Below are 72,089 nucleotides of genomic sequence, written 5' to 3' on the forward strand. Positions count from 1 at the left end.
GGGCTTCACAAGAGGTCTCTTCCCATCCGCTCTCTTGGCTTGTTGTCGTTTGGCTTTTCCATCTGGGCCTTCATCAACCTTGGGCTTTTCCCTTTGCCACAATCAAAACCTTGGGATCAACCCACCTTATAAATAGAATCCATGACATGCAAACTTTTAGCATCACAGATTTGACAGATAAACTTGGGCGTTCCCAGTATGACATGAACACTCGGGCAAGCCCGATGTGCAATTTACGTGTAAACCCAGGCGAGCCCAAAATGGAGAAGGTGAACATACATGCACCCCTCTCTTTGTTGTCTAACTCCAGAACGGTAGGAGGGTCCTCATGTGGCATTTGAGACCCATCCGCATTCGAAGGTATGGATATATCCTTGCCCTTCTGAGCACACTACATAAAGAGGAAGAGCTAGAGCGCACCCAATGGCCATGAGTAGGCATAAACCCGGACATATCTGTTTTTCCTTGGTAGTGGACTCGTGCAATATTTGACCCTCTGGAGACATGGCTATTTCTTTCTCCTTCTTAACACCTTCAAAAAATCAGAATTAGATTTCTATGAGCACCCCCATGGTCGTGCTTCTGTGCAAGTGTAAACCCATATATACCTAATTTTGGTAGACAGTGGCTTCTATGTCATCTCCAACATCAGGGCTTACCATCACATGACTATCCTCACAAAACTTTATTACTATTTTGGATTTCGTCAGGCTTCGAGCTCGTGTGTTTCTTTGTTGTGTACGAGTGTTCTTCATGCCCTTACCTTCCTTGATAGGGAGCTTACTTGGGTTCTTTTTCATAGGAGAAGTGGGAGGGGATCCTCATCCTCCCCTTCCTCAGACACCACCACCTGTGTCGTGGCCTGCCACTTGATTTGTGTAAGGGTGAGAATCCCATGCCCGCCTTGTGCCCTAAATCCAGGCTAATTGGGTAGCGTCCAAACGCCTTACCAGTTCACCTTTAGGCATGCCTGGTCCCCTTCTTGTGATGAAAGGTCCTCCTCTTGGATTGTCACCTACAAAAAGGGAGCCTAGGTTGAAATGCCAACCATAATAGCAAGCACGGTGTGCAATCCATGCCAAAAATAACAAGGGTCCCATCTCCCCGTTACTTGCAATCGGACCTCTCTTCTACTTCTGTGGATTCACCCTTTTGCTGTCGTAGTCGAGATAGTGGAATAAGCACCCTTTCCACTCCTTGTGGTTTTTCCACCTGCCATTAGCCTTGGCACTCAAGCTTTGGTGATGGCATGCAAACCTTGCGTCTTGTTGGCAATGATACTTAGCCCTCTACATGCAATCCCAAGAGGAACGTGGAAGGAGAAGAGTAAGGCTCTAGGGAGAGAGAGCGAGTGGGTATTGAATTCCTCCCTCAGGCAAAGGGCCATTCTACCCTTGAGCCTCGAGGTATGCATCTCAAGACTATATGTCGTCCCATTCCCCTACCCTAATGATGCCCATACACCTGACCGGCCTAGTCATCCCCCCTCCTCAGTGCCCCGCCACATCGGCACTCTGCGATGCCCCGCCTCGCCCGGATTTACGTTTTGCAATGTGAGAAACCCCGCACCCGTGCCACCATGGGACTTTCCATGTGCCCGGTCAAGATCCCCTTGATCTATGTGCCCGACTTGTGCACTATCGATGCCATAAAAATGGCTTGTCACAATCAAGAGGCATATAGTCCTTAGGGTCTTCCACCCTTCCTATTTTAGTATCATGATTCTTGACCCGTCCGGGGGGGGGGGGGGGGGGGGGGCAAAAATCCTATGGAGACCTCACAGCAACAAAAGAGAGTAATAGAAGCAACTACTCTAACAATACCTTTTGACTTAATGAAAATGAAAATTTGACTTTTCTTGAGTAGGCCATTGTGATCCTTCACCTTGTCAAATTAGGCCCGATTACATGAGAAACCTGCTAGCTTTGCTTTTGCAAAGACGATTAACATCGGGTTATTCACACATAACTTTTCTTAAGAGTATGCTCATTTCTGGCAACAAATGAGAGTTGGCCAAATGGTGTTGTGCTTCAACTTTTTAGCTGCATGTTAGAGGCCATTCTCTACCGCTTGCAAGTGCAATAATTAGAAACCATCTATACCACGTGCATTCAAATGGTACCAAAAAAAACCCTATACTTATATAACAATAAATTGACTCCTTTTTTGGTTAAACTTATAGGTTTTTGCTAGTTTTCAATTAAACAGAACTCTATAATTTTTTTATCATGTCAATGTAGGTTTGTGCATATGGGAGTGGTTGCCAAATGCCCAGCCCAATGGGAGTCGGGACACTTGACACACACCGTCAAACTCCAGGATCGAGGGGCTGCAAATCATGGCCCTCCATTTATTGTCGATTCCATGGCGGAATATGGGTCTACAGCCGCCATTGGATGGGCAACACCTCAGCATGGAGAATGGTTACCAAGCTTTGCAACTGATTTAATCGCACATCAACAATCAGAGTGTTCACGAGCATTCGTTAAGTAAGCATGAAAAAAAATGACTCCATGCAGCCAATCATTGCATCTGAGCAACTGTGTCGTCTACGCAAGCTGCATGGCACCCCTCCCCTAGACATTTGACAGTCGGGATCCCACCATGGCTCCCGGCCTCCGTCGCAGGTCGCCTTGAGGTCGCCCATTATTTCAGGGAATGGCCATTGCAGGGCCATTCCCTACACCATCAAAGTCCAAGGTCGCGGGGCAAGTCCTCTAAGTCGTACATTTGCATGCCATTATATCTCAGAATGTGTAGCTGCAGCCGCTGAATGGTTGACAACTCAACATGCGGAATGAATCAGTCGGTAACCAATCACGACTTAGGATTAGGCATTCCAGAATTCAGTTGTTGTCCAGTAGATTCAGGCCATCTCAACATGCAGAAGGCCAAGGGACACCATCAACCTGCGCACCAATCATTGCTTGGCAAATCAGCATCGGGAATCGTTGGACTCAACTCACGAGCCAACTTTGCATGGCACCTGACTGCATCGTGTGTGCAACTGTATTTTCTCTGCAATGTCCACTTCTACCATGTGGCATGCGATTGGCCCCACTCCCCTGGACCTTTCATGGCCGGGAATGATCGCTTAGTGACCATTCCCATAATCAGTGCTTCCGACATCCGCCGATCACCCTGAGTAGAGGGAATGGGCTTAGCGACCATTCCCTACGCAGTCAAAGACATAGTATCACAAAAAACGCAACCTCTTTAGCATTAACACCCACCCAAATATGTCATATACAGCAAGAAAGCCACATTCACAATTACACATAATTTGTAATGAGAAAATGGTTATAGATCTTGTAAGAACCTACCTACATCAAAGTGTAGGCCAAAACAATACAATGGCATTGAGACAATAAATATAGGGGTAGAAAGCATTATCTTCTTATAGTGACCAAAGTGTATATAGTGAGAACAATGAAAATGCCGCTTTCCACATGGCAAGCTTATTGCGTGCCTTCTACAAGGATGATGATGTCATCTAAACTAACATAATATGACGGACGGGGAGCTCTTTACACGTGTCGAAATATGCGACATGAAGGCTAAACTCCAAAATTGAAAGAAGCCCCTATGCACGCAATAAAGAGGGAGAGAGAAAGAGCAAGAGGCCGCCGAAGACGGCTAGCCGTACTAGTATGTAAAATGATAGAAGTCCTACAATAAAAACAAGGTGAAAATTCACGTTGGCATTTTGAACATAAAGTTGAAAAGGAGTTCCCAAGCCCAAAATAAAGGGATCATATTTACACTCTTGAAGTCATGGGGCTCTTCAATGAAGGGACTTTAAAATTTGAATTCAAAAATTTGTGCGCCTTTCTCCTTGTTGTCTAACGGGTTGACATGCCAATATATATAAAGGGGTCAATAAAATGCGTTGTTTGAATCCAATGCAATAGAAATATATCAAACAAAAAGCAAATGTTGACAAAGTGGCAGCAAAATCGGTATCTACTAGGGCTATTGCCTTATCAAAAAATCGATTCACCAACACCACCCTACAACAAAGAGATTACCAATTGGCCCAAAAAAAAAAAACATTATGTGAATCTGAATTTATCCCTTCTAACTCTTGTATAAGAGTTAAGGATGTGGTCACGAATGCACCAACTATTAGTAACATGTTCCTGATGCGACTATGCCAAAACTGGCATAGTTACAGTTGTCTTGCATAGTTGCATATAAGACCAATAACTGGTGCATGTGCGACTTTGCATGAGACAATTACTTTTTGAGGTCACTAATAACTATGCATCGCATGACCACTGCCTAAGATTAGAATTGAAAACCATCCCCAAAAAGAGGATAATTGGGGCCAAAACACCACAAAAGAGCCCCAAGATAATTGGGAAGCACCTACACCAAGTTGCCAACCCTCTCATAAAAGGGAGTGCCAATGCCCCACATATGGTGGCTAGACAACCAGAATGGGCCATAATGGACACGAGCATTCACTCACATATGCAAATGGGGTAATGCGATGAAAGCCTGAGGTGGGTGATTGAATCTTGCATCACACAGGCAACACTAAGCGCATTGTAGTCAATCTGTTGTGGTGTCATTTTCACGCAAGAAAAACTTGGCCATCCTTCACAGCGATTGGATTCCCTTCCACAGCATCCATAGATAATATAGTGTCTACTCCAATATATTGTGGTTTGGAAAGAGATCTACACTTGTGGCCTATCAATTTTGTAGGCAAGTATAGTCTCTCCTGTTTATACACATTGTGTCCGTTGTATATCATCCTTCATTATTCGCTTGCACCTATTCCACATAGGTTATCTTATTCATCAGGTTAGGTGCTCCTACAATTCTAGCGTGCACTCCTTGGCCTTCCAAGCTCTTGCTCGACACTAATCAGACTTAAAACCTCCATTGTATATTGCCTCGAGTAATAGGCTGGAGTGATATCAATGTACTCCATGAAGCAACACCTTCTCTATGAAAGCCAATTAACCATGTCAAATGCCAAAGTTTCAAATGTAGTCAATCCACTTAAGAGATTTCCTAAACCTCTCTTTCACATTGGAAATGATGTAATTACTTAAGTTGCTTCCCATATCGCACAGGCACAACGATACATCCTTAGGTATGTGGCATTGTGAACATTCTTTAATGTCTCAGTAAAAATCTTAATCAAGAACAGACACAAAACCAAAGCTCACATGATTTGATAAAAAAATCATTCACAGAGCTATAAGAGCTTCTACTTTAACCACCGCTGAGAGATGAGATGCAAACTTTCCAACCACACAAGCTTGATAAAGCAAAGAAAAGTCACTACTCTTGTTTTTCGACTGGCATTAGCGCATCTGACACTTCAGTACACAAATAAGTGTTGAATTACCTTCTTTGTCCATGTTCAGTGAACACTTTTGAGATAAGAAAGAAAACAGGTAATCTTGTGGATGAAATGGAACACTCTGCGATTGTATCCATATAGAGTTTTAAAAAGAGAAAATATCCTCAGCAAACTTTGCCTGCACTTGCAAACACTTCAAAACCAATATACACCCTTAACCCTTCATGAACTTCCCTTAAGGAAGACCAACATTGCTTTGCATTATGTGACAAAGACCATCACACTCTCTTGCTTCACTAAGCATCAGAAGCAACAAGGTGAAAAGTCACAATGGCCCGCTTAAGAGGATGTGAAACAGTATGAGCCCCACTTCTCAATTTTCCTCTTTACAGAAATAGGAAAACAAATGTCAACTATCACTCAAGTCAGCAGAGACCCACATGACATAAGACAATGCTTAGTGAATTCCCCCCTTACAAGAAAAAGGAAGAAAAAACGTTTACCATCATTAGCTTACCATGTAGCAGTAATCGACAAGCTTTATCCAACGGTCCCCAACTGCTCCCAAGGGTTCCATGCTTTACTAAAGCTTTATGTAGGCAAAAAAAAATCTACAAAAACACTCATAAAACTCCCTCATAAAGAGGATGGTAAAACCGCCAACCCTTTCAAGTGTCATGGCATTATGTCATTGAAAACCCTCAGACCATTAAAAACGCAAGCCACCACCCCAAAGAAACCAAAAATAGCATATATGTGAAAGGCACATTTACCGACCAGCCAAAAAAACTTTGCTCCTCATCAACAACTTCCCATGAAGACTGATAGGATTAACACCCACCCCAAGCACATCATATACACCAAGAAAGCCACATTCACAGTAACATATTATTCATCATGAGAAAATGGTTATAGCTTTTGTAAGAACCGGCCTAGATGAAAGTGTAGGCGCAAGGCGTCGAAAACATTACAATGGCATCCAGACAAAAAGTATCAGCATATGAGACTTGCAATTATCGATGGGGTAGAAAGCATCCTCTTCTACAGTGACCAAGACGCATCCAGTGAGAACCATTAAAATGCCGCTTTCCACCTGGCAAGCTCTTTGAGTGCCTTTTACAAGGATGATGATGTCACATGGAAGGATAGAAGTCCTACAATAAAAATAGATATGAAGGGGTCAGTAAAATGTGTTGTTTGTAAGTCACACAGAATAAAACTAGTCCAAAATAGGAAAAACAACAAATGCTGACAGAGTAGCGGCCAAATCTGCTAAGCCATAAAATTTTGTTTGCAACCAAAGAGCAACCCCTGGTCCACAATCCTTGTGTGTATATGAAGGTAGTGTAATAGAAAGAGGACCAAGATTGCCTCTGATTTAGACTCTTCAATTCACCTCGAAAAAAAATTGTACTCCTGATCCACTCCAACCGGCACATCCTCCACCCAATGAACCAACCCAAAGAAATCAAAAGGGTGAACTCCTAGATGTGTGAGTGGCAAAAACAGCCTTTCCTGCTTGAAGGACCTTCCCAGCATGATCTATAATATGGCCCTTCACAAAGAAGGTCCAAACACAAGCCAAGGTGAGAAGTCCAACTTAGAGCAAAGCTGATTGAATGAGCTCTCTCTCTCTCTCTCTCTCTCTCTCTCTCTCTCTCTCTCTGAACAAGCTGACACACTTGCTTAGGCTTAATCTGCCCATGTCATTACAGTTCGTCAGTGCTCGTCAGCCCGAAAAGTTCACAATTTCCAGCGTTTTACTAATTCGTAGGATTCTGCTACAGCTTACAGACCCCGTCCACCATATTCGGCCTGTGTTAAGTCTTTTGAAGGAAGCAAGGGGGCTGCCATGGAAGCACAGGCTGTGCTTATTTTACAAAGCAAGTGCCCTACTTTCTCTGTACTAAAAGGACCCTGCTCGCCACAGCCATAAGGTTCGCTCCCCTCAACACGCGCGTGCACACACACATTGGCCTACACATACACCAAGAACACGCACGCACACACACATCATACATAAGCAGCCCTTTCCCACTTCCATTGCTACGGGGGGCATTTGAGCCCTCCCCCCTCTCTCAACACTTGGGAGAAACCCCTAGAAATCCACCCTGTTAAAGTTCATATTCCTGTCCGGTGGAAGCTCCGGTATCTCCCAGGAGCAGATTAGGGAGCGAGGGCTGTTTTATGGCTGTGCCCAGCAAGTGTGAGGTTGTTCACTCATGTCGGGTCATGTCTAGCCATGATTAGCTCGAGTCTTGGCTCTGTTTCATGGTCACATAGGCTCCTAGAGGCTTGGGATATTTTATCCCAGGCTCAAGCCTCACCCTATTTTTCCCTCTGTCTCTCCTATTTATTCTTCCACCTATCCCCTATTTTCCATGGTCATGGGGCTGGAGGAGTGGGTCAGTAGGCTGCTCTCAGTCCTATATAGACAACTAGGGGGTTTTTACTTCCTTGCAGTGCAGATTAGCCCCAGTCATGGGCGCCCTCGCCTGGGCACCCTAGGGGCAGCTTGGCTTTTTTTACACATGCTGGCAGGCTGGCGTTTTCCCTACAGATCAGCCAGCGTTTATGCATGGATCAGCCAGCTTTGTCATGCACGGTAGTTCAGTCTCAGCTTTTTTCTCTTAGGCAGCACATCATGGGCAGCAGGCTAGTTCCCTAGCGTTTTTCCCCTCGAAGCATCTACACAGAGATGAGGTGATCGCCATGTTGCAGAGCACCACAGCAAAGGTGTCACGTGCACATCTAACCCTATGTGTACGTGGACAAGCTACTTCATGGCAAGGGTTCAGTTCAGTTCAGTCAGCCTAGATTAAGAAGTGTTCTGACACTTTTGTGAGTCTATTCGCAGACCGTGCATGCCTAGACACTTAGATTAAATGCATATCCTCTGGTTGCACATAGCATGATCATCAGATTTCCATCAAAACCCATCAAGAGCATTTTCACAGTGCATATACCTATTTTTCCTATTTTTGACATTTTTCAATTATTGTTTTTCAGTGACTTTTGTTGGGAAACTGGGTAGGGCAAACTAACCAAGCAAGTATATAAGTAAACCTAACACTAGCACTTTTGGGCAGAAGAGGCAACAGGAACCTTGTGTTCATCAGACACCTTCTCAGCAATACACCTCCCCCCCCCCCCCCCCCCCCCCCCCCAGCGGAACTCCTAGCGTTTTCAGCCACAAGAACAACCATTGCATTGCAGATCCACCAGGCGACAACAGGACACAGCAGGACATGGTGTTTTTGCAGTGCAGATCAACCCTGACGACAGCAAGAAGACAGATCAGCCCTAGCGTTAGCAAATTTTCCAGCAGATAGCATACAGGATCCCAAATCAGCCTAGCGTTTTTGCATATGCAAGAGACCTAGCGTTTTTGCAGATCTTTGTGACAAAGTCAGCCTTTGCATGAGTGTTTTGCAATTTCAGCAGATAGACTCCGCAGTAGAACCCCCAAACCTCGCAGATCTCACCTTCCCACAGCAAATCCTCGCCGCACGGTCAGATCCATCGAAGTTTGCAGTTTCAGCCCAGAAAATGCAAATTTCAGCATCTGCGTTTTCAGCGCGTTGTCGTTGCATCGTTGTCATCGACATCGCCACCAACATAGAGTCAGAATTCAGCAGATAAAGATTTGCAAATTTCATCCATTAGCGTTTTTCAGATTTCAGCCCGTCTCATCGTCGACGTCGTCGGCAAGTCCAAGCATTGTAGATTTTTGTGCAATCAATAGTAGACCGCTCTCACCATAGAGAGTGGGGCCTTCGGAGTTTTGGTGTCGTATTCGTCTCTCTCTATCTCTCAGTCTCAGCACCTGCATTCACAGTGTTCACCACTTTGTTTGTGTCCATTGCACTCTCTCACTAAAGGAACGGAAGGCTCTCCCTTCCGTAAGTAAAAGGAACCCTTGTGCACAGTTCAGAGCACTCATCTTGAGCAAAGTTCAACTTTCACTTCCGTTGCACCTTACATTGGTATCAGAGCTTTGGTAGTGTTCTGTATCACTCAAGGAAAGAACCACAGGATTTTTTTTGCTTGTTGAGATCGCACGTAACCCAAGTCCTCTCGGGCGTGTCGATTTCTAATTGTGTTTTTGAAGAGTGACAGGAAACCCAAGAAAGAAGGGCTTGTCAAGACTCCCCTTGTTTCTCTTTTCACTCATTGCGAGCGGACCGTGCACTTAGCGGCCGGCCAATCGACGTGAGGTGGGAAAAAGCAACCTTGGTGTGAGCGCAAGGCCGCCAAGGGGTGCGCCCGCGGGAAAGAGAAGAGCTTGGGTAAGACAAGATCCTTTTCTAACATAGATGCAAGCTAAAGAAGAACCCCAAGAACCTCAAGACTCAAGACCCCCAATAACCCAAGAACCACAAGAACCCAAGTTCCTCGTGATCTTAAGAACCCACGACTTTAGTGGATGGTCATCACCCGAAGTGGAATGGATACTTTGCATGAGAGTGATGAGCATGAAAGTGGCGAAGAAGGATTTTCCCCACCAGGAGGTTTTTTTGACCCTCTCCCTTCGATTGCACTAACTCCTATGGAGGCTTTTGACAAGATGATGATGGATAGTAAGCTAGAAAGCAAAGAAAGAATCGCAACCATGGAGCGTAAGTACCAAGAAAGAATGGCAGCAATAGCACGTGCGAACGAGCAAGCCCGCTTGGAAGCCAAAGTAAGAAAAGAAGAAAGAGAAGCAGAAAGAAAGGCCGACTTAGGGCATGAGCGTAAGCAAGCGCGTTTGGCAGCCAAACAGAGTGCTCGACACATGAAAGAGTTTTTACAACTCTTTTCTCAAGGGCAGGCACAGATGCAAGAGATTCGGGAAAAGGAGACTCTCTCAGTCTCTTCTTCTCCAAACCATGACACACAGGATTTGAATGATAATGATAAGCATGATGATTTGAATGATAATGATGAGCATGATGATTTGGATGACAATGACAAGCATGATGATTTGCATGATCAAGATGTGTTTACTGATAAGCATGATGATTTGCATGATCAAGATGTGATTACTGACAAGCATGATGATTTGCATGATCAAGATGTGATTTCTCACAAGCATGATGATTTGCAAGAAGATGTTGTGATTGTTCCCAAGGATGATGGTTTAGTTGATACTTTGTCTAGTGAAGCTAACCTCATTGCAGATTGGATCAATCACGAAGAACCCATCTTGGCTCTCGAGTCAAAGTCCAAAGAACCCCCACAAGAAGTAATATGCGTTTGAATGATTAGTCAGCAGGCATTGTTCGAGTGTTGCATTCGTGATGCTTTCTTGTATTTTATTAATGTCCTTATGTGATCCCTTCTAATAGGCATGACATATTGTATGATGAACACGATTCACTCATGAATGAGCACGGATGTATGCAGATTACTCATGAAAAGATGAAATGTTTGCACCCAAGGAATTCACATTCCATGTCTCTTCCTTGGCATGCCACAGTATTAGAAAGAACACAAGAAAGATTGAGCATCAAGCATCGGCATTTCCATTGTGTTTGCCGCAATTGGTTGATTTAGATTAGAAATTCAAGATTCGACCCCATTGTTTGTGTGTGTTTGATGAATGGTTTGGCACTCCGTGTCTATGTTCATCTCCATTGCATGCACAGTTTTTTCGAAAGACTAGAATTTTTCCAGTCATTTTACATGAAATGGGTATGTTCATGTTTTTGTGTTGGAAGTGGTTTCAGGAATTTTCAGCCTCGGAGATTCTTGAAGAAGGTAGATACATGACTATAGACGAAGTTGAAGCATTGAAGGATCCACAGATGACTTTGTGTCGCTTTCGACACGGCCCAAAGAAGCAAGCATTGCAAACCTTTATAAAGTTCAAGTATCAATGACCCACGCATCAGAGTGGGACGGTGCAAAGTCCTTTCCAGGATTCCAAACCCTGTTGGCGATCTCCCTCGACGCCATACAATTCGGTACCAGTACCTCACTTTGAAAAGGAGGGGATGTAACGTGCACATCTAACCCTATGTGTACGTGGACAAGCTACTTCATGGCAAGGGTTCAATTCAGTTCAGTCAGCCTAGATTAGAAAGTGTTTTGGCACTTTTGTGAGTCTGTTCGCAGACCATGCATGTCCAGACACTTAGAGTAGATGCATATTCTCTGGTTGCACACCAAATTTCCATCAGAACCCATCATGAGCATTTTTACGGTGCATAGACCTAATTTTCCTATTTTTCACTTATTATTTTTAAGTGACTTTTGTTGGGAAACTGGGTAGGGAAAATTGACCAAGCAAGTATATAAGTAAACCTAGCACTAGCACTTTTGGGCAAAAGAGGCAGCAGGAACCTTGTGTTCATCAGGCACCTTCTCAGCAAGCCCCCCCCCCCCCCCCGGCGAAACTCCTAGCGTTTTCAGCCACAAGAACAACCAGCATTTTCAGCCTTGTAGAGCCTCCAACGTTTTTGCATTGCAGATCCACCAGGCAACAATAGGACATAGCAGGACTTGGCATTTTTGTAGTGGAGATCAACCCCGGCAAGACAGCAAGAAGACAGATCAGTCCTAGCGTTAGCAGATTCCCCAACAGATAGGAGGATCCCAAATCAACCTAGCATTTTTGCATCTGCAAGAGACCTAGTGTTTTTGCAGATCTTCGTGACAAAGTCAGCCTTTGCATTAGCGTTTTGCAATTTCAGTAGATAGACTCCGCAGTAGAACCTCCGCACCTTGTAGATCTCACCTTCACGTAGAAGATCCTTGCCGCACAGTCAGATCCATCGAAGTTTACAGTTTCAGCCCGGAAAACGCAAATTTCAGCATCTGCGTTTTCAGCATGTCGCCGTTGCATCGTCGTCATCGACATCGTCACCGACATAGAGTCAGAATTCAGCAGATAAATATTTGCAGATTTCAACCATTAGCGTTGTTGGGAAAACAAGAGCAAGGGGCACCTCTATAGCAATGTCTCCCAATAGCACTCAGGACACAATATCAGCACCACAAATGGTATCAAAAGAGCCTCAACAAAACCACAACTCAAAGACAAGTGATCTCTTGGGAATTTACCAGCACACGCCCACCCAAAAGACCACCATGAAAAGTAGGAAGCACTTACCCTGGCATGGATTTAGAGCACACGCTGACCAATGCACTTGAGAGAAAGAGCTTTCACTTCACCAAATAAATCTTCAAAAACAAAATTTTGAAGTGTACACACATCTCCAAACAAGAGAGCTTCCACAAACTACCATACACCAAACTGCCTGCAAGATGCCATATCCTGTGCGCTGTGGGAAATAGACTGTATCTCCCAAACCACAACTCCAAAAGGGATCCTTTCAAGCCTCAAAAATCCTCTGCATTTTCTACAATAAAAGCTCTGAAGACCACAAATTTCAATTCTATGTACCTCTATGTGCAAAATTGGCACGAACAGCAAGCTGCCATGGCCCGACTACGCGTAGGAAGGCTAGTCGAGGGCAAAAAACTACATCCAAAAGCATCAAGAAGCCACAACGACCCAAAACCTGAAAATTTATGATATTTTACTGAACTTTTCTAGGTTTGTACATGATTTTTAGTTATATACAAATCTCACTTCAAAAAACTCACTCACGGGCACTTACAGTAGCCCGACAACTGTCACTAGACTAGCGACTTGCAGTGCATGTACATGTGCTTGCTAAAGCAAGCTAAAAACCCCACAAAAATAAATCCCGCAGAAACTTTTGACATCGGGTGTCATGTCCGTATGTACAAATTTACAAAAAAATGGGGTTCTCAAAATGCGCGTAACATAGTTTGCCAAACCCCCTGTCTCCTAGAGCATTCATGCTCAGCAGTAGACTATGCAAAAGCTTATTTACAAAGATACATCATGTACAAAGGAATCAGAACCATATACCCTTACCACGATCAAATGGAAAAGTATTATCCCTTGCATCCATCGTGCACACATAATGGCATCCTTCAAAGTCATAAGAACAATCATCAATCACTAGTGCGCTCCAACCATCAACGTACATGTCATACAAATCAAAATACCATGGATAAACATTCTCGCCATCATGAGATGTATCACTCACATCAAGCCAAGACAAAACATCCACTATATACATGTCATCATGGCTATCCCAACTTTCCAAGCTACAATCCTCTTCAACATCAACACATGCATGTGAGGTTTTCATAAGCTTCTTCACTCTTGACAATGCATGGCACACACTAACTTGCATCTCCTCATCCATATCAACTTGTGGGTCATCAAATCCCCAATTAAGACTACCATCACAATCCACATCACTCAAACCATCCTCTTGCTCACAATGGAAATCATAACTAGCAGGAAACTCAGTGTCACCAATAGCATCATCAACATCACAAACATTAATCTCAGTATCCCAAATGGGTCCACATATCCACATTCATCAAGGTACCATAACAACTCATAAGATGGAGGAGAGAAAAGATCATCCATAATCTCAATATGCATGTCATCTACCTCACAATCAAAATCATCCAAAGGCATATAACGCAAGCACATAGAGCTAGAGAAGTCCTCATCTTTACAATCATTCAGACATGCATCCAAATCAGCTATATCGTTGCCCTCTTTGTCATACATTCCCTCCAAGGTCTTTTCTTTCACAATACCACTTGCAGATAACTCCTCATTAATATCTACATCATCAAGAGAGAGAACCTCATCTTCTACATCTGACTCAACCTCATCATCATTACTACAATCATCACTAGTGACAGAGGAGCTCTTGTGTGAAATGCATGAAGAACTAGAAGACTCATTGACATCTTCCAACCGTCTTTTTTGCTTCAAGAAATCAACAATGCCTTTCACACCCAAAAAATCAATGCAAGCAACTTCAATGCCCAAACATCCCGGAAGGGTACCAATGAACAAGAACTTCTCTTCCTTTGCATCCAGAACCATATCCTCAAGAACCTCTAGCTCTTGCTTGAGAGAGCAAAACCTCATGTAATGCATGTCCAACTCTTCTAGCCTGCTTAGCTTCAATTGTTTCATAGCATCATTCATCCTCAACAAGGCATCACTGAACTTGACCATGGCTGAAATTTTATGTCTACACCATCAAGATTGAAGGTAACTTGAAGCACTCCTCGGTGCCGGGCACCAAAACACCGTTGGGAAAACAAGAGCAAGGGGCACCTTTATAGCAATGTCTCCCAATAGCACTCAAGAAACAATATCAGCACCACAAATGGTATCAATAGAACCTCAACAAAACCACAACTCAAAGACAAGTGATCTCTTGGGAATTTACCAGCACACGCCCACCCAAAAGACCACCATGAAAAGTAGGAAGCAGTTACCCTGGCATGGATTTACAGCACACGCCGACCAATGCACTTGAGAGAAAGAGCTTTCACTTCACCATATAACTCTTCAAAAACAAAATTTTGAAGTGTACACACATCTCCAAACAAGAGAGCTTCCACAAACTACCATACACCAAACTGCCTGCAAGATGCCATATCCTGTGCGCTGTGGGAAATAGACTGTATCTCCCAAACCACAACTCCAAAAGGGATGCTTTCAAACCTCAAAAATCCTCTGCATTTTCTAAAACAAAAGCTTTGAAGACCACAAATTTCAATTCTATGTACCTCTATGTGAAAAATTGGCACGAACAGCAAGCTGCCATGGCCCGACTACGCGTAGGAAGGCTAGTTGAGGGCAAAAACTACATCCAAAAGCATCAAGAAGCCACAACGACGCAAAATCTGCAAATTTCGGATATTTTATTGAACTTGTTTAAGTTTATACATGATTTTTAGTTATATACAAGTCTCACTTCAAAAAACTCACTCACGGGCACTTACAGTAGCCCGACAACTGTCACTAGACTAGCGACTTGCAGTGCATGTACATGTGCTTGCTAAAGCAAGCTAAAAACCCCACAAAAATAAATCCCCCACAAAATTTTGACATCGGGTGTCATGTCCGTATGTACAAATTTACAAAAAATGGGGTTCTCAAAATGCGAGTAACATAGTTTGCCAAACCCCTTGTCTGCTAGAGCATTCATGCTCAGCAGTAGACTATGCAAAAGCTTATTTGCAAAGATACATCATGTACAAAGGAATCAGAACCATATACCCTTACCACGATCAAATGGAAAAGTATTATCCCTTGCATCCATCGTGCACACATAATGGCATCCTTCAAAGTCATAAGAACAATCATCGATCACTAGTGAGCTCCAACCATCAACGTACATGTCATACAAATCAAAATACCATGGATAAACATTCTCACCATCATGAGATGTATCACTCACATCAAGCCAAGACAAAACATCCACTGTATACATGTCATCATGGCTTTCCCAAATTTCCAAGCTACAATCCTCTTCAACATCCACACATGCATGTGAGGTTTTCATAAGCTTCTTCACTCTTGACAATGCATGGCACACACTAACTTGCATCTCCTCATCCATCTCAACTTGTGGGTCATCAAAGCCCCAATCAAGACTACCATCACAATCCACATCACTCAAACCATCCTCTTGCTCACAATGGAAATCATAACTAGCAGGAAACTCAGTGTCACCAATAGCATCATCAACATCACAAACATTAATCTCAGTATCCCAAATGGGTCCACATACCCACAACTCATCAGGGTACCATAACAACTCATAAGATGGAGGAGAGAAAAGATCATCCATAATCTCAATATGCATGTCATCTACCTCACAATCAAAATCATCCAAAGGCATATAACGCAAGCACATAGAGCTAGAGAAGTCCTCATCTTTACAATCATTCAGACATGCATCCAAATCAGCTATATCGTTGCCCTCTTTGTCATACATGCCCTCCAAGGTCTTTTCTTTCACAATACCACTTGCAGATAACTCCTAATTAATATCTACATCATCAAGAGAGAGAACCTCATCTTCTACATCTGACTCAACCTCATCATCATTACTACAATCATCACTAGTGACAGAGGAGCTCTTGTGTGAAATGCATGAAGAACTAGAAGACTCATTGACATCTTCCAACCGTCTTTTTTGCTTCAAGAAATCAACAATGCCTTTCACACCCAAAAAATCAATGCAAGCAACTTCAATGCCCAAACATCCCGGAAGGGTACCAATGAACAAGAACTTCTCTTCCTTTGCATCCAGAACCATATCCTCAAGAACCTCTAGCTCTTGCTTGAGAGAGCAAAACCTCATGTAATGCATGTCCAACTCTTCTAGCCTGCTTAGCTTCAATTGTTTCATAGCATCATTCATCCTCAACAAGGCATCACTGAACTTGACCATGGCTGAAATTTTATGTCTGCACCATCAAGATTGAAGGTAACTTGAAGCACTCCTCGGTGCCGGGCACCAAAACACCGTTGGGAAAACAAGAGCAAGGGGCACCTTTATAGCAATGTCTCCCAATAGCACTCAAGAAACAATATCAGCACCACAAATGGTATCAAAAGAGCCTCAACAAAACCACAACTCAAAGACAAGTGATCTCTTGGGAATTTACCAGCACACGCCCACCCAAAAGACCACCATGAAAAGTAGGAAGCACTTACCCTGGCATGGATTTACAGCACACGCCGACCAATGCACTTGAGAGAAAGAGCTTTCACTTCACCATATAACTCTTCAAAAACAAAATTTTGAAGTGTACACACATCTCCAAACAAGAGAGCTTCCACAAACTACCATACACCAAACTGCCTGCAAGATGCCATATCCTGTGCGCTGTGGGAAATAGACTGTATCTCCCAAACCACAACTCCAAAAGGGATGCTTTCAAACCTCAAAAATCCTCTGCATTTTCTAAAACAAAAGCTTTGAAGACCACAAATTTCAATTCTATGTACCTCTATGTGAAAAATTGGCACGAACAGCAAGCTGCCATGGCCCGACTACGCGTAGGAAGGCTAGTTGAGGGCAAAAACTACATCCAAAAGCATCAAGAAGCCACAACGACGCAAAATCTGCAAATTTTTGATATTTTATTGAACTTGTTTAAGTTTATACATGATTTTTTGTTATATACAAGTCTCACTTCAAAAAACTCACTCACGGGCACTTACAATAGCCTGACAACTGTCACTAGACTAGCGACTTGCAGTGCATGTACATGTGCTTGCTAAAGCAAACTAAAAACCCCACAAAAATAAATCCCGCACAAACTTTTGACATCGGGTGTCATGTCCGTATGTACAAATTTACAAAAAATGGGGTTCTCAAAATGCGCGTAACAACGTTTTGAGATATTAGCCCATCTCGTCGTCGTTCTCATCGTTGTTGACGTCGTCAGCAAGTCCAGGCATTATAGATTTTTGTGCAATCAATAGTAGACCACTCTCGCCATAGAGAGTGTGGCCTTCGGAGGAGGGTTTGACAACATTCTGGTGTCATATTCTTCTCTCTCTATCTCTCAATCTCAGCACCTTCATTCATAGTGTTCACCACTTTGTTTGTGTCCATTGTACTCTCTCACTAAGGGAACGAAAGGCTCTCCCTTTCGTAAGTAAAAGGAACCCTTGAGCATAGTTCGGAGCACTCATCTTGAGCAAAGTTCAACTTTCAATTCCATTGCACCTTACAAGAGGTGCAGGCACATGAGAGGAGGTTCCATGCTCTCTACAACAGACATGTTCACCTCTTCTCTCCAGATCATTTCTCTTGCTAGAAGAGATCCACCAGAGCCTCCGTTCCACAGGAGGCTAGGGCAGCCCATGACGAGACCATGACAGTGGTCTCGGATGTAGGAGCAATTGGCAGTGTCAGTAGCAGTCGCAGTTGTGTGTGTACTCGGGTATATCCCTTGTCATGTCAATTCTATGCAGAACCACCCTTGGTCACTTGTATGAGCAGATTGTTATCACCATGGTGAGCCTTTTCCAGATCTCTCTCTCTCTTTCTCTCTCATTCTCAAATGTCTTGTCTCATTCTACCTATGTGATCTCTCTTCTACACAAGTGTGCCTTGTTCATGTGTTTGGCATTCCAGGTGTTCTAGCTAGGTCGGAATTGAGGTACCACCGGATCATGAGCCAGGTCTTGTCTTCATCGCATATTCCGGTCCCACCATTGACATGGTATCAGAGCTCTGCTATGGCTGATTCGGTGTGGTCTTGGACATGATTGAGAGAGAAGAAGCTTGCTGGTTTTTTTCTAGTTTTCTCCAAGTTTGGGGCAGCTTTGGGTATGTGGAGGCCTTGGATATTTGTCTACAACTTCCCTGCCTTTTATCTTGATTATGTCACAAATTGCTGACGTGTCAAGGCACTGAAAAATGGAGCCAACCTTCAAATCCCAGCCAAGGGGCCAAAACCCTAAGAAGAAGCAACAGAAGGAGACAAAGAAATTTTACAGACTTACAAAGTCTTAACGAGTGGTCTGTTTTTAAAGAAGAGTTCCCACCAACTTACGTGACCCCGTCCGATGGGGCCCAAGTGACATAAAGGCATTAAAAATAAAGCAGAATACACTCAAAAGACTTTCCACAACAAAATATGATGATGTGGCACCTATACAGATGTTCCACAATTCACGAGGATTTTTAGAAAAATCCCAAAATTTTAGGAAAGTGTTTTCTTTGGTGAGCTTTTTGTATTTGATGCTTTTAGGCTTTGGGCCTTTAAATATGAGCCTTGGGGGCACTCTCTGGCACTCTTCAGCAGGTAGATTGCAGAGGAGGTGCTCCCCAGCTTTTGTACTTTGCAAATCAGCAATAATAAAGAAATACTGAAAGGAGCGCCAGTATTAGGGGCCAGTGCTCTCTTGGGGTGGAACTTTGCCACTCCCTGTCTCGTCTCGTGCATCTTTTTCAATTTGGTTGTTATTGAAGTGTTAAAATTCTTTTCACTTTGTTCTTTTCTATTGGCACGTGGTGCCCGTCTTGTGATAGTGGTATCAGAGCATCAGGCATGTGCTTTTCTCTATGCTTTTCTGAAAGCATACCAGTTCTACAAAAGAGAAGACAGAGCAAACCGGCGCTTCCAAATTCTATTGGAATCTTATTTGAAGTATCTTTGGGTCCCGACCCTGGAGTTATTAGCCACTCTCACCCTTACTTCATTGCGCATTGGCTGCGCTCCCGTCTTCACCGCTCATGTCTTATACGGCCATTAAGATCACTTGCAATAGAAGGATCAAGATCTGTTTCAAGCTGCTGTTTTTCTCAGATGAGAGGTGGATGTCTATATCTACCAAGCCGCTCAATCCAAGGACTTGGCAAGCTTTCAAGAAAAAAAATTCCCGAAGTTATATGGTTTTGGACAGCTTCTGGTAAATGGGGTATCCTGAAATGCTTGCCATGGAAACCCTAGAAGATTACGACTTGATTTTTTTGGACATCTCTCACCAGGTGTCTCTTTTCAAGTTGATAACCTTGGAGGTCTAGTGTGATTGGTATTGTAAGGTGTAGCGGAATGAATGTTGAACTTTGCTCAAGGTGAGTGCTCCGAACTGTGCTCAAGGTTCCTTTTACTTAGGAAAGGACGAGCCTTCCGTTTTTTGATGAGAGAGTGCAATGGACAAACAAAGTGAATGGACACTGTGCGTGAAGGTGCATGAGACTGAGATATAGAGAAGAGAAGAGAATACGACACCAGAGACGTTGTAAAAACCTCCTTTGAAGGTCCACTCTCGTTGGCGAGAGTGGTCTACTATTGATTGCACAATCTGGTACAAAAGTGGATGAATGATAACTGATGCAAGTCTAGGTCTATGTCGATGTCGATGACATGGACGACGAGACCGACTCTATGGCTGAAAAACTGAGTGATTGCTCTACTGTCCAAAAATGCCAATGAGGCTGAAATTTGCTGCTACAAAAACGCAAGTGATGTAGCATGGAAAACGCTGGTTTGTTGCAGAATTTCAGTGCCTTCTGCTACCCTTAAAAACGCTGATTTGCGGACCCTTGAAGTCTTCCAAAAATGCTGGTTTGGCTGGTCTTAAATGCTGAATTTCTAAGGCTTTATCGCTGATCTGCTGAGGCTATGGCGCTGCTGAAATGCTAGGCTATGGCGATGAGGATAATGACTAAAAACGCTAGAAAGAGGGTGGTCGCTTGCTGGCCTTGCTTGGAGGAAATTGCTACCAAAGGGGGAAAGGTCTTGCTTGAGAGAGAGAGGGGGAACCTGCTGCCTTTGGCCTGTGTTCTCCTTGCTCTTCTGCCAAATAATGCTAGCTTAGGTTTGCTTATATATTATCTTACTCAATTTGCCTTACTCAGCTCCCAGCAAAAGTCACTTAAAATATAAGTGAAAAATGTCAAAAATAGGAAAAATAGGTTTAATGCACTGAAAAATTCTCTTGATGGATTCTATTGGATTCTGATGGTAATGCTGATGATCATGCTGTGTGCAACCAGAGGATATGCATCTACTCTAAGTGCCTGGGTATGCACGGTCTGCGAACAGACTCACAAAAGTGCCAGAACACTTCCTAAGCTAGACTGACTGGACTGACTGAACCCTTGTCATGCTGTAGCTTGTCCACGAACACATAGGGTTGGATGTTTCACATGACATCCCCTTGTTTTTAAAGTGAGGTATTGGTACCAAACTGTATGGTGTCGAGAGAGAGATCGCCAATAGCATCTGGAATCTTGGAAAGGACTCTTCGTCGGTCCACTCTGATGTATGGGTCAGGCGATACTTGAACTTCATAAAGGTCTGCAATGCTTGCTTCTTTGGGCCGCGCCGAAAGCGACACAAAGTCGTCTGTGGCTCCTTCGATGCTTCAACTTCTTCTAGAGTCATGCTTCTTCCTTCTTCAAGAATCTCCATGGATGAAAATTCCTGAAACCACTTCCAACACAAAAACATGAACATACCTATTCCATATAAAGTGACTGGAAAAAATCTCTCCAACTACACCAATAACCATCAAGAAGAGGAGTATGAAGAAGTTGTTGCCATTTTCGGGCATACATGTGTCATGTAGTTCATGTATGGCATGTTGACACATTGGCAATGCATGCATGGTAGATGACCACACAGTGTAATAGGGAACGGCCAGAACGGGCCCCTCTCAAGTCTCTACTAATGTATAGATTAAATCCAACCTAATTTGAGCATATTTTAAGCTTACCGTTCCGGCCCCCATTCTCGTTCCGCTTTTCCGAGGGTCCCCCATTCCGGAAACGTTTCGGAGGTCCCCGTTCCAGTTCCGTGTAACTTTGCATCGTGGTCATACAAATCATCATGCTCGCAAGGAATCACATCTTGGTCATGCAAATCATCATACTTGTCATTGTCATCCAAATCATCATGCTTGTCATTATCATTCAAATCATCATGCAAATCCTATGTATCATGCTTTGGAGAAGAAGAGACTGAGAGAGTCTCCTTTTCCCGAATCTCTTGCATCTGTGCCTACACTTGAGAAAAGAGTAGCAACATCTCTTGCATTCTTGCTTTGTTCTCGCGATCACATCTTGCTAGTCTTTCTTTGTTCTCGTGCTCGTGCTCACTCTCTATGGCTTCCATTTTTGCATCGTATTCATGATCTATGGCTGCCATACTTTTGTCGTAGGCCTTTCTTTCTTCTTCTCTTGCTTCGCGCTCGAACTTGTTGTCCATAAACAACTGCGTCAACTCCTTCATAGGAGTTAGTGCAATCCTTGGCGTAGATGGGGGGGGGGGGGGGGGGTAGGGTCAGAAAAACCTCCTGGTGGGAAAAATTCTTCTTCACCTCTCTCATTCTCATCACCTCCAAGCGAAGTATCCATTCCACTCTGGGTGATGACCATCCACTGAAGTCTTGGGTTCTTAAGTTCACGAGGAGCTTGTGTTCTTGGGGTTCTTGAGGGTGTTAAGGGTCTTGAGGTTCTTGAGGTTCTTGCGGTTCTTCTTGAGGTTCTTCTTCTGTGTTAGAGAAGGATCTTCTCTTCACCCGAGTTCTGCTCTTTTCCGGAGGCGCACCCCTTGGCGGCCTTGCGCTCACACCAAGGTTTCTTTTTCCCACCTCACGTCGATTGGCTGGCCGCTAAGTGCACGGTCCGCTCTCACTGAGTGAAAAGATGCACAAGGGGAGGTTGGGCAAGCCCTTCTTTCTTGGGTTTCCTGTCACTCTTCAAAAACACGATTAGGAATCGACACGCCCAAGAGGTCTTGGGTTACGTGCGACCTCAACAAGCAAAAAAAACTATGTGGTTCTTTCCTTGAGTGATACAGAACACTGTCAAAGCTCTGATACCAATGTAAGGTGCAACAAAATGAACGTTGAGCTTTGCTCAAGATGAGTGCTCCGAACTATGCTCAAGGTTCCTTTTACTTAGGAAAGGGAGAGCCTTTCATTCTTTGATGAGAGAGTGCAATGGACAAACAAAGTGAATGGACACTGTGCGTGAAGGTGCATGAGACTGAGAGATAGAGAGAGAAGAGAATACGACACCAGAGACATTGTAAAACCCTCCTCCGAAGGCCCCACACTCGTTGGTGAGAGTAGTCTACTATTGATTTCACAATCTGGTACAAAAGTGGATGAATGATAACTGATACAAGTCTAGGGCTATGTCGATGTCGACGACGTGGACAACGAGACCAACTCTATGGCTGAAAAACTGAGTGCTTGCTCTGCTGTCCAAAAAACGCCATTGAGGCTGAAATTTGCTACTGCAAAAATGCAAGTGCTGTAGCATGGAAAAACGCTGGTTTGCTGTAGATTTTCAGTGCCTTCTGCTGCCCTAATGAAAGTCTAGGCTATGGAGATGAGGATAATGGTTGAAACCGCTAGGAAGAGGGTGGTCGCTTGCTGGCCTTGCTTGGAGAAAATCGCCACCAAAGGGGGAAAGGTCTTGCTTGAGAGAGAGAGAGGGGGAACCTCCTGCCTTTGGCCTGTGTTCTCCTTGCTCTTTTGCAAAATAGTGCTAGCCTAGGTTTGCTTATATATTATTTGCCCAATTTTCCCTACTCAGTTCCCAACAAAAGTCACTTAAAATAATAAGTGAAAAATGTCAAAAATAGGCAAAATAGAAGATGCTCTTGATGGATTTTGTTGGATTCTGATGATCATGCTGTGTTCAACCAGAGGATATGCATCTACTCTAAGTGCATGGGCAGGCACGGTCTGCAAACAGACTCACAAAAGTGCCAGAACACTTCCTAAGCTAGACTGATTGGACCGACTGAACCCTTGTCATGTTGTAGCTTGTCCACGGACACAAAGGGTTGGATGTGTCACGTGACAGGTATATATTGCGGATGCCATCACCACCACAAGAACATTGCTTGTCAAGGCTTGTTTCGACTATTCAAGCGCTTATGGACCATGCTATGGTCGGCTATGACCTCATGGAACGAACCTAACCCTAATTTTTGGTGCAGGTTTCAAGATGGAAAGTCAATCAACTTTTTGAGCTTTACTGATGTTGAGATTGCTTTTTAAGTTTGAATTTTGTTTGAGAATATGTTTGACTCTGGTTTAAATATTGGTTTCAATGATTGGTGATTTTACTCCGGGGTGGAGTAGTGAGAAATGATGTTTGAGAATGCTTGTTCATGTTTCGTGGCCCAGACCCTTGTGGTTATTAACGGGGGAAGTATTGGATGATTGAAAAGTGTTGTTTTTACTCATGGCTTGGACCCTTGTGTTTATTTACGGGGGGGGGGGGGAGTATTACGAAGTCTGAGCATTGGTTACTCTCAGCACCTCCAAATGATGCAGGCTACGGTCTGGGGGGCGTTTGGTTGTAAAAGGCCTCTATATCTCATGGCCCGGACCTTTTTAGGTTATTTGCAGGAGGAGTGATGAGGGAGTCGTTGAACAACTCATGGCCCGGACCTGGATGGTTATTTGCGAGGGAAGTGCTCATCCACGGCTTTATGTTTCTATGTCTTGTAACATGCATATGTGAGTATGTTGTGTTGCATTGTGATGTGCCAACCACTGAATATTCCTAATTGGATGAGATTGCCTGGGTAAGTAATTTTAGTGCATCAAGACACACGTGGAAGATCAGTGCAGTCTAGGTGTGATGGCTAATTTTACTATGCCTAAATATCAAGAGTTTTGATCTGGACGAAAGGAGAAGCCGACTCCTTAACAAAAATAAAATATAATGATTGTCGCTCGGAATGACCTTCGGAAATTTTTGAGCTAACTTGAGTTGTTTTGTAGATATGTTGTAATTGTGGACGATTACTTCTTTTCAAGAAGGGGGGATGTCACAAACTACTGATGTGTCAAGCCAGTGAAGAACGGAGCCAACCTTCAAATCCCGGCCAAGGGGCCAAAACCTTAAGAAGAAGCAGCAGAAGGAGAAGAAGAAGTTATATAGACTTTGCACAATTGACATAAAGGCATTAAAAATAAAGCAAAACACACTCAAAGGACTTTTCACAACAAAATATGATGATGTGACACATGTGCAGACGTTCCACAATTCGTGGCAGATTTTTAGGAAAATCCCAAAATTTTAGGAAAGTGTTTTTTTGGGCCAGCTTTTTATTTTTGATTCTTTTTTCAGTTCGGTTGTTATTGAAGTGCTAAAGTCTATTCACTCTATTATTTTCTATTGGCACGTGGTGCACGTCTTGTGACAGATTACCCCGACATCTCTTCACCGAGGGGAATCCGATGGAGACTCCAGGATGTGTAGCAGTGTTGGATTGCTTTAGTTAACCCAGATGGAGTCATGTTACCGTGCTTTTCCGCAAGGACAACAAGCATGCGGTTGTTGGATCCAGAGGGGAAGCTACTCATTTCCGGCTTCTTCTTCAAAGAGAAGTGTTTGGACAACAGTAGGATTTTCTTCATCCCTTTTGGAGGAGCTTACTATTGCTACGTTTTCTTCGAGAAGATGGATTGGCAAATTTGCTTTGCCTTTTGCAAATGCATGTCTTTCCTGTAATTGTCGATGGAGCTTCCTATCCTTTGGGTAGCAAGTTGATGATTCAATTGCACTTTTGTTCCAGATTGTGGATCATGGATGACAATGTCATGAGACGGGCACCACATGCCAATAGAAAAGAACAGACTGAACAAAATTTTAACACTTCAATAACAATTGAACTGAAAGAGAGAGATGACACGCGACACGGAGTGGCGAAATTCTACCCCAGAGAGTATTGGCCCCAAACCTTGGCGCCTCTTTCGGTATTTTTTTATATTACATCAACACAATACAAGCCAGTACTCCAGACTCTGCACCTTCTCCAGGAAGCATGCCAGAGAATGATCCCTTTGCACATATTTAAAGGCCCTTGGCCTATGTAAAGCAGTTTACATGAAAAGCCTTCAAACTCAAAAGCTTCTTGTCCCAAAGCAATGCCAAAAAGTTGCTAGCGTAATTTATGAAAATCCGTACAGCTGCCATGTCAGTAGTCAATGCAAAACGCAGAAATCCGTACAGCCTGCCACGTCATCAGCCAGTGTAGTTTTCAAAAATTTGCCACGTCATCGGTAACTATGCAATTTCTTGTGTGTGTGTGTGTGGGTCCTGCTTTATTTCCTTTATGTCACTTAGGGCCCCATCACACAGGGTCCCCATAAGTTGGTAGGACTTCTTCTTCTATTACTTGTTCTTCTTAAGGTTTACTCCCCTCGACCGGCATCTGCAAGTTGGCTCCATTCTTCGGGACTTTGACATGTCAGCAGTTTGTGACATCTCCCCTTATTGAAAGAGAGTAATCATCCGCGATCACAGCATGTCTGCAAAACAACTCAACTTAGCTCAAAAAAAATTATGAGGGTCATTCCAAGGGACATTCCGAGGTACAATCATGATGCATGGTTTTTAGGACCCCTTCTGAAGATGCAATAAAGGCACAGTCAGTTGTTGGGGAGATGAGGATACTCTAGTCCAAGGGATCTCGAAAGAGAAGAAAAATCTACTTCACAAGCACCAAAGAGTAAAAAGTGCCATGGACAGAAGATACGTGGGAACGAGCTCTTATGCATGCCTACAACCTATATCTTACAGAATAGCCCATTCTAGGTGTGAATTTCTAGTGAAATTTACACGAGGATGTTCGTGTGGACTCACAGCACAGCATACTCCGTTTTCACTTTTTTATTGACAGTAAATATTTTTTACCTACAGTAAATATTTTTCACCTACATGGTAAATACAAATCACTTTTTACCTACAGTAACTTTTTTTACCCATGGTAAATATTTTTTACTGCACCATAAGTATTTGGTAGGTAACAGTTCACTGTTACTAGAAGCAGTGATTGGGCATCAACAATGCAGTTATAGGAGGAGAAAAGGGGAAAATCTTATGGTAAAGGTGAGTAAACAGGGATAAAGACTTTTGAGTTGAAAAGAGACATGCTGATTTTTTCAAAGAACACATGTCAAAAGAAGCCATGGTTGAGGATTTTTTGAGAATTTGATATTCAGGAGGACCCAGCTGCCACCTCCCCCCCGCAGGTCCCCCCCTGACATGTGCAGAACCTCCAGTTTCAACAGCCACCTTACCTGCTCTTAAATGCTGGTCAAGGCCTTATCCCCATGTGTCACAATCAAAAAAATCAGCATTTACCCTCCCCTCTCACATCACTCTAGAGAATATCTTGATGGTGACATATCAGGTGACCTCAATCTATTGACCACCCTAAGCAAAAAGTAACCCCAATCAGCGGATTTAAGCATGTTTATCCCTAATCCTAAACCCTCTCAGAAACCTATATAAGGAGGCCTTCTCTCACTCAAAACCAACACTTCACCCACTTCACCAAGCAATGAAGCTATGACGACATTGCTCACAACGAGGAGCTATGGATGGAGCTCTACTCTCTCTCCCTCTCTCTCTCTCCCTCTAGTATGCTACATTACTAGCCCTAAAACCTAAATAAGGAGTCTTCTCTCATGCTCCATGGCCACCATCCTCGCCATCATTCTCTAAGGTATTGATGTGTTGCTAGTAGGATCATACCTACTTGCTGGGTTGATTGTTTTTGACAAGGGATTATGCCATCCTTGGCTTGCTTCTCTATATCCTTGTTATGTATGATCAGATGCCGTTGTATTGTTAAGCTGATGTCTTGTGTATATATATGCTACATAAGGTCCCTAAGCTTCGTTTCTATGTGTTTTGCCATATGTTTTGATGCCATCATAATGCCAGAAGTCTCACTTGCCTATGTGCACTATGTGTGAGGTCCCTAAACCTCTTAATTTAGGGTGGTGCCCCCTTTGTTTTGTTCTTTGCTTGTTTGCATGAGGCGTGGTTTGTGGAGTGTGCACGAGTACAGAGGCCACCCGATTGCACTGCTCTTTTTCCCGCTATCATTTTGGTGCCCCCACTGAGGAGGGCTACACAGACCTTCAGTCCACAAGCAATGAAGATGTGCAATCTACAACATGGACGAATGGCGTGAGGAGTTTGCAAATTGGAGAACAGAAGAGGCCTTAAAAGCTTTCATCGAGGTCTTGTTACCAGGTTGCAGTGTCATTGAAATTCAAGAAGTAAGTTCTTCTACATGCCTTGTTCGTGATCGTTGCCAATGAAGGAGAGTGAGAAGAAGAGCTTGATATACCTCTCCTCTCAACCTATGAGTGCTCCAGAAACCTCCAACGCACACTAGCTTGAAATATTCTACATCAACATACACGAAGGTACTGTGACACACATTAAGGGAAGAGAAAGCATCACCAGACCTCTCTTTCCTGAGGAGCCGACTAAGAGGAGGAAGATCACCTCTACACCTAAGTGGCCCAAGGCCGCAGCGCGTGCTCAAGCGTAAGGTAACATTTGGCTTAATCTCATTAATAAGGGATTACATGACCACTATAGGCAAGAAAAAGGCTAGTGAGCAACCAACTTCATTCTCCAACTTGCAACCACGACTCTGACCCCTAAATCCTCCTGAAGCAAAGAGGCGAAGGCTTGCCTACAAGATTGCCGCCCGTCTGCGAGTGCTCCCAGTGCACTTTGTGAATCCAGACACCACCAATCCCAAGCCAACCTCCTGTCCGCGTGAAGATCACTTTGGATATTGTCCAAAGTGCTTTGGAGACCGGGTGAAAAGCCTCCCTGCCCTACCTTTGCTGCTAATTTTCAAGAAGTTATCTCAATCTAAGGAAACTATCTTAGTTGATGATGTGTTACACATTAATGGTGTCACTTTCATTCGTCAAGCTGATTATGGTAATAGCATCCAATTGTTGCTTGCTAAAAGGCTCAGCATTGTACAAAGTGTTGCCATCACGCCTTACGTCTTCACATATGCATCAGGAAGAGTGGAAGTGATCCGAGGTGCTGACCTTCTGTGGCTGATCAGGCTCATTGGTCCCAAGGTGGTGCAACTAAGCTAGGCTCTTGTGTGTAAGTATGGATGCCAATAATGAGAATGATGATCCCCGCATGTTTCCTTTCCATTTTGTGCGTCATATCCGTGTGAATATTTGTATTGATAGAAAAATATTTTATCAGCAAAGAATAGCCCTGTTGTTTGGAGCCGAGAGACTTGGGGAAATCTTGCGCTCTCCTCATCCTGTCATTCTACCCTTACTAGACTATTACCATTTCTTTGATGTGTTGATCTTCATCCTATTTTGAGCTAAGTTGTGCTAAAGCTCCAAATTGTAATTACCATACTCTATTTTAAAATAAATTGGAGCTGTTTGTGTAATTGTTTACTCTCTCACTTATGGCCTTCCCTAATTTTTATGGTAAGCCTGGGGAGGTTTCTCCAGACTTTTTGGATAATTTGGAAATGGCCTTTCTGGTATCGGGAAGGGATGACGAAGCTACTAAGTTAAGGGCCTTTCCTTTGGTCTTGAGGGAAGGTGCAAAATTATGGTATCAAACTTTGGCACCTGAAGAAAGAAGAGACTGGGAGTCCTTAAAGATGGCCTTCATCGAAGAATTTCGCCGCCATGAGCCTCCAGAGGAGATATGGAGACAGCTCTTAGAGCTACGCCAAACATCATCCAATGACTATAGAAGCTATGAAGGAAAGTTTTCCAACCTGTGGGAGAAATGGTGTGCATCACTAGGTGAAGGAGAAAGGGTGCCAGAATGCCTAAAGAAGGACTGTTTCCTGGCAGGGCTTTACCCCATCCTTCGAGAAAAGGTAAAAGGTAAATTCCCAGATACCTTTGATATAGCTATGACTTATGCAAGGGAGAAGGATAGGAAGTTAAATTCCAAGCTCAACTACAAGGGGGAATGGAGCCTCCACCGCTAGCTCAACCTACGGCAAGGGTAGTAGCAGGGACAGGAGCAACAGACCAAGAGTCCTCTCAACAAGAATTACTTCAACAAATCACCAATCAACTAGAGAGCCTGTCCATCAATCTGGTTCAAGGTGTAAGGGCTCCCCAGCCAGGAAATGAACGAAATAGACAAGAAGGACAAAGGCAAGCACGTGAGTACATTTGCTACAATTGTGGAGAGGTAGGTCACGGCATGTATTATTGCCCCCATCCACGACGCTATCAAGGAAATGGTAATCAAAGACGGCCTCCTCGCCAGCAAGTCACTCCTCCTCGAGCTAGGCCACTAAGTGGACAAAATGCACACGTGGCTCCACCAATCCAAATATTGAGACCCCCTCCTCCACCACCACAAGCACCAGCAGAGATCCCTCCACTACCATCGGGAGGGGAGGACAGGGCTGTCTCTGTCATAAGTCTTGACAATGGTAAGGATAAAGGGAAAGAAAAAATGGAGGAAGCTGTTGCCATGCCAATAAAGAGAGTTAGGAGACAAAGAACTGATGAAATGGAAGCTTCAGATCCGGATAAAGGGAATGAGGGTTCCTCCCAAGTGATAAGAGACAAGAAAAGGAAGAGTAGGTCAAGGAGTCACATAGGAGTAGAAGACTTTCCACTTGGGGTAGTATCCATACCTTACGACCTGGTAGCAGATGTGAGTAAGCAAGGACCAAAGATTTCATGGCAGCAACTCCTCCACCTTCCCCCAAAGATGCGTAGAACCTGGTCTAAGATGGTCAGCACCAAGAGGGCTAAGGCAAAGTTAGTTGGGTCTATTAGTGCAAGAGGCATGAAGGATATCGTGCCAGTCATTGATGCAGAGATTAAGAGTCAGTGAGTCTCCAATGTGTACGTAGATGGTGGAGCCGAGATTTGTGTTATGACAGAGAAATTAATGCACAGGTTTGGTTTGGAAGTAAATGAGCAAACTTCCTTACAAGCTAAGATGGCAAATAATGTAAGGGTGGCTTGTGTGGGAAAGGTTAATGGAGTGAAGGTTTCAGATTTTGGTGTGGCAATCTCAATTGATGCTTATGTGATCCCAACTAAGGGGGAGGGCTATCCGCTAATCCTTGGAAGACCTTGGCTTATGGCTATGAAAGCTAGGCAAGATTGGGAGACATGTTCCCTTGAGTTGCGACCAAATCATAAGGTAGGTGGCAAGCAACAAAAAATTGTGTATGACATGAAGCAGGGTAGACAACAAGACCTAGAGATGGAGACTTCTATGGATGAATGGAGCACAAGCAGCTGCTCTTCATCTGAGGATGAGTCATCTGAGGAGGATGCTAGCTCTTTGGAAGTCATGGGTATAATACTGCGAAACCCAGAAGGAGAAGGTGGTCAAGACTCTCTAAACAAGGAAGAAGCCACAGGCTTAGAGGAGATGCTAGCTAAGGACCTACTAGAAGAAGAGAGAGAACCCTATTTGCAGGTACTAAAGAAGCATGTTGGCCTCTTTATAACTGATTACGAGCACATTAAAGGAGTGACGGTAACCCAACACCATATCCAATTAAAGGAAGGTGCCAAACCAGTGGTGCAAAGGCTAAGGAGATTAGGGCTAGTGCAACAAGATGCACTCTTAAAAGAAGTAAAAAGATTACTCAAGGCAGGATTTATCTACCCAGTGGAAGATTCTGAGTGGGTGTCTCCAGTTGTGGTAGCACCAAAGAAAAATGGGAAGTGGAGGGTATGTGTGGATTACAAGCCTCTAAACGCAGCCACAAAAAGGGACCATTTTCCTTTGCCTTTTCAAGATGAAATACTAAATGAAGTGGCTGGTCATGAAAGGTACACAGTGTGTGATGGGTACTCAAGCTACTTCCAAATCAGAATTGCAGATGAAGACCAAAGAAAGACTACCTTCATAACACCTTGGGGGTGTTTTGCTTATAGAGTTATGCCTTTTGGTTTAACTAATGCCCCAGCTACTTTCCAGAGGTTTATGAACTTGGTGTTTCAACCTTACTTTGGTAAGTCCATACGAGTCTTCATTGATGATTTTTGCATTTACAGCTCTAGGGAAGTACATCTGTCCAAGTTTGATGAAGGTTTCACCCGTCTGGCCCAATTGGGTGGGCAATTGAATAAAGACAAGTGCCACATAGGTGAGAGCAAGGTCACTCTACTAGGCCATGTTGTGTCTCAAGATGGTATTGAGGCTGACCCTGAAAAGGTAAAGACATTGTTAGCTTTACCTACGCCTTCAAACGTGAAGCAACTAGTCTCCTTCATTCAAAAGGTTCACTACATGAGACGATTCATACATCTCCTTTCTCAGGCAATCTATCCTTTGCAGCAGCTCACTAAACACACTACATTGACATGGAGTGAGGAGGGTGAAAGGTGCTTTCAAGAAGTTAAAACCATTTTGAGCTCATTGCCTGTCGTCCTACAACCCACATGGGGTGAATTATTCTATGTAAATCCTAGTGTAGGTCCAGAAGCTCTAGGAGCTGTCTTGATGCAAAAAGACCCAAAGACATCTCTCATGAGACCAGTCTACTTCTCTAGTAGAGTGATGACAGCTGCTGAAAAGGGTTTCAGCGCAACTGAGCAATTGGTGCTAGCTCTTAAGTTTGCAGTGGAGAAGTTTCAGGCTTACTTACTTCCGAGACAATTTGTGGTGATCACAACTGAGGAGGTTTTTCCATATGCCCTACAACACATGGAATTGTCTCAAAGAATAGCAAAGTGGGTGGTGCAGCTTCAAGAGTTTGACTACACACTACAAGTAGAGGATTCCACCTGTGCTTGTTTGGCAGATGTCCTCACACAAAGGTGTTATGAGAAGGCCAAGAAAGAGGCACCTAGTAAGGTACCGCCTATCCCGGAGCCTGAAGTTCTACTTGGAGCACACAGTCTGTATTTTGATGGGGCTTACAAGAGGACCAAAGACAAGGCATCAGCAGGCATAGTAATATTAGGTCCAGAGAAGGAGAAGATCTTTGCAAAAGGGTTTCATCTAAAAGAGGTTCATTCTAACAATGAGGCAGAGTACCATGCCCTTGTTTTAGGGTTGCAATGTTGTCTTTCTCAGGGCATCACAAAGCTAAATGTTTTTGGTGACTCCATGTTGATTGTTAAGCGAATGGTTGGTGTATGGGCCTGTAAAAATGACAAATTGTCTGTTAAGATGAGGGAAGCAAAGGCCTTGTTGAAGGGTTTTAAAGAAGTTCGAGTGCACTTTGTACCTAGAGATCAAAATCGAGAAGCAGATGCCTTAGCAGGTGAAGAACTACAAACTCTCATAGTAGGTGCTATCCTTGTGAAAAGTCCTTTATACCAGGGAAAGGAGGAGCTGCATGATTTACTTTACTTTCTTGAGCATTGTGAAGCACCCTCTGGTATGAGTAAAAGTGAACGTAGGTGGTTTGCAAAAAAGGCTACCAGCTATAGCTTAGTGAATGAGGACTTGTATTGTAGAGGGAAAGATGCTGTCTTAAGGAGAGTTCCTGCATCCCAAGAGATAAAGGATATTTTGTTTAGTTGTCATGAAGGTGTGTGTGGTGGCCACTTTGCACAAGAGATTACTAGCAGAAAGATTTTACAAGCAGGGTTCACGTGGCCAAGCCTCCATCGAGATGTACAACATTGGTGCCGCACATGTGAGGTTTGCCAAAAAGCTGGACCAAGGCGTCTTACCCATGAAAATCAGCATCCAATCAAAACCTATGGGCCATTTGAAAAATGGGGGATAGATGCAATATGGCCACTACCTTGCACTCAATCAGGGAAGGAATACATCATTATGGGGGTGGAGTACATGACCAGATGGTCAGAAGCTCGTCCCACAAAGCGCATCCAGCCAAGGACGTGAGTGATTTCATTTTTGAATGCCTTTGTTGCCGTTTTGGCACACCTTTGGAGATTCTCTTGGATAGGGGGACGGGATTTCGAGCTGATTTAGTCGGGCAATTGATGAGCAAGTTAAAAATCAAGCGCAAGCACTCTACACCATACTACCCTCAGTGCAATGGTCTTGTGGAAAAGGTAAATGGTCTTATATGTAAAATCATCACTAAGCAAGTGCATTTACATCCTAAGGCATGGGACAAACACCTAGATGCAGCACTTTGGGCCTACAGAACATCCTTTAAAACATCCTTGGGGTATACACCTTTTCACTTGGTTTACAGGCAAGAGGCACTATTGCCTATAGAAGTGGAGCTAGCGAGCCTCCGAGTTCTAAAAGCACATCAAGAGGATAGTCAAGAGAAGCAGGTGGAAGGAAGAATCATCGATTTGGAGAGGTTAGGGCTAGATCGAGAGTCAGCAGTGAAGTACTATGCAGCCTAGGCAGAGAAGAAACGAAAGAAGTTCAATCGCAACCTTGTCAAGAAAGGTATCAATGTCGGTTCTTTAGTGCTCAGATACGACAATCACTTTGATCGCAGGAAGGATGGTAAGTTCTTGCTTAAGTGGGAAGGCCCTTTTGTAGTGATACAGAGGTTCTCAAATGGTAGTTACCAACTAGGTGACCTAGATGGTAAGGTACATCAGACCCCGGTAAATGGTTGGCGATTGAAGGCCTACCAATGTCGTCTTTCACAGCCATATGCTGGTGAAATCAATGCTAAGGATGGTTCAGAGGAGAGCTCATCATATTCGAGCTCCAACTAAGGTAACAATCATGTACATAGTCGTTTCAAAAAAAAAAAAAAAAAAGGGAAAAAAAGAGAAGAAAAAAAGAGAATGCTACCAGTGAAAGCGGATATTGACAATGGATGGGGTATGGCTTTCAAGGGTCTAGGAGACCAATTGTTAGTCATGGATGGATACAATTATTCATCAGAAAGGACTAAACAGGGTGCATCAGCCAACAAAGCAGTAACATGGCAAATTCAATTGGTACCAGGTGGGTAAGTATTCAAGAGAACCCTATTGTAGCACAACCTATAGCTAGAGGCATCAAATACCTCTAGCTTAAGGGGGAGGGCTATATGATGCATGGTTTTTAGGACCCCTTCTGAAGATGCAATAAAGGCACAGTCAGTTGTTGGGGAGATGAGGATACTCTAGTCCAAGGGATCTCGAAAGAGAAGAAAAATCTACTTCACAAGCACCAAAGAGTAAAAAGTGCCATGGACAGAAGATACGTGGGAACGAGCTCTTATGCATGCCTACAACCTATATCTTACAGAATAGCCCATTCTAGGTGTGAATTTCTAGTGAAATTTACACGAGGATGTTCGTGTGGACTCACAGCACAGCATATTCTGTTTTCACTTTTTTATCGACAGTAAATATTTTTTACCACAGTAAATATTTTTTACCTACAGTAAATATTTTTCACCTACATGGTAAATACAAATCACTTTTTACCTACAGTAACTTTTTTTACCCATGGTAAATATTTTTTACTGCACCATAAGTATTTGGTAGGTAACAGTTCACTGTTACTAGAAGCAGTGATTGGGCATCAACAATGCAGTTACAGGAGGAGAAAAGGGGAAAATCTTATGGTAAAGGTGAGTCAACAAGGATAAAGACTTTTGAGTTGAAAAGAGACATGCTGATTTTTTCAAAGAACACATGTCAAAAGAAGCCATGGTTGAGGATTTTTTGAGAATTTGATATTCAGGAGGACCCAGCTGCCACCTCCTCCCCGCAGGTCCCCCCCTGACATGTGCAAAACCTCCAGTTTCAACAGCCACCTTACCTACTCTTTAATGCTGGTCAAGGCCTTATCCCCATGTGTCACAATCAAAAAAATCAGCATTTACCCTCCCCTCTCACATCACTCTAGAGAATATCTTGATGGTGACATATCAGGTGACCTCAATCTATTGACCACCCTAAGCAAAAAGTAACCCCAATCAGCGGATTTAAGCATGTTTATCCCTAATCCTAAACCCTCTTAGAAACCTATATAAGGAGGCCTTCTCTCACTCAAAACCAACACTTCACCCACTTCACCAAGCAATGAAGCTATGACGACATTGCTCACAACGAGGAGCTATGGATGGAGCTCTACTCTCTCTCCCTCTCTCTCTCTCTCCCTCTAGTATGCTACATTACTAGCCCTAAAACCTAAATAAGGAGTCTTCTCTCATGCTCCATGGCCACCATCCTCGCCATCATTCTCTAAGGTATTGATGTGTTGCTAGTAGGATCATACCTACTTGCTGGGTTGATTGTTTTTAACAAGGGATTATGCCATCCTTGGCTTGCTTCTCTATATCCTTGTTATGTATGATCAGATGCCGTTGTATTGTTAAGGTGATGTCTTGTGTATATATATGCTACATAAGGTCCCTAAGCTTCATTTCTATGTGTTTTGCCATATGTTTTGATGCCATCATAATGCCAGAAGTCTCACTTGCCTATGTGCACTATGTGTGAGGTCCCTAAACCTCTTAATTTAGGGTGGTGCCCCCTTTGTTTTGTTCTTTGCTTGTTTGCATGAGGCGTGGTTTGTGGAGTGTGCACGAGTACAGAGGCCACCCGATTGCACTGCTCTTTTTCCCGCTATCAAATCAGTTTGCTCTTTTTGTTAAGGAGTTAGCTTCTCCTTTCGGCTCTTTTGATCAAGGAGTTAGCTTCTCCTTTTCCCACATCAAAACTCTAGATATTCCGGCATGGTAAAATTAGCCATCAAACCCAGACCGTACTGATCTTCCACGAGTGTCTTGATGCACTAAAATTACATACCCAAGCAATCTCATCCAATTAGGAATATTCAATAGTTGACACATCGCAATGCAAAACAAATGTTTACATATGCATGTTACAAGACACAACAAACAGCACCGTTGAGCACTCCCTCGAGACAAACAATCTGCGATATGAAGCTACTCAATGATTACCTCGTCACTCCCCCTGCAAATAACCTAAAAAGGCCCGGGTCATGAGCTCAGAGGACTGTACAACCAAACGCTCCCAAGACCACAGTCTGCATCACTTGGAGGTTCAAGCATACAACCAAATGCTCCGTAGGCATTCGACTTGCGCCGTTTGAGGTTTTCTAGGATACAATAGAACGCTCCCCAGGCTTTGGCCTGCATCGTTCCGAGGTTCAAACAATACCAAAACAATATTTCTCACTTCTACACCCAGGAGTAAAATCACCAATTATTGAAACCAATATTAAAACCAGAGTCAAACAATTCAAATCGGCACCAAGACAGGTTTAAAACAGATAGCATCCATTTCAAACAAATTTCAAACAATACTTTCTCAAATAATGTTCAATTAAAGTATCTAACTAGAGAACAACTAGAGAGGTCATTCAGGGTTTTGTTCAGACAACCAAACTTTGAGGACAACGGGCTTGCCCTTCTGCATCATGGTGATGGTTCGGTTCCGAACTTGGAGAAATGCATCATTCTTGTCGTGCCAGGGCATGCCCAAGAGAACATCGCAATTGCCCAACTTCATAATATGGAAATCGGCTTTTCCATGATAATCTTGTATAGTCACTGGAAGTGGACCAATGAGCGGTACCACTTTCTGAGTTTGCCTCGTGGCTACCTCAACTTCAATTTCTCCACCCTCTTCATCATAATCAAAGTGCATTTGCTTCAAGAATTCTGGATGGATGAAGTTCTCCATAGCTCAGAGGTCAAAGAAAATAAGGGCTTTCAAGCTGTTGACTTTTCCACAAGCTCTGCATAATTCTTTAAAACTCTCGAGGTGTATACCATAAATATCGGGTACTAGTCCAATAGCAGGTCTAGCCTTCTTGGTCGGAGGTGGCCCCGGGGATCTCTCTAACGTGGGAGCAGAAGGTTGTAAGGTGCAACGGAAGTGAATGTTGAACTTTGTTCAAGGTGAGTGCTCCGAACTGTTCTCAGGGTTCCTTTTACTTATAGAAGGGAGAGCCTTCTGTTCCTTTAGTGAGAGAGTACAATGGACACAAAAAAAGTGGTGAACACTGTGAATTAAGGTGCTGAGACTTAGAGATAGAGAGAGAAGAATACGACACGAGAATGTTGTCAAACCCTCCTCCAAAGGTGTTAAGTATGGAGCCTGATTTACCCTTGTAATTTTCTGTGGTAAAAACGCACATTTGTAAGGCCCCCATTATGAGGAGAAGCCATCGTTCCTGAAGGAAAATCACTTTTCGGAAATACAAATTTTAAGGGCCAAAATTCAGGGGTAACTTTAGGGGCTGGAATATTCCTTTTCGCCGGAATATTATGGCCGGATGTGGCCGGAAAGTGGTTGGAAAATGATCGGTCGGTTGGCCGGTGGCCGGTAGTCAATGGCTAGTGGCCGGTGGTCAGAAGTCAATGGCCGGTGGCCGGTGGCCGAATTCAAAAGCGGATTTGTCTACACAAGGGCGGCCACACATGGGCGGATTGGAGGGTCCGATTTGGACTTATTCACACAAGGGCGGTTACACATGGCTGCCTCTCATAAGAGAGGGCAGCCCTTTTGGCCTATAAAAGGAGGACATTTCTACACACATTTTATAGTGTGAAGTTGATGCAACAAGGTGAGTGCGAGGTGGTGAGAGTGAAGCAAGGCGGGAGATCTATTAAGGGTATAATCCCTTTGTAAACTACTTCTTGTTTTGAAGTACTAAAGCCATTTAGTGACTCCTTTCCCGTGGACGTAGCCCACATTAGGTGAACCACGTATATCGTGTGTACTGTCTCTCCCTCTTCTACTCTCTAATCTCTTGTGTGTGAAATCTATCTCTCTCCATTAAGTAATCTACTCAAATATCTATTTAGCTACGTCTTTTTTCCTAACAACTGGTATCAGAGCAAGGTTTTCTCGTAGCTAAGTTATCTCAAGGAAAGGATTCCTTGAATTGAGTGGGAGTTATGGCGGAGGAAGGGAAGCTCAAGATTGAGAAGTTCAACGGCAAAAACTATCAACATTGGAAGATGCAGATTGAAGACTATCTCTACCAGAAGGACCTCTATCTGCCACTAGGCGGTCTTGCAAAGAAGCCCGCAACGATGGCAGATGAAGCATGGATTGTCCTTGATCGAAAGGCACTGGGAACAATCCGGTTAAGCTTGGCGTCAACGGTGGCCTTCAATGTTTCAGTGATGAAGACCACGGAGGACTTGATGAAGTCACTTGACGACTTCTACGAGAAATCATCGGCATCCAATAAGGTATTTCTTATAAAGCGCTTGTTCATTCTAAAGATGGCAGAGAATGGTTCAGTTACAGAACACCTAACTGACTTTAACACAAACATAAGTCAACTTCAATCAATGAAAATCAATTTTGATGATGAAGTGCGAGCTCTCCTTATACTATTATCTCTACCAGATAGTTGGGATAGCCTTGTGATGGCTGTAAGTAATTCTATTTCTGGCACAAATACTCTTAAGTTTGATGATGTTGTGGGTGTTCTCCTAAGCGAGGAAATATGAAGGAGAAGCACAGGAGAATCATCGAGTGCTGCACTGTCAATGGAAACAAGAGGAAGGCCTAAGGAGAGGTTCAAAAACCAAAAAGGTTGTGATCGCTCAAGACGGAGCAAGTCACGCACAAAGTCAATTCTTGAATGTTGGAACTGCGGCAAGAAGGGCCACGTCAAGAAGGATTGCTGGTCCAAGATGATTTCAAATGCAATCAAGTACTTTAGCAAATAATTCAATGCTGAATAGCTCTAGATCAGAATTGGATCCCTTAACTAAAGCTACTCCTACAAATCATATGGGGTTTTGTATCTATGAGTAGAAAAACGCTTCACTGCCACACACAGACTAGTAAACGCTCTTATCACCTCACAAATCACTCGACCACCAAAAACTACTCTAATCCACAGATCCTAACTAAACCTATCTAGTCGCAGACCCTCGGCAAGACACGCGCTTCCTGGCTATCCACTTTATCTCGGAAAATCCTCTTCCGGATCCACTTAAGAAAAACGCTTTCTTTAGCCGAAACTAAATCAAGCAACCATCACACGAGTGTTAGTAGGAAACCTACTTAGGTCCTTGTGTCCCCGGCAGCGGCTCCAATGTTGGATGGGAAGCTACTCACACACCCATGAAGTGCATGCAAACACTACCTAAATCAACATAATGTAATTCGAGGACACAGATGACACGATAGGCACACGGAGGAAATCTCTTTAGCTTGTCAAGCTGAGACCATCCTACACATACAACACTCTGGAAGGCCAACTAAACCACAATCAAGAACCTCACTGCTCTCAACTACACCACCTAGCCACATACACACATACTGAAGGTAACTCACCTAATCATGCCGGATTCGTACGAAACTGAAGGAACACCATCCCCTCACTAGGATACACCTGTCCCTACGCTTCTACACTCAAAACTCTCACTCTAAACCCGTCTGCGGAAAACGCGTAGGATGACAGAGCAGAATTCTGAAAGTGCCCGAAACTGAAATTTATGAGTACCTATGCATAGCTCATGTCGCCACGATTCTATAGACTACTAGCACGCAGAAAACAGACATTGTTTGATACACTTACGGCCACAAATAGCTCGTAGATGCGTCAGCGTGTACGCTTCGTCTCGCGTGGAATGCTTGGCGTTGTCGCGTAGCTCTCCTCGAGCCTACAACAATGGTGCAGTCGGATCTCCAATGTGTTGAGCGAGCAGAGCGTAGCAAGAGGATGAAGATCACACTCTCTCTCTCTTTCTCTCTTACACACAGTAGACGGCAGCGCTAAAGTTTGATTATGATAAAAGTTCCCCTTACAAAATGACCTAGGTACCTTATATACTAAGGCTACCTTAGGTTTAACCAAAAATGGGGTTGACAGGATCAAATGGCTTTGTATTTACAATCTGGAAGTGCCATTGCACCCCGACTTCTGAAACTAGAATAACTACTCATTACAAATGACGTTTATAGCCATAATCCGCAGCATTTCATAACTCGCAAAAGATAAGACTTTGGTACGAAACTTGAGTTATGTTGTGTTGTTGACCCAGCGGTCAACACACACACACACACACACACACACACACACACACACACACACACACACACACACACACACACACAGAGCACCATCCATCCACCTGCTCGCAGCATATCTGTGTCACCGCCTTCGCACTCACCCGTGGGCTCCCCTGCAGATCACGAACGAGAGAGAGACGGAGAGAGAGAGAGAGAGAGAGAGAGAGAGAGAGAGAGAGAGAGAGAGAGAGAGAGAGAGAGAGAGAGAGAGAGATGGAGACAGATGTTCTTTGTCATCCCCTTTGCCCTCACTCATGGCGTCCCTGGTCAGATCACGAATGCAAGAGAGAGAGAGAGAGAGAGAGAGAGAGAGAGAGAGAGAGTGATGCAGAGAGATGTTCTCCCTGCGTCTGCTACGTTGCTTCCACCTGGCTGCACTCCACGACACACACACACAAATCGTAGCTTCCTCTCTCTTAACACCTGCTGATACTCGCCCCCTCTCCCCCCCTCTCTCTCTCCATGTCACTCCACTTTCCTTTTATTTATCTTTTTGGAGGGTATCTCATTAGATACGCTATATTTTGACTTGCTTACAAAGATTAGGACCACATACTCACAAGGCCTGCCTACAAGATAAAAAATAAGAAAATACATGAGAAGTGCATAAGGTAAAACATGAGCAAGTTTATGAAGTGTATGTGAAGTTGAGACTGTGGTAATAGAGTTTACCAAAAAGTAATAAGGTTTAACACATCATGGCCCACAAAATTAAACAAAAAAATCACACGTTGACTATATCAATGCAAATTACATACCTTTGTAACAAGGTGGAAAATCACAATGGTGCAATCACATTATGCACCTTCTAAGGCCGTAGCTTGCTGTCCAGTAGTTAGAATCCAACTCCTGCCTCCACCAACGGCCATTGGATCCCTCTGTCTTCATAATCCAAAAGCTTCCCTCCTTGACATTTCACAGTTATCTTTTTCTCACCATATTTGCTCATTCAATGCCGGCCAATGCACTCACCATATTTGCTCATTCAACGCCGGTCAATGCACTCATGTGCTCTTTACATTCATCCAGCTCAACAAGTAAGAAAGAAGCTTCCTTTGCTTGCCGACCTTTCTTTTCATGTGCTTAAGTGGTTCCAACCCTTCGTGTTCATAAAAATCAAACACGAAAGCTTCCATGCAAAACTCAGCATAGAACTACTTAGGACTTACATGACAAGAAACTCTGGGCAAAACTCTACATAGAAACACTGCATAACACCAGCAGGAAGAAACATGGGACATGAAACCATGACACATATGAGAAAGAAGCTGGTGACAAGCCTGTTGGTAGCCATAGAGTCAATTTCCTACCATGAGTAAGCACATCTATGTACAAATGGAACCAAAGAGTACGGATAAGCTATTTATAAAGAAATAACATACCAAAATCTGTTGATTTTGCTTCAGTACGTCGGCACATGCAGCTAGCATGCACATAACAGGTAACATTACTACAACCCTCTTAGTGGAGAACAAGCCATTATCATTACAAACATGCAAAATCTGAAAAATGGTAGCAAGACCACAACTGTAACCCAATTGCTATCATTAAGAAGATCGCTCATTACCATGACACAGTACAGAAAGCTACATACAATCGCACGATAGCAAAAGGGCATCCTCGACTACCCCAACAATTAAAAGCAAAAGCACCTAGAACATCCTTGGACTCTAACCTGCACAAATTTATTTCCGTAATGCCTCATATTTTACATACTCTCCTTTGAGAAGGGGAAAGTTTTACATCCAAGAATCCAATGCCACATATACCAATGGATACCTGTAGGGATAAAAAGTCTCCTAACAATTGATAATGAGCATCAATGGTTCTAGGCAAAGAATTTACAAAACTTAGCAAGGCACTTCCATCACCATGTGCTCACAAGAAGGCCAAAACAAAATAGACCACCTGAGATTGTGTCAAAGAGCCCACTTTGTAAATGCCGAAAACCATCAAGGCAAGGCTAAAACCATCTGTATATGAGGGTGTTCCTACACACATTAACAATTCTGTCATCCAAACGACTTGCTACATGTGCCCAAAGAGAGGCCCACTCTCCAAGTGAAATGAAATTCTGTGTATCTTCATTGCCAAAGAGATGCAAATAGGCTTCAGTCTTGACTGTAGATATCAAGAAGGGCGCCAGAACTCTCGAGTCCCTCCTCGCTATGCCGCCGAAGCTGTTCACCGCCGCCCAGCCCACTTGCCCTCACTCCACATTGTCTCCAATCCCCCTCAACACCTTCTTTGATAGCTTCAGCTCTTTCATCCCACCTTCTTGCTCGGATCTGCCCAAAACTCTACCATATTCACCGCAGCCTGTGATAGACACAACAGAAACCCATTGGAATGCTACATCACCACATGAAGAAGATCTGGTCTTGTGTATTTACCTATTGGACAAATACATCATCATCTTGCAAAAAGATTAGAACCAAGCGTGGAGAGAAGATGAAACCACCTGCACGTGGGTATGATGTTGTTCTCCACATCACGTGACCACAAAGACCACTCTAGCTGGACTGCACTAACGGGGTGAATTGCATCGACCCATTGTATGGTCGATGCCAAAGCCTCGGATAGCCCTATATATTTCACCTTTCCTTCCTCCACTAGCTTCTTCATTTCCCCCACCTGTAGAGCAGAGCACATAAAAGCTCAATATAAGGAGACTCTACAAAAACTCACACAGAAAAACTTGCAGTAGGAAAATGTGCATACGCCACCAATTTCCTCTCAAGGTCAACAACTTTCATATCCATGGGAGTGGTGACCTATCCGTGGACCCTCGAATTCTGATCCCTTTGCTTGTTGAGCTCTGAAAATTTTTTTGCCACTTCCTTAACCTCGAGGTAGCCCACTGCCTCACCTCTGAACAACAGCAGGCCTTGAGAGCTCCGAACCTGAATGAACTACAACATAGAGATGTTAGGGAAACCTCTCTGTTCATTACATCAATGATTGTTTCATGCAAGTCCATCCTCCTATCCATGGACTCAACAAGGAGGATTGGAAGCCACAAAATGACATGGTTGTGGTGGCAGCCTTGGGGTTAAAAGATGTAATGCATGTCTATGTAGGGTCAACCACTGTAGTGTCGGGCAAAGACTGCAGAGAACATCTCGAAAAAATAACAAAGAGAGAGAGAGAGAGTCAGTCCTGAAGGAGGACACCGAGAACCATTCTGGTGCTGTAGGAGCTACGCAAGGCACTACCCAGCTATTGCGCGGACGGCCAAGCTAAGCCCTCTACGCAGGTTGTGTGGCCAAACAGAAGCACATGATGAGATCTGGGCAAGGGGGTCAGGCCGCCCATCCTGGAGCTCGAAATGGTCATGACCAAGCATGCCATAGAGAGGCAAAAGTGTGTAGGCGGGCAGATGTGTGTGGTGACAATAGAAAAGGAAGGCAGCTACTCTGATTTGTCCAGCTAAGCTAGAGAGATGTCCTGTCTGACAGGGGCCTTAGTAAGAGAACAAGCAAAATTTAGAGAGAGAGAGAGAGAGAGAGAGAGAGAGAGGCTAGAGCGCACGCGCCTCAAAAGTGCTCCACTACCAAGAGAGTGAATAAAACAAATCCATCATTAGATTTACACACTAGTCATCTAAATGAGTGCCCACTATCTTATTTCAACCAATCAACATTTTTGATCTATCAAAAAATTCTTAAAAATACAACCCGATTTTTTTTCTATTTTAGTGTTAGCAAAAAGAGAAGGCATCTCTATAGCCTTTGCCCTTTGGGCAGGCCAAAAAGGCTCAAAGGAAGTGATGCACGGCATTGTTGTTAAAACAAGAAACTTTTTTTCTTTTTGAAGGAGAAGGTGAAGTAAAAAAGGGTGAATAGTGTCTTCGGAAAAAAGGGGATAATTTTTTTTCCTTTGACTTGGGTTGAAAGAGAAGGAGGGCAACGACGGCGCCATTGTTGCCCCCTTGGGAGTGAAAAAAGGAGAGTGATTTTTATTTTTATTTTTTGGAAAAAGAAGGAGCAAGAAGGGTTTTTTTCGAGAGCACGAGGTGAGCTATTTGGAGAGGAGCTTCTTCTTTGGCTCTTTCAAGAGGGAAGCAAGTCCGAGGAGGCTCTCGTGGAGAGAGGGCTTTCGGGCGACGAGGGCTCGATAGCTCACGTGCCTCTGTGCGCGCCTCGACAACAAAGGCAAAAGAAGGAAAACCTAACTCCTGGCGAAGGACCTACGAGTGCTTCCATGATCAATCCCTCATGCTTGTCGAGATCGTGCCGGCGAGGCCGTTTGTACTAGGTTGTACTGGGAAAACAAAAGCAAGGATTGCCCACGTTTTTGGTGTCACTTCCCTTTCCCCTTCTCTATTTGGCTGCTCTTGTGCTTGTGTTCACGGTGTCGGGTATGTGTAGGCAAGTGTGCCCCCATCAAACCGGTGGTGTCTTGTGGCAAAGAGAGAGAAAGAGATTTTGGGTGTGCGGGGGAAGCTCAAACATATGTCATGTGGTGCGTATATGTTTGATCGCGATCTAATATAGTGTGATAACTTGAGAGGCCCACAGGCGGTGGTCTGCTAGCAGGAAAGAGGATTTTGAAGGTGAATCCCAATGGATTGGGGTGCTGTGTTTACCCTAAGGTGTAGAGAGGCAAATTGTTTGTGTCCTGGGTGTATACCCCCTTCCCTAGTACTTGGTTTGTTCAATATTTTTGGGGTTATCATAACAAGATTATTGTTGTAATTTTTTTTAAAGAGATGAGTGGAAAATTGTGCTAACCCTTTTTCTCTGATCTTGAAGATGTACACAATTTTCAAGAGAGTTAGTTGTCCTAATCTGGCATGGGTGGTCCATACCAAATCCTTCATATTGTTTTCTTCCCATAAGTAGACTCCAAGTCTTGGATTATCAGTGGGGATGTGCTTTAATGGTTTAGTGACTATTAACTCATAACCTTCTAGTTCTAACACTAGAGGCCCCTCTTTTATAGACTTATTGGGTATTAGAGTCAAGTGAGTGTTTTGAGTTTTTCACTAGTCTGAGCTTGAAAATCGTAAGACATGTCTGAGCTTGACATATATGAAGCTCAGACATGTCTTATGATTCAAGCTCAGTTATATGCACTTATTCACTCAATTGAATTGATACTTAAAATCTAGAAATGCGGCCTTGATTTCAACCACAATGCTTTTGCTTTTTCTCTCAATTTGTCACCAAGTCGTAAGTCCCTGCATACCAGCACTCAAACCATATGTGATTCCACAATTTAACGTCAATTTGGTCAATAAGGAGTCAAAAGATACAAAATTTCCTCTCTATCCCTCGATAGACTCTTGGTGCAAAAAAGATGTGAATTTTGTTAAGGCTATCTTAGGCGCGCCAAAGATATCTGCACTCATATAGGTAGGATCAATTTCATCTTTCAATTTTCAACTAAATGGAGTCCTTATGGCTTGCTAAAGACAACCCTAATGTCAAATTTTTCAAAACTACTTCCCTGGTGTGAGATTTATCTAAATTGCCGAAGATAAATCTTCTTCTGTTCACTTTTACTTGCAATTTGTGGCTTGGGTTGGGTTCTTTAAGTGATTACAAGCTTGAACCATGAGTTTCAAAGGTTTTGAACCCTTACCAATGTTTTTATCTTGTTTTGAGCATGAAGGCTGGTTTTCCCAATTCCCTTGGTGTATTGATTTTTTCACAGTTCCAATCTTGATGAAACTTTCATAGGAGCTATAGTATAACCCTTATAGACCTTGGGATTGTAAAATGAGTAAAATATCCCTTCTAGTGAGATTTTTATCTTCAGCATGTCGAAGATAAATATCTTCCAAATTTTAGCATTTTTTATTGTTTTCTTCACAGATTGATTTTCCCACAGTTTTTAGGATTTATCTACACCCTAGTTTCAAATTTTAGCCTAATTTGACTTTTCCTTGTTGAATTTCTCTGAGGACTGTGGTTTTTTTCAATTTTGGGCTTGACCAGGACTTTCAGTGATCCAAATGTTTCCAAAATCAATGGGGATAGTCTAACAAGTTGGTCTACCATCTTGAAAGTTAAATTTCTCAGTTTTAGTCTCACAAACCCCTTGTCTATCTTCAACACACCTAAGATAGACTTGGAAATTTTTGTTGGTTTTCTTCAATGCACCTTTGACTAGATGCACTCCTGATGGTTTTCTACTTACCCTACTCCTACTGGACATAAAAAAGAGTGCAAAAAGTGAAAATTAAACTTTCAGTCTCAAATCTGTACTTTCTATCTAGGTAACACCCTTACCGACCACTAGCCAGTCTCAAGGATCCTTCACCTAATCATCCTACTATCAAAAGCTCTTGAGGTCCTTACCAAGTATCTCTACTCTGAAGCACCTCTCACTCGTGATAAAGACAAAAAATGTGTTACTTTAGCCAAAACTAAAGGAAGTAATGGAATTTCAAGTGAGTGTTTTGAGTTTTTCACTAGTCTAGGTTGCCTCGTCCTCAACAATGGCACCAAAATGTCGGCCGACAGCCAAGCCTCACCATATCGATGTTAGCAAAACGAGAACCACATACATAAAATGTAGCTGACCGGAGGTGTGCATGGAGGCTACAAGAGATATCCAATCTCTCAAAAAACCCAAGTCTATGTCACTCCTACTTATCTAAGTCTCAAGTGTGTGTTAGACACCAAAAGCTACTTTCTCAACCGCAACCATATGTGAAAGAATTTGTGTAGCTACAGGTCTTTGAATGGAATGAAACTTAGTACCTAGCATGGGAAGGGCATCCTCTACACTCTCATGTGCTCAAATGTCATTTTTGACACCCGGACAAAATCGCACACAAGATAGACAGCCTATTTTACGGTTGTCGATTTTGGTTCAAAATGGCTCTATAGCTTCCTCTAAACCTGCTCTATCTATCTCTAAGGTCAAAATCCAATTTTAATGCATGTATTGAGCATAGGGAGCAAAAACAACTCGTATACAGGCATGACTAAAACCACAAGTTCGTCATGAAAAACTTACGTAGAAAGAGAGAGCTTTCAACTGAAAAAGCATTAGTATGCTAAGAACAAGAATGCAATATTGAACGGGAGAGAGATGAGATATTGAAGAAACAATATACATTTGTTGAGTTGTTGTAGCAACGCTTACTCTTTATTATCCAAAACTTAGGTCTTAAAGTTACAAAAAATGGCTTTTACACCTTACCCAAGGTGTAAAAAGGGATTTCTCGCTAATTGGGGCTCAGTATAAGGTTAAGAGACTGCATAAAATTACAAACGTGGAAGCCATTGGCCCCTTTAGACTCACTCATACTCAATAATATTACAATGACTTTGGACTTGCGGTATTTTTCAATAGAAAATTGGTTCAATTACAATGATTAGACTTGAAAAAATGTGTGGAATCTTGTTTGATACCTTGCTTGATTCTCTTCTTTCTCTCTTGTTAGCTAAAACCACTTATATGTTATCAGATGTAAGCCATATCTTTGCTAAAGAGATCTTTAGACTTCATGGGCTTCCAAGAAGAATTATAAGTGATAGAGATGTGAAGTTTACTTCCAAGTTTTGAAAGGCTCTATTCAAAGTTTTAGAAACATACCTATGTTTTAGTTCAATGTATCATCCTTATATTGATGGACAAACAAGATGGGTAAATCAAGTTATTGGAGATATTGTCTGAGCTTATTGTAGTAGAGAACCTTGCAAATGGAAAAAATTTATTCCTTTGGTGGAGTTTTCTTATAACTCTTCTTTCCATAGAAGCACTGGGATTGTAAGACAAGGGGAAACTAGGGTCGCAGAGTCCACCACCCAACCACCCTTTTAATAGGCAAGCCCCTGGCCCTTTGCCCTAGTTGGACTCCCCATTCCACACCGCCTAGCCCGGCCCTGCCCTTGTCTTGTCCGTCCTTGCCGGTGTCCTGACATTACTCCCCCCTTAAGAAGAGTTTTCGTCCTCGAAAACAAAAGTGGGAAGGTTCTTCTTAAGAACACTACTGTTCTCTCAAGTGGCATCCTTCATGGATCTAGCTGTTTGGTTGATCGGAGCACGGTTCTGCACGAGGTTCAATGAAACCAAGAGTAACATCTTGATTTTCCACATTGTTGTCCATTTGTAACCATCTATTGTGTAGACTCCATTTAGAACGCACATGAGCATACTAAACGAGTTATCACGACAAAGATATACCTGAAAAAGTACCACTTTTCACTTTCTGTGAAGTAACTTGCTGACCTAAATCATCAGCCAAGTGTAAGTCCTTGACTTGTTCTCAAATTGCATCAATAAACAACCCCACCCTAACGAGTGTCAAGATTGAGAACCTGACTTATACACGAAGAGACTACAGAGTCGCAACATGCATTAATTGATAGTAAGAAAACTCCAAGAAGAGCAATAAATGCTTACTAACTGGATCGCTTGGTGCTACCGTACGCACTTTGCTTATCCTTCAGCACAAGATTACTCTTTGTAATGTGCCTATCCCTTTGGATAACTGAGAGTACTGAGGTGTGTTTTCCTCACGGTTTACAGACAATCGTCCTAGATGACTGGTAAATGGGGACTCACAGTAGTGTATAACATTGGTGAGGGATCAACAATGTCCAAAGTAACCATCGTGGTTAACTTGAAAACATCCACAAACACCCAAACCGAGCCATGACCTCTATTGGTGATTAGTAGACCCAAAAGTAATCTCCTAGAGATATTGCACTTAGAGTGCAAAATGCTCCATGAGAAACAACTTAAGGAATATGCATGCCGTTCCAAATCAGCCTTTGCTAAACACTAGGGCCCATAACACCAGTGTGCATGTATTTAGAAAAAACAAATCCGAACCTGTATATCCATAATGATCCTTGCAAATACTTATGGCAAATGTGATGCACCTAGCACGCATTAAGAAGGAATGTAAATAGTTTTGAAAAGAAACTAAATACTTTTAGTTGCATTCTTTTGCAAGCCTTGCTGAAACGTCTGAATCACTTCTAGGTACAGACAATGAAACTTTTTCATTTGCTATATGTATAAACAACCGTTTGTAATGTTGTTTAGCAGTACTTGGACCTTAACAAGTCATTTTAAGTATCTGACAATTTTTGGCCACCGAAATTGCTCTTGATACGTCGTGCTAAAAAAATGGTTGAGAAAATAGATGTGACCAGCACGTAGGGACTTTGTCGTGACACATATTTGAAATAGGGGGCGCCAGTGTCAGTCCCAGAGACTCATATTCGCCACATGTGGAATGTGTCTCAACTAAGGATGTCTAAAAAAAGAACATCCTTCAAGTACAAGGTGTACTTGTGTGTGGAGGTAACTCTAAACACTCTACGACAAGAGTGAGAGGGACCCTCATTCATTGCTCCACATTGGCTAAACCGAACTCCTTGAGTTCCTAGACCATGTTGTATCCCATGTGACAACATGTGCCAAATCGAATCCTACAAGTGGATTCATAACAGCATAAGGCAGAAAGATAGATTGGACACTTGGCCCAAAATACTTTGTGCCGACATGCCCTTGGCATGGCTCTGTAACATTCAAGCATACTTATACGTCTTGAAAAACCAAGCAAAGCATACTAAAAATAGAATAACACCAAATCAATACATGCATACCTGGAGATTTGAATGTAATGTTCACTTACCCATATTCAAATGGAGAGGAGCACGTCCCCTACCTGAAAAAACAAACACCATTGCACTGGGAATCCAAGCCCTTGGATTAGAATCTTCGTAGTCAAACGCCTTGGTAAGACCCGTTGTAGGACTGCGCAACTAGCAGGTAACGATAACCAACCTAGTGAACCGTGTACAAAATGATGAGAATCAACTTAAAAAGTTGAATTTGTTCGCTACCCCATGGTAGATTACTGGCTTCTTTCCTTGAAAGTAGAACTAGGATAGATCAAACTATGATCCTCAATGCCTACGAGGAGATGTAGCAATCACCCACCGGGTCTAGCCCCAAAACAATTATGTCCATAGGCAATCTGTAGTGCTATAGAGGGAGCCAGATATCCACACAAGTGAAATGGCTAGCTCTTATGGACATCCATGCTATCTCAACCTATTGTTGTGTCTATACTCCTTGGTAGAGATCAGCTGATGGGAGTTTAAGGTTATCTAAAACTCAACTCGAGCACCGCACTGAAAACATGTAGTGCAAAATGATACTCTAAACATCCGCAATGATAGGACTCTTCCTTGCCAATTAGCGTCAATGTGTACTCCATTGGGTAGAGCTGTTCGATCTTGAGAACAATCATCCAAGGAATACCAACAATTGGGTCTTACCCTAGATTTAACAATGGCTCTTAGCCAGCGTGTGTGGCTCATAGCCCTCATGGAAATTAGTGTTCAATCGTCGAACCGATGAAGAATAATGTGGATGGCATCTTGCCCAATTTCTAGCTGAGAGTTAGAGCATCTTGGCTCAGGAGGACTCACTAGTGAAACATGTAGCAAAAGCTTCTTAGAAAGTATGTAGTATTCTTTGAGAGAAATAAGAAAGAGAGAGAAAGAGAGCATGCTGGGCTGAGGAACTTTCCGTAAGTTACTACCTTGTATGTTTTCCACCCATGCTTGTGTGCAACTTATGCATAGCGTGCAGCTTATCCTATAAGCATGCAATAATTTGGCTTCGAGAGATGGAACAAAAAACACAAGTCACACCTTGCTACCCTTATCACGTAGGGGATCACGACTGTACGAAAATGACTAAAATATGGCACGTTGCCTGTGAAATAAGTCCTAGATTTAGGTTCCATTTAGTGGTATTGTGCGTTGACAGCAACCAAAAATTTAAACGATCCAGAACTTAGTTTGTCCATGACAAAGTGTCTGGTGTGATAGGGGAAGCATAATCTCTAAAGGGGTGGAATTTATGCCACCTGGTTAGCACGTCGTGCATACAGATTGTTAAGCCCTTGGCGAGAGTGATGGCCTCAAACGTGAGAGCCCAAACCATTAGTGCCTTGCACAGTCAAAACTGGTAGGGATTCTATGAGGTGATATGCCCTATTTTGCCAGTTTTTCAAGCTTGTGTGCCGCTGCCTGTGATTCCAAGTCAGTGGGCAGTACCTTGGCACAAGGGAGAAGCCTTGCTTCATGTAAAATTGTCAAAGAACTTTGGCTTGCCCAAACACATGAATTTCCAATGTAAATGTATAAACATGGAAAAATAAACAATATTGAACATGGTCTAACTTGGTCATCCTACTGTAACCAGTTGTCTGGAGATGTCGAAAGAAAATCTTTTTCAAATGTAGCTCATTGCCGAAATGGAAGTCGTGCTTCCGATAAGTACTTTAGCGTCCTTGTAGACTGAGGTGTATGTAATAAACTGGGGCCCTTTTGGCTTATTAAACTGGATCCCTTCTGGCTCATAGCCATGGCTTCCAATAGATAATGAATGCCCCTTGGCTTCACGCATACTGAAAGATCCCCCATAAATAATTGCAAAGTACTGTCATGTCAGCACTTGGAAAATCAATATGCGAGAGATTGGGAATCCCATCTATCGTCGGCTGTTGCAAATGGTGACAAATAGTCGGCCATGCAGAACATATTTGGCATCATCAATCAAGCCTAGACGTGAGGAAAAGAGATTTGTCGAATCGACAAAGAAACGGATATGCCAAACAACTTTGTACCCTCGAGTAGTAAGAGTTATCGGCCGTGCCGATTTGGAAGTATCAGTTCCCTTTGCATGGTTTGAATATTGTGTAATCAAGCCATGCTCAATGTTGATCTCTCAACCAACAGCGGCTCTTGTAAACAAAGCAGTGGAAAAAATTTGACTGCGTATGGGACTTGTCACAAGCTGTGCTTGTGCCTGCATGCAAGAGCTAGATAGCATGTTTGAAAGTGTTATAAAAAAAAAACAACAGCTATTGCTTACCTTGGCGAGGTTCTCTGTTGACTCTCGAGTCGTGCTTGAGGAATTGTTGTAGCCCTAACCATGGTCCTTACCATGGTATGGCATATCCTTGTCGATTGCCGCCTTGTCCGGTGTTGTATATCTGTAATAAGCTTTGCTCACACGAACAAACTCTTAATTCACCACAATCAACGCGTCTTGAATCAACCAATTATAACATCATCCTTGTCGTACTCTCCTGTTTTAATTTTTCAAATGGCCCCCCCTTGGGCGGCCGCATGTGAAAGAGGCGTAGATAGAAATGAAGGCGGGCGATGGCGATGAAGTTTGGCAACGTAGGAGGCAAAACCGCGCTCGCCTTGCCCGCTACAGGGCTCAGTTGCAGAGCTCCATGAAGCGCGAAAGCTTCGATAGGCCCGCACGCACACCTTTGGATGCATCTGGGTTGCAAATGGCCTCCCCCTGCCAAGCTCCTCCCTCCTTGTAAGGGTTTTCTCCCACGACTGTGTCGACCTTCATCTTCTTCGGGTAAGTAGTCGCTCCCACGGCTGCCTATGTCAACCTTCCTCCTTATCGGCTTGTGTCTTCAAGGTGCCATGTCCACGGCCTGTGTCTTCTCACGGCCTCCACAAGTTCCAAGTCTGCCAAGAGAGAAAGAGAGTTTGGAAGAGAAAGAGAGCATGCATGCAACCATGCAATTTCATGCAACCTTCCCCCCTCCTCCATGGCTCCTTCTCCCCTGGCTCTGATACCAGTGTAAGACAAGGGGAAAATAGGGTCTCAGAGTCCACCACCCAACCACCCTTTTAATAGGCAAGCCCCTATCCCTTTGCCCTAGTTGGACTCTCCGTTCCACACTGCCTAGCCCGGCCCTGCCCTTGTCTTGTCCGGCCTTGCCGGTGTCCTGACAGGGAGTCGCCTTTTAATGCTCTCTATGGACATGAATGTATATCACCTTTGAATTTATTTTATCCCACTATAAGGGTAGAGGCTTTAAAGAGAATGTTAGAAGAGATGGAAGCCCAAACCAAGGCCATACAATAAGATATTCATGCACTGAGGATCGATGCTAAAGATATTAAAAGAAATATAATTGATTCTTTAAGCAGGGTGATAGAGTATTTCTTTTGAGTCTGACAAAAAAGAAGCAATCTATCCTTAGGAAAATTCAAAAAGCTCAGTCCCAAGTATTGTGATCTTTTCAAGTTAATCAATCTACTCAATCATGAAGCTTATAAATTGAAACTTCCTGAACACATCAAAGGTCATGATGTATTCCATATCATCCTTCTAAAGCTTTACATCCCAAATCCCAACCATGCCTTGGATGATGAACAAATTGTAATGCAAAAGCAAGGAGTGCTTGAACTCCAACCATATTGTATCCTTGAAACCAGATAAAGAACTCTTAGAAATAGATTAATCAAAGAGCATCTGGTAAAGTGGAAAGACTATCCTAGGGAAGATACTACTCGGGAAAATGAAGTCTCTCTTCTCAAATATTTTTCCAACTTTAGTTGAGATGAGGAAATCTCAAGTTCTTAACCTAGGATGATTATAAGGTTCCTAGTATTTTTATAATAAAGAAGGGGCGGATAAAGCCAACTAAGGAGTCTTGATTTTGAAACCAATAAAAACTTTTCCAAAAATAGCATTAATTGGTGTTTTTAAAATCTTAAGCACAACTTTACTTCAACCAAAAACGTTTTGTATTAAATTGGGACAAAATAGACCCCCATATCCTTGCTATGGTATGGCTCCATACAACCTGTTGGAATACATGAGAGGTAAGGGTCCTAATATATCATGGCCTCAATTTCTTGCATTATGTCCACAAGTTAGGAGGGATTTAACGAAGGTAGTGAGCATTAGGAGAAAGGTAAAACAGAGTGTGCCTGTTGTAGAAATTACACAAGCTAAAATGAATGAGGATATTACACATGTACTAGATTGTTGCATCAAAGGAAGGTTGGTTAGGAAAGGTCTAGTGGATGAGGGTGCACAAATTTGCAATATGACAGAAGGACTTATGCAAAGACTAGGCATGCACATCCATGAGACACATGAAATCAAGTGAAAATGGCAAACAATAGCAAAGCTAGGTGTGTAGGCCTTTGTAAAAATGTCTTTGTGGAGGCCTTTGGCATTAAGAAGAGGCGGTGAATTTTTATGTTATGTCAACCAAGGGAAGTGGCTATCCATTTATCCTAAGAAGACCATGGCTAATGAAAATGAAAGATTTGCAAAATTGGAAAAGTGGAAAGTTGATTTGTAGGAATGAAAATCATAAGAAGGTTGTCTTTGACATGAAGGAGTCTTACCATAGCCCGAGCGAGATTTCTCGAGCGAACTAAAACCCGAGCAAGAGAGGCCAGCCAACTTGTGAGTGAAGCGGCCAACTACAAAAAGTGAGTGCGCGAAAGAAGACTACAAGTCTTGAACTCTGCTTGTCAACATGAAACGCGGAGGCTCTACCACCTGGTTACAACCAATTCATTAAAAAATGTGGGCATTGTTTAAGTAATGACCCAATGTGACTACATTTGCTTGGCCGCCTTCAAAAAAGTGGTGTAGATGCATGTCCTAGTGGGACATGGGCCTAAGAGTGAGTGAGTGTGTGTGTGTGTGTTAGTAGATTTTTGTGGTGTGCCAATATGCATAAAGAATTGGTCTACATGTTAAGGCAGACCATGGTAAATGGTTGGGTGGTGATATTGGCAGGTAGCATCATGCGAGGGTGTGTGTAGCTGGATGACTGAGAGTGTGTGTGACATGCTTCATTGAAGGGATCAAGGAAGGCCTTGCAATGTGGGGTGAGAGCTGGGTGCACAACTGGCTTTGGATGAGAGTTTCAACACTTTGCAATGGTGGGGTAATTGGGGTTGGACCCCTACAATGCAAACTAGAGGGAAGAGGAATTGCATGTGGAAAGAGGACTGCCTACTATTTCTTACGCATGACAGAGAGCCAAATAGAAGACATATAGAAAATTTTCAACATAGGCCCGCCAAGCAGCACTGCGTAGGCCATAGGATGAGGAGGGAAAGAGTAGAGCAATCGGGAAGCTATACAAAGCGCACATGACAATGGCATTGTTAATGTGGGTCTCTTGAATTTGTGGGTGCTCTAGCGTGCTTTTGGGTTGTATTTTACGGAATCACCTCTTACACCAAGGACCACACGCCGGTGTGCGGTCCACTATCAACAACGCTAATATTTTTTTTTTCAAAACTTGACAAAATTGCTCAGGAGTCCAATGTTTCTTAATTATTAATTAGATATTGAACTTGCCTTTAAAAAAACTTGGAGATCTACAGCAAGGATCGAACGTCGACTTGCGATGCAATAGTAGTACCAGGGCGTCGAGGCAAAAAGTTTGCAGTAGGTTGTCAAGGAGTGGTATTAGAATCTCCAACAGGGCACTCTGGGGTTTGGAGAGGAGCAACTGATGATGAGGATGGTATTGCACTCGAAGGAGAGGCATGAAATGAGCCTCATCATGCTAACTAGGAGGGACTGCACCACCAGTATCAAAGGGAACATAGACGAGTGTGAGAGCAAAAGGTACAAATGGATATTTAGAGATGAGGGGTGAAGGATGACTGAACTGTTGCAGTCCATGTATATTGAACCAATGAGCACTTGATATGCAATGAGTAATTGGGGAGAAGGCGCTCGGGAGGAAGAGGCACAATATTAAAAGCATCATTAAAATCCAGCTTGGAGAGGAAATAACCACAATTATTGACCTAATTACTGTTAGCAGATGCATGACCATTAAGTGGGGCAAGAGAAGCTTGACAAATTAGTCCATGCATCGTGAGAAGTTGACGAAGAATCGTTGCAATCTTGGCAGCAGCAGTGGCTTCTTTGAAGACCACACCATCGCTATCAAGGTTGACAGGTGTAGCAGGTATTGGATGGGAAGCAGTAGGAGCTGTGGAGCATGGTTGAAAGATGACTTCATGGGGCCTGGCTTTGGAAATTGGAGCCAAAGCAGGCTCGCAGTGATGTGGCACCTGCATGCGAGGCTCCGAAGTTGGAGCATGAACGGCAAGTTCAGCAACAGCCGGTGGCTGTGTTGGAGGAGGGAGGGACTCTCCAAGTGATTGACTCGCCATGTTGGCGTTGTCTTTTCACTGCAAAAAGGTGCTGCACGGAACAGCAAGAGCCTCAGCTGCGGTGAGGTGCTTACTGATGACAGCCTTGGCTGCAGTAGCGTCGGCTGCACATCGTGTGGCGGCGTCTCTACCAGCAAAGGAGGAAACTTTCGTGCCTTCATCTGTAGAGTTGGCATCAGTGCCCGTGGCAGCACCGAGAAGAACACTGGTGTGTGCGTCATCTGTAAGATTTTCCGCATCGGCACCTGCAGGGGTAGTAGAAGTATCATCGAATGTTGAGGAAGGCTCTTCCAATGAAGTAAAAAATGTTTCCATGATGGCGTTGTCAGTTTCATCTGCAACCATCAGGGCGATCGGGACGTTGGCGCGGGTCTCTTCTGCAATAGCGGCAGGTGTGTCAACAATATTGCTGGTTGCAATGCTGTACGCAGCAGCATCGTTTGCTGGAGGCCGGTGGGCAGCGCTATCGGCATCTACAGGATTTGCAACAACATCTTCTTTTGCAGGGTTTGTGGGTGGCTTGGCTGAAGCGTGTGCAGCATGGCATGTGGAGAGGCCAACGTGTAAAATTGGTAGGGCCTGGGTGGGTTGAACATCCACAGTAGGCTCTGCAGGACCGCACGCCGACGCACGGTCCTATGGGTAGCTGCTAGGGGCAATGATCAGGATGGCCCTGCAATATAGAGGTTTGTCATCGTGTACAATCTTGCCAAGAGACATAACGTCGGCAAACTGGCAAGATGTGCCATACAGACACGTTCATGTTGAACAGAGCAAGGAACTCCTACCTAGGCTAATTCGCCATAGCCGGCTACACACCCACACACACCACAATATTAAGCTAAGTCACATTTTTTTAATGGAGATTATTACCGCAAGGTTTGCACGCCGGGGCGCGGTCCTATGGGTAGCTGCTAGGGGCATCTCCTTCTTCTCCCGCCTGCTCACCCCCTCGCTTATCTCCCATGTTCTTTTCTGCAGAATGTCCATTGTCATCGAAATGTTGATATTGTGCGCTTTCAGTGACATTTGATTGTCGCCCTCTTCGCTCTTGAGTCTCTCTGTGCAAGCGCGCACGCGTCCGTCATTTGTGTGTGTGTGTGTGTGTGTGTGTGTGTGAGAGAGAGAGAGAGAGAGAGAGAGAGAGAGAGAGAGAGAGAGAGAGAGAGAGAGAGAGAGAGAGAGAGAGAGAGAGAGAGAGAGAGAGAGAGAGAGAGAGAGAGAGAGAGAGAGAGAGAGCCCATTTTAAAGCTTTAAGGCGGCCCCTTGATCTCGCTCGAGCTTATGATATTTGGGCTTCTTCGATCAACCTTTTCTCTCAGCTCTTCCACTCGGATCTCTGAGTCTCTCTGTGCAAGCGCGCACGCGTCCGTCATTTGTGTGTGTGTGTGTGTGTGAGAGAGAGAGAGAGAGAGAGAGAGAGAGAGAGAGAGAGAGAGAGAGAGAGAGAGAGAGAGAGAGAGAGAGAGAGAGAGAGAGAGAGAGAGAGAGAGAGAGTCCTACTTCAACATGCAACTTTGATACAGTGCTCGAAATTTTTTTTTTTCCAAAAACTTGGCAAACCTACATATGTGTAACAACGGAGGTAAATTGACAAGGTTTTTACACCAAATAACACTTAATTTTTGCAAAATTTTGTAGATTTTCTCACCTTCAAAAATAAAATTTAGAGGTAAATTTCAAAATTGTAGGTGGGATTACACTAAACCTAGGTTTTTTTCGAGCACTGCTTTGATACTCACTTTCAAAGATACCATCATTTCTAGTTTTCATGCATTTCTAGTGTGCATGCAGAGGATTGGATTCTATCATCTGCTCCTAAATCTTGCCTTGGCTCCTCGCAAAAATTGGAAAATTGCGGCTACTCTATTGAATTCCTTGCAAACATCACATCAAAGAGCGGATGAGTAAAATGCAATGTCATATAACCCAAAATCCAAACTTAAGGAGATTACATGTTTGTTGTCCGCGTGGTTCTTGCAGTAGCACTCTCTTTTGTCTCAGTCACATTTGTGTAGCGGAAAGGCAATCATAGTAGGGATCATCGGTCTGTAGGTAAGTCTATTTAATCAAATCTCTACGGAATTTTGGTGTGGAAATAGGAACTTGTTTAAGGGTGATATGGTTTCTCTTTAAAAATGGGGGAGTTACAACCTCTGTGATAGCATTAGTCGTGCCAGGTGATGCCACTTGCCTCTTTGATTAACACATGTCAAGAGGTGCAGGGGAAGTAATTGTGTAAGAACTCTAGTCTCAACTTTAGGCTGACTTTTGGTTTAATTTTTAGTGGCTTCTTGATAAATATAGTTTTTCTCTTATGATAACAAATAGAGAGAATTTGTTCTAGGTCTCTTACCCCATAATTTAACTTTTTCTTTATTTTTTGAAATATTTTAGCGTCTCCAAAATTAAGAATCTCACATTTTAAAAATTGGCTTATATTTTTATATTTTAGTATCTTCAAAATTTAGGATCAATAAAGCATTTTAGTGTTTCAAATGATTTAGAACCCCAATAACCCATCTTGAGCAAGCCTGCACTGGAGAATCACTAGGGACATAACCATTTATGAACCAGAGCATGGCCACAAGCTTATCTATGTGAAGTTGTTGCGGCAGACGTGGCAATGGCCATGATTCCGAGTGTTAAGTGTAATGTCTACCTTAAAGGGGCAAAGACGAGCAATGCCCATGGTATGCAAGTCCTTGCCTAGAGATTATTAAAGCAATCATCTATTGCCTTGGCTTCTAGAAATTTGGTCGATCTCACCCATTCATCGATGGCAAAAGTGGGTTTACAAAGTTGATGGCAAAAATGGGTTTGCAAAGTCAATGTAAGATGACGTGTTTTGGGATTCTACAAAATCAAACAAGCGGATGTGCGGAATTCATTAATGATGGCTTACATGATATTAAGCACGTGGTTGTCGCACCATGTTTTTCAGGTTGCAAAAAATACATCGCTTCAAGGTTGAACCCCATGGGGACGGTTATGTTTGTTTTTGCATTTACTTTGCTACACTATCCTCTATAGAGTAACTATTGAAGTCTTGAACTTTGCTACACTATCCTCTATAGAGTAACTATTGAAGTTTTGAACTTGCCTTTTTTATTTTATGTACTCGCTCGGTTACTTGTTCGCTCGGAAGTACTCGCTCGAGGGTTGGGATTCCTTGACATGAAGGAGCAACCTCAAGAGGAGCTCCATGAAGAATCATCTCAAAGTGAGACGAAGGAAGAGTGGACTAATAGCATGGTCTGATGAGCTTGAGGAGTACTTTTCTAACATTAAATTCATTTTGTCAAAGCTACCAACACTCATGCCTCCTTGTTGGGAGTACACATTCTTTGTTTGCTCTAGTGTTGGGAAAGAAACAATTGGTGCAGTTTTGTTACAACAAGATCACCAGAGTACTAGGATGCAACCCATCTACCTTGCTAGTAGGGTCATGAATGCGTTGGAGAGAGGCTACACAGAAGCATAGCTCATGATGCTTTCTCTCATGTTTGCAGTGAGAAAGTCTAGATCCTACTTGCTAGTACCAAAACCTTTTGTAATTCTCGCTGTAGAAAATTTGCTCCCTTGGGTGTCATCTCAAATGAATCTTAGTACTAGGATCTCAAAGTGGATTATGGAGTTGCAAGAGTTCCAATACTCTTTCAAGGTAGAAGATAGTGTGTGTGCACAATTGGCAGGGATTCTCACTTATAGGGTAAATGAGAAGGAGATTAAGGTGCCTCAAGTAAAGACCCTACCATTTCCACCACCTAAAAGTATTCTTAATTCTTTTATCTTGTTCTTTGATGGAGCTTTTTGACGAGCCACAGAAAAAGCAGGGGGGAGGGCTAGTGTTGCTTAGCCCAACTGGAGAGGTGGTCATGAAAGAGAAGGTCAATCTACCAGGTTCAACTAGCAACAATGAAATAGAATACGACACACTACTTCATGGTTTAAAGATGTGCATTGGCCAAGGTATACAACGTCTCATTGTAAAGGGGGATGCACTTCTCATTGTGAAGCAGATTTTAGGCATTTGCGCATGCAAGAATGAAAGCTTGAGGAAAAAAGTTCATGCCATTCGTAGGTTGTCTAATCAGTTTGAAGAAGTGCAACTATATTATATTCCTAGGAAAGAGAATGAAGATGTTGATTTGCTTGCACATAAAGTAGTTGCATGTATTTACAAAGAAGTGCATGTTATCATGGTGGCAGTAGTGGTAAAGTAGCCAAGGTACCAAGGGATGGAGTCCTTGGTTCCCATTGTGAGCTACATGTTAGAAGACGAGTTTCCACAAGACTACACAAAATATCAGATAAGGAGACTCATTAAGAAGGCAAGTTCCTATCTCTTCTTAGAAAGTTCCCGCTATCAAAGAGGGGAGGATCAAGTGTGCAGAAGAGTACCAACTATTGAGGAAATTCCAGCCATTCTAAAAGGTTTGCATGAAGAGACATGTGGTGGTCATTTTGACCAAGAATTAACCATGAAGAAGATTTTGCTTGCCGCGTATGTTTGGCCAAGCTTGCATGCGGATGTCCGACATTGGTGTAAAAGCCGTCACAAGTGTCAGGTAAATGGAAATAGAAGGTTGGCACATGGCCCAAGGCAAATAGTGCTTGCAAATGGAGCCTTTGAAAAGTGTGATATTGATGCTATGGGTCCTATTCCTAGAACAAAAAATGATTAACTCTACATTCTAGTGGCTGTAGATTACATGACTAAGTGGGTAGAGGCTCAAAGTGTGGCAAGGGTAAATGAAAAAACACTGAGCATGTTTGTCAACACTAATATCTGTTGTAGATTTGACACACATCTAGAGGTTATCTCGAATAATGATCCACGGTTCAAGAAGGGTTTACTCACAGAAGTTTGTGAAGAGCTGCACATTATACATCGTCATAGCACACCCTACTACCCACAATCAAATGGTTTGGTGGAGAAGGCTAATGGTGTCAATGCAGTCATCATTAGAAAGATGGTGAAAAACAAGACAAAGTTGTGGGATGACTTCTTGGATGGTACCTTGTGGGCGTATTGAACCACATATAGGGAAGCCACGGAGCTCACACCATTTCACTTGGTCTACGGTCAAGAAGATTTACAGCCAATTAAGCTCAACATTCCAACAATGCAACTTCATGGCAAAGTAGCGCAAGATAATCAAGAAGCATGGATGGATTGACTTCTTACCTTAGCTGAGCTTGAGTGAAAAAGAGAAGCAGCATACGAGTGCTACAAGAGGAAAGCTACACAAGCAAAGGGAGAAGCTTGACAGGAAACTCAAGGACAAAGGCATCAAGGAAGGAGAGCTTGTTTTAAGGTATGACAATCGACTTGACAATCGTTTTGATGCCAAGTTTGAAACTAGATGGCAGGGACTATACGTAGTCAAGAAGGATTTCAATTCACGTTACTACCAGCTCATGGACCTGAATGGTAAAGAACACTCCAAGAAGGTAAATTGGGATCGGCTAAAGCCTTATTTGAGTCGCCTTCTAAGTAAGGATCTACCAAAGATATGTCAAAAAGCAACTATCTCATGTGATTTTTGTTGCATGAAGCATGAGGGTAACTTGAGCCAAAATGCCAAGGGACCAAACGATGAAAATCTTGTTAAGGACTCAAAAGCACTCTCTTTGGAAAAGATTCTTTATGATGGTACATGAATATACTATCATCTGGGGGAGGGCTAATGATAGCCATTTTTTGGCTATCCAAAATTTCCATAGTGATTGACCCTATCAAAATCACTCAAACACTGTGGCTATCCTCACCCTTTCACTGTACATAGGCGTGCGTGAGTTAGGAGACTTCCCCCATATCTCCTTAAAAACCCTCATTAGCTAGTCACTTGGCTAGTTGAGCCAAAATAAATAAATAAAATACAAAATAAAAGTATATTATGGCCTCTATGTATGTAAATATTTAATTGTATATAGGGATATTTTATAATTATTTTGGTATTTTTTTAAATATTTATACCTAGGTGTGTTTTATTAGGCTATGTTTGCCTTGTTTTATCCTCTTGCTGCACCATAACTATATTTTTGTTGCCAATGTGTACATTCTCTAGAATATTGTTTTCTATTATACAAATCACCTCCACATTTTCACCCTCACCCTTGTGAAAACAAAAATCTATTTCTACTCCCTTAGTCACTTTTATTATATAATTTTCATTTACTAGCATACTTTTTCCTCTTTCATCCAAAATAATAGAAAAGAGGGACCATATCATATGATTCCAATATCTTTCTTCATATCCATAATGTTTCATTATGTACTCATTATTCTAACACCATGTGCTCATTGAGCTAAAATCCATGAATAGTCCATACACTAGTTCCACCTTGTATATATTTCTTTATTCACCAATAATCCTTGTCCATGCATGTGTAAAGATAACTTGGATGCTTTGTATCATGATATAACAAAAGAGGGACTCACTCTTGGATGCATTGTGCAAATTCAACAAAGGAGGGGACCACTAAAAGACTTTTGCATGCATCAACAACAAGCTTTTTGGTGAGATTTTTGGCACCTATCTCTGCTCAGAATTTGAAGAAGTGATCAGCAAACAAAAGGTAGCCCACAAACTGAATAATCACCTCAACTTTTTGCATAATGTTTGGAGCTACCATTGGTGAAATATGAATTTTATAGTGGACCCCAGTCTGTCCACTTTTTCTCACGAGTCACCCTAGCCTTCTCTCGCCTCCCTTCACACTTCTATACACACACACACACACACACATACACACACACACATACACACACACACACACACACACACACACTCATTCCTCTCCATCCCTCACTAAAACCTACGAATTTCATGGCTTTTTTCAACTTCTTCACCATCCCCATCTCTCCCTTACTCCATAGCTCAAAAATTATCATCCCTACACACATATAGCTCAATTTCTCTCTCTAGAATCAAATTCATATTACCATAACCTCTTCATCCTTTCACAGAAAAAGAAAAAATCAGCAAATAACCAAGCTCAAGCTCTACAAAAGGAGGAGTTTGATCATAGAAAATTCAGCTTTTCCATGGTCACAAAAAATACACCGACAAAGTTCTGCAACCGCTCCATTCATTGGAGAAGATAAGTGGAAATTTCCCTTTCCATCTTGTGGTTTCCATCAAAGTGTGTATATTCTCATCCTTCTCTTACTTTTTATCATTGTATGAATCATGTAATGCACTTTGAGTGCATATACCATGTAGTGTTATGCCATCCTACTAACTACAAACTACTAACTCTAATGACTAACCCTTCTTGTAAATTGCACCCTCTAATATCTACGAGAGTAAGCACTTCCAAGTTGCTCACCTCTCTCTCCTTTCACTCTCAATAATTCTTTCTCTTGAGCCCACATCCATGTGACTAAAAGGAAAAGAGGGACCCACTCCCATTTTGAAAATAAAAAATATCTCAAATCTTTTGTATTGACAATAAAATTGATTAGGTCTAATCCTAATCAAGGCTCCCAAAAATCTATAAATAGAATCCGTTCCTCTTTGTAAAGGGCATGTCTTCTAGACTATTGCTCACTACTTTGAGCATACCATTCTCCATCTTATTTGTAGGGACAGAGAGTGATCTCTCTGTACACCAATACTTATGGTGTATATAAAAGCTTCTTGAGCTAGTTGTAGCATTGAAGGGAGTGAGAGATTCGTAACTTCCAATCAAAGTTGTACCTACTCTTGCACATCAATTGAATCCATCATTTGGGTGCAACCGCAGTTAAAAACTCTCTTGAATCTCTCCAATTCATGCTTGGCAACCTCATCTCGTTTGGATTAAGGTGACGCGTTCTCATTTTGAGATTCTTTTGTAGTATTTCCTTGTATGTGACTCAAGAGCTCTTGTGTTTGTTTTGTTTTTTGGGTAAAAATTATAAGAGGGTTGTATGGTGAAAGGGTTCCCATAACCCAAAGAAAATGTGGAGATTGCAACATCATCAAACTTAATTGTGTCTCTTGACTCTCATCCAAGCTGTTTATACACCCGTGTCAATCATTAAATTTGAAGCTAAATTCTTGCACAAAACTCTGTGTGTGTGTGTGTGTGTGTGTGTGTGTGTGTGTGTGTGTGTGTGTGTGTGTTTGGTGTGTGTTTTTGTAGCATTGATATTAGTGGTAGTGTACCCTTCCTTCTCACTTGTATTGCTAAAGGATTCTCCTCTTTTGCGTCCTAGTTTGCTCTATAACTAGGTGGTGCCCGTTCACTTGTTTGGCTATGCATTTGTTGTTGTTGTTGAACTTTCTTGCTTGTGGTTGCCCTATCCTCAATTGAGCAGCACGGGAGCCTTGAGGGGTGTTTAGAGGTCACTCTCTCTTGTTGCCCTCCGCAGACCACCTCAACTTGTATGAAGGTCCTACTCTTGTACGTAGAAACCCGTGGAGTCCGTGTGTGTCAAGTGCTCACTCTCCGATAGTGACCTCTCAGTGCTCTTTTATAGGTGCAGGCTTGCTTAGTTTAGTATAACATGATTAGGCTTAGGCCCTAATCAGGAAAGACAAAGCAAGGAGCCGAGTCCCAGATGGTTGACCCTTGCTTTGTTTTAAGAGAATTTTAAAATGTTATCTCCTATGTGGGCCTTTGTGACCATCACCTAGAGAGAGGTGGCAATATACAAATGATTTTTTTACAAGGTTTTGGTTTGAGAAAGGAAAATGGATTACCCTATGGATGTTTATTGCAAAGATGTGTCGTGGATAAGATGCTGGTGAATCATAGGCTTCACTGGTGCGTCGATGTAGCACGTTTTTCACGGCAGGCTGGGGCATCCCTTTGGCGTCATTTCTTGATTTATTGTCGCAATCGTGTGATTTTGGTCGTTCTTCTTTGTTGCTTTGGGTATCAACATCGATCTTCTTTGGTTTTTTCTTCTTGTGCATGCGTATGACGTGTGTGTTTGTTTGAATGTGTGTGTGCGAGTGTGTTTGTGTGTTGTTGGTGTGTATGTAGCTGTGTACACACGTGTGTGTGTGTATATGTACGTGATTGTGAGTGTGTGTGTTTATAGAAAGAGAGAGAGTGGGATGAATTTTACAGGATGAGAGAGAGAGAGAGAGAGAGAGAGAAAGTGAGAGATGGAGGGAGTGTTGAGGTTGAGAGAGTGTGTGTGTGTGTAAGTGTGTGTATGTAAGTGTGGGTGTGTGAGTGTGTTTTTGTATGTATGGTAAGAGAGAGAGAGAGAGAGAGAGACTCTTTACACCGATAGCAAGAGATGGAGAGAGAGGGGCTGAGAGTGTGAGTGTATGTGTGTGTGTGTGTTTGTATGGAAAGAGAGAGACAAATACTTTTTCCTTGCGCCTTCTTGGTCTGCTGACACGGGAAGAGAGAGAGAGAGAGAGAGAGAGAGAGAGAGAGAGAGAGAGAGAGAGAGAGAGAGAGAGAGAGAGAGAGAGAGAGAGAGAGAGCCTTGCATAATGGATGATAGAGAGAGAGAGATATGGTGTGGCAACACAGAACGAAAGAGAGAGAGAGAGAGAGAGAGAGAGAGAGAGAGAGAGAGAGAGAGAGAGAGAGAGAGAGAGAGAGAGAGAGAGAGAGAGAGAGAGAGAGAGAGAGAGAGAGAGAAGAGAGAGAGAGAGAGAGAGAGAGAGAGAGAGAGAGAGAGAGAGAGAGAGAGAGAGAGAGAGAGAGAGAGAGAGAGAGATGGCCGCTTGTGGTGATAATGGAGGAGAGAGAGAGAGGGAGGGTGGTGCCAGGCTGGGGAAGAGAGAGAGAGGGAGCTTTATAATGGAGGAGAGGGAGGGGTGGTTCCAAGGGAGGGCGGCCCCTTCTGTGGGCGCTAGGTCAAGGAGGGGGGGTGGCGGTAGTGCAGGAAAAACATTGGTTTTATATTTATTTATTGCATACAACCCCCAACTGGGATTTGTTCCCACGGCCATGGCTATGAAAGTTGGCCGTCAATGCATTATGGGGCAACCCATGGAAAGTCTCTTTCGGTTAGCATTCTAGTTTCTATTTGCAAGTTGTGGAGAGGAGGAAAGCATGTCGTTGTTTTGGTCTTTGTACATGACCCAAATGCACAATGCCTTCATAGGCCCCCTTCTGTCCAAATTGAAGCATCATGTTGTGGGAGTGAAGGTAATTGTGGAGATAGTCGTGTGCATGTAAATACTTTAAAGAAGAGCGTTTGTTATCTGCTAATTGTCATTTTGGAATAGCTCTATTGTTCCTTGAGTAGTTACATAATAAAAAATGGCATGGTGGCTACCATTTGTAGTGCACTCTCTTATCCACTTCTCTACACGGCCGCCATTACAAAAACCTGAAATGAGCATTGGATGCTCAATGTTGTGGACCATGGAAAGTGGATAAATAATTCCGCAATGAGCGATGTCCAAAAATGTGGCTTCTTCTTTCACCTATTGATCCATTTGGGTCCATGCAAGTGGACTTTGAAGGTCATCGCCGCATACAAAGGCTCTTTAAACACAGGTTGTGTGACACCTACATGCTTCACGTGTACCCATCTCCCTTCTCCCAACTGAAAAGCCTGTATGTTGAAGATTGTAGTTTTTGGCAAAAAGATGTGGGCAAAAAGATGTAATACAGAGGGGAGCTGAGATTGATCAAGAGCAAGAGTAGCACTAGTAGCAGACTCTATTCTAACGATAGTTTTTGGCTCTTCAGTAGCATCAAAAAGAGTTGGCTTCCACTTTCATCCTCTTTGCTGCTCTTTCGTGCTTTCCCCTGCTCTTGAACTCAGTATACAACTATTGCAGAATTTGTATACAAGCAGCTATGCCTGGCAAAGTAATGATTTGAAGATTGTTTAGATCCTGGAAAATCTTTGCAATCTGTCGGCTAGACTGCTTCACCATGTTCAATAATCAACCTGATGTCATTAGAGATATGTCAAAAGGAGGGAGTGTAAATGCGTGCTAAAGCTGCTCAAATACAAACTTTGCCAAGGCCTTTGTGAATTGGTAATAATGTTCCGAAGCAGAGGGTTTTAGGCAATGAAGAAGCTTAGGCTTTGACATGTGATGAAAGTGACGTACTATCACTTCGAAGGTAAATTTTTGTTGTTGTTTTGCCAACATAGTATCCACCATATCTCCAAGATATAATTTTAAAACATAAACGTTGTCAGAGGAGAGGGGAAACTTTCAAAATCATGTCATGATTCTAATATATACAAAATTGAAATAGTTCATAGCAAACAAAAATATATTATGATTGCAATACATACATTGTACAATAGAGAGGAGAACACACAAAGAGAGATGGAGAGAGGTGAATAGGCGTGGAGTGTGGACACTCATCACAAGAATAGGGCCCTATTATGTGCGTTACATAGTACACGTAAACGATTGGAGCGTGAATGTGAACAACCTAGCTTGTGTTAGGTACGCTCAACACAAGTCCTGGACGTAGTTGTAATGTTGATTGATAGTTTAATCAATCTAATCCATGATGAAGTGTGTGGAATGCACAACACAACCATCAGCGGCGGACTATTTAAGAATCTCAAATTGTGGCCAAACATCGTACATATTTACATCAAAGACAACACCAAGTCATCTTCTAATGAGTGGCGTATCTACGGATCTCAAAGTACAAGGGCAAGGTGTGTCATGCTAAGATGAATAGGGCATAGGTATGCATCTCTCCACTCTTAGGTAGACAAATGTATCCCTCCTATTTCTATGTAGTAAAGAACGATGATATGACTTTAATCCAATACCTAATGAAGTGCATGGAACTCACAACACAAACATGAGCAGACAACTTAACAGTCTTAAATGGAGGCCAAATACTATATGTGTCTACATCCAAGACAACACCAAGTCATCTAATGATGAAAAATGATGTGTCTTTGGAGTTCAAATCACAAGAGTAAATAGTGCATTACACAAAGATGAAGAGGGCATAAGCTATGCATCTCTCCACTCTCTATTTGACAAGCAGAACTCTTGCGTTTCTACGTGATACAAATGATGATTTGAGCTGATCTACAATTGAGAAACCTATATGTCACTCTGAAGTGAAAGGTGTAGCATCATGCCTACTGCACGTCATGAGTCGAACACTAAATTCTAACTCATCCCTATGGTGAGAGAGATAGACTACTGCACTACACGAGTGAAAATCTAAGTCTTTCCTAACACCCTTCTTTGCAGTGAGCCAAGTGGCTGCACAACACAAGAAAAGCGACTAGTTTCTGCTCACTTCTAGAGTGAGCCGGATGGCTACACACCACGAAGTGGCCTATAACCTACAAGCCAACTCTGAGGTGAGAGAAAAACTACTACACCACACAAGTCTGGCAGAAAACACATAAACAAGGTAGAACAAATGGAAACAACTTTAAAATTATACCTCAATAAACTCTTACTGTTCATTGCACTCTCAATTGCAGTCGCTAATTTCGATCAAAATCGGTGACGCTCTTAATATAAGTAGTTTTTTGAGTGAAAGATTTTTAGTCAAAATATCTTTCGATCGAAAAAAAAATATGACTTCAAATTTCGATGTAGAATGACGTTTTATACGGGGTTTTTTTTTGTACGGGCGTATAAATACAACACGTAGACTTTGTCCATGGCTGTTCGTTTGATAATTGCCTTCTCTGTGATGAAATTGGAGTAATAAATACTTGTAGGGGTTGATCTTTTGCCTCCGGACCATGAGATCTATAATGCAGATCTTGTTTTTTCTCTTTGGGAAAGAAACCATTATTGAATATGTCTTGATTGCAATTTTTTTGTTTTCAAACATTTGATGCTTGCATCATGCACAAGGACACGACATCCTATCGTCCATACTCTAACTACCAATGATGCAACAAATGAACAAATCACTCTTGTTATAAGTATATAACTATGTCTACATGACAAATGCATGTACGTAGATCCAGTACAAACCCTAATCTAGTACATGCGGATTACATAAATGGACCAATCTAGTATGGACCGATCCTCAACAGACTGCCATTTCTAAAGATCATTTGCGTTTTTGGAATCCAATTACATTATTGAATTTCTTTTGCATTATTTTACTATGTTTGTTGAAGTATGTTTTCTTTTTTGAAGTGCACAAGACATTTTTGAAGTCCGTTTGTATTTTTTATACCATTTGCTGCTACCTCTAGCTACCTCACATTCTCTAGCATGCCAGATCCCGCACACCTTCGTTTAGAGGTGCACGGAGATCAAGACCACGGATAATGATCTTGTCTTTATTTGTCGATGCCTATATATTCAAGGGTTCGGAATAAGTACACACCCATGTCTACATGACAATGCATGTATGTAGATCCAATACAAACCCTAATCTAGTACATGAGGATTGCTTAAATGAACCAATCTAATATGAACAGATCCTCAATAGACTACCATTTATGTTATTGAAGTGCATTTGTGTTATTTTAATTTGTTTGTCAAAGCCCGTTTGCATTTTTGAAGTACACAAGCCGTTTTAGAAGTACGTTTGTATTTTTCTACCATTTGCCGCTAGCTCTAGCTACCTCACATTCTCTAGCCATGCCCGATCCTAATCTCATCTTTTATTGGTCAATGCCTATATTTGAGGATTCGACATAATTACACACCCATGTCTAGATGACAATTAATGCATGTACGTAGATCCATGTCTAGTACATGTGGATTACCTAAATGGACCGATCTAATACGGACCAATCCTCAACATATCGCAAAATCATTTAGATTTTTTGAATTCATTTGCATTTTTTAAGTTCATTTGTGTTTTGAAGTCCGCTTGTGTTGTTATACTTTTTTGTCAAAGTCCGTTTATGTTTTTGAAGTACACAAGCCATTTCTGAAGTCAGTTTGTGTTTTCTCAACCCTAAACCGTTGAAACACAGTCATAACCTAGAAAATAAACCTTGAGCGTCTTCGTATGACCAAAAACATAAGTGACTAGCCCTACCTAAGATCTAAACCCTAAGCAAATTGAAACAGCCAAACCACTTACCTTAAGCAACATACAAGAAGAGGCTATCCCTAAATGGCATGAATACCGACTATCCCTTAGCAACTTTTCCTAAGCGGCTAAGCAATTGAAAATATACTTAATTAGCTAGTCCTAATCCGGCAGGCCGAAGCAGCTAGCCCTAAGCGGAGAAGCAACTAAATAATGAATTGGGTAGCTCTAAACATCTTGGAAAAGAGGATGTTAACCTAAGCGGCTAGCCCTAAGCGGCTAGCCCTAAGCGGCTAGCCCTAAGGGGCAAGTTGTAAATGATAATTCCTAAGCAATCTAAAAACCAATTTTCCCTAAGAGACTAGCCAAAGTTAAGCGGCTAAACAGATAAATAATGAAGCGGGTGGGCCTAAGCGGCACGGCTAAGAGAATAATACCTAATCGTTTGGCCCTAAGCGGCCAACCCTAATTAAGCCGTGTGAATATCGATTAGCCCTATGCGACTAGTCCTAAGGAGCTAAGCAACTAAATAAACAAGGGGGTAGGACTGACGACACGATTAAGCGACGGAATAGCGCTATCCCCAAACGGCTAGCCATAGGCAACTAACACTAAGCGGCTAGCACTAAGTATCGATTTGTCATAAGCGATTGACATAACATCGATTTATCAAAAGCGATCAACATATTAATGCCAATCGATGATTTGAAAAACAATCAAAAGTACTTAGAACCTAACACTATCAAGTTTCTAATTTACATTCACAACACCTACTACCACTACAAGAGGTTGTGTGCTCTTGTGACTCTTTTAGCGACGGAAATACACTGGGTTTTTATAACCCCCGGCGTCGTTAAGAGCATCGCTACCAGCGTCGAAACAAGGACGTCGCTATCATCATCACTATGACAGTTGCTATAAGCGTCACTATAAACGTCGCTATATAGCGACGACTATAGCGACGCTGCAGAGCCTTATATAGCGACGGTCATAGCGATGCCCGAGAGCAAAAAATTTTGGTGGCAGGGCATTCAACCCATCAACCATATTGAATGTTTCATTTGTCTATTTACCTTTGAAAAAAAGTGCAAAGGTAAATATAGACCCAAAATAGTCACCCACACGACAATATAATCATTAACTCCATCATCCATAGTACATATTGTTTGCAAAATAAAGATACAAAAATGACAAGCGTGAATTGATGAAAGTAAATCAATGACAATCGTACACATAGGCAAAATCACTTGATTGTTAATCTTTGCAAAGGTAATAGTTACAAACCATTGTCATAATTAAAAAAATATACATGGTTTTCAAAAAGACGTATAAAAGTCGTCTCATGATACATAATCTATGACAAAAAGAAACTAATGCTATCTAGCTATAGCTAAACTGAAGTCGTCTAATCAGACGTCTCATCGCGTCAAAGCGGCGTATCTGTTGGATTCTGCAAAAAAAAAAAAAGATAGCTTTTTGTACGTATAAACATATAGGAAGTTTATAAAACAATACAATAAATAGAAAAGAATAAACCCTAATACTAACCATGCCACCGCGAGAACTCAGGATGTCTATAAGGGCGTTTAAGCCCTTCTTGCCTCCGTACTAATGCTAGTACGGTGAAGCATGAAAAATCGGTTGATTTTAGCCTCTAGATCTTCCATCATCTTCTTCTCAACACCGACATTGCACATGACAGTTCCAGATATGCGCTCATCATCTATGGTTCGCCATAGCGTGTCCCAGGCTTTATCAAATCCGTCTAGCCACTCTATAATGTACACTAGGGACTCTGATACAAGCCAACCTTCTGCCATGC

At 42.7% G+C, this 72,089-nt stretch overlaps 3 protein-coding genes across 4 annotated transcripts; all 3 read right to left on the reverse strand.

Annotated features, from left to right (window-relative positions):
- Positions 1-6,173: 6,173 nt before the first annotated feature.
- On the reverse strand, positions 6,174-7,406 carry LOC147424858 (uncharacterized). 2 transcript variants are annotated; one of them, XM_086499876.1, is made up of 3 exons: positions 7,031-7,406; positions 6,714-6,872; positions 6,174-6,471 (listed from the first exon to the last, which is right to left on the reverse strand). In XM_086499876.1, the coding sequence occupies exons 2-3, from the start codon at positions 6,854-6,856 to the stop codon at positions 6,285-6,287; spliced, it is 330 nt and encodes a 109-aa protein (XP_086356002.1). In that variant the 5' UTR covers positions 6,857-6,872; positions 7,031-7,406; the 3' UTR covers positions 6,174-6,284. The 2 variants fall into 2 exon arrangements, with proteins under 2 accessions (XP_086356002.1, XP_086356001.1); XM_086499875.1 differs by having other exon boundaries at positions 7,000-7,406.
- A 48,575-nt stretch (positions 7,407-55,981) lies between these two features.
- LOC147424859 (uncharacterized) lies at positions 55,982-56,353 on the reverse strand. The gene has a single exon (XM_086499737.1). It carries the CDS (start codon positions 56,351-56,353, stop codon positions 55,982-55,984), a length of 372 nt encoding a protein of 123 aa, XP_086355863.1.
- A 15-nt stretch (positions 56,354-56,368) lies between these two features.
- On the reverse strand, positions 56,369-56,698 carry LOC147424860 (uncharacterized). Its single transcript, XM_086499738.1, has one exon. The coding sequence runs from the start codon at positions 56,696-56,698 to the stop codon at positions 56,369-56,371; it is 330 nt and encodes a 109-aa protein (XP_086355864.1).
- Positions 56,699-72,089: the final 15,391 nt, after the last annotated feature.

Source organism: Adiantum capillus-veneris, chromosome 25 (assembly GCF_014529385.1).
Source record: "Adiantum capillus-veneris isolate H3 chromosome 25, ASM1452938v2, whole genome shotgun sequence".
Taxonomy (NCBI): Eukaryota; Viridiplantae; Streptophyta; class Polypodiopsida; order Polypodiales; family Pteridaceae; genus Adiantum; species Adiantum capillus-veneris.

Excerpts from the sequence above, each read along its gene's own strand:
- LOC147424858 (XM_086499876.1), bottom strand. The coding sequence starts at position 6,856 with ATGCTGGGAAGGTCCTTCAAGCAGGAAAGGCTGTTTTTGCCACTCACA. Across the intron at positions 6,472-6,713 it reads GAGTACAATTTTTTTTCGAG|GACTTCTATCCTTCCATGTG; the intron begins GTGAATTGAAGA and ends TTTTTATTGTAG.
- LOC147424859 (XM_086499737.1), bottom strand. The coding sequence starts at position 56,353 with ATGGCGAGTCAATCACTTGGAGAGTCCCTCCCTCCTCCAACACAGCCA.
- LOC147424860 (XM_086499738.1), bottom strand. The coding sequence starts at position 56,698 with ATGGTTGCAGATGAAACTGACAACGCCATCATGGAAACATTTTTTACT.